This window comes from Drosophila melanogaster, chromosome 3R (genome assembly GCF_000001215.4).
Source record: "Drosophila melanogaster chromosome 3R".
NCBI lineage: Eukaryota > Metazoa > Arthropoda > Insecta > Diptera > Drosophilidae > Drosophila > Drosophila melanogaster.
The window spans coordinates 17,464,583-17,536,184 of record NT_033777.3 but is presented as its reverse complement, the minus strand read 5'-3'; the positions used below and the strand labels follow the sequence as shown (position 1 = coordinate 17,536,184).

The 71,602-nt window shown below is 41.4% G+C and overlaps 4 protein-coding genes and 1 long non-coding RNA gene across 12 annotated transcripts in view, besides 1 other annotated feature; 4 read left to right on the top strand and 1 right to left on the bottom strand.

Moving 5' to 3' along the window:
- The window catches only part of l(3)07882 (lethal (3) 07882), a 4,431-nt gene extending 3,779 nt beyond the window's left edge, over positions 1–652 (top strand). Inside the window, exon 3 of the mRNA NM_001316506.1 lies at positions 1–652. This exon is cut by the window's left edge and continues 1,110 nt beyond it. The gene's annotated coding sequence lies outside the window, so the exon portion shown is untranslated.
- The window catches only part of P5cr-2 (Pyrroline-5-carboxylate reductase-like 2), a 2,322-nt gene extending 952 nt beyond the window's left edge, over positions 1–1,370 (bottom strand). Inside the window, exons 1-3 of one of the 4 annotated variants that reach the window (NM_001275741.1) lie at positions 1,302–1,370; positions 1,134–1,232; positions 1–152 (exon numbers count right to left, since the gene is read on the bottom strand). The exon at positions 1–152 is cut by the window's left edge and continues 514 nt beyond it. In NM_001275741.1, the coding sequence (NP_001262670.1) occupies positions 1–152; positions 1,134–1,149 (168 nt within the window). In that variant the 5' untranslated portion in view covers positions 1,150–1,232; positions 1,302–1,370. Of the gene's footprint in view, positions 219–333; positions 501–1,133; positions 1,252–1,301 lie in introns of those variants that run through there. The other 3 variants (NM_001275742.1, NM_142375.3, NM_169762.1) reach the window with 3 other exon arrangements.
- Positions 1,371–1,597: 227 nt separating this feature from the next.
- CG5823 (uncharacterized protein) lies at positions 1,598–3,860 on the top strand. Of its 2 annotated transcripts, NM_001275740.1 has the most exons (5): positions 1,598–2,066; positions 2,128–2,182; positions 2,244–2,562; positions 2,855–2,925; positions 2,986–3,860. In NM_001275740.1, the coding sequence occupies exons 3-5, from the start codon at positions 2,262–2,264 to the stop codon at positions 3,463–3,465; spliced, it is 852 nt and encodes a 283-aa protein (NP_001262669.1). In that variant the 5' UTR covers positions 1,598–2,066; positions 2,128–2,182; positions 2,244–2,261; the 3' UTR covers positions 3,466–3,860. The 2 variants fall into 2 exon arrangements, with proteins under 2 accessions (NP_001262669.1, NP_650631.1); NM_142374.3 differs by having other exon boundaries at positions 2,128–2,562.
- A 13,240-nt stretch (positions 3,861–17,100) lies between these two features.
- On the top strand, positions 17,101–17,975 carry lncRNA:CR44349 (long non-coding RNA:CR44349). The gene is made up of 2 exons (NR_125197.1): positions 17,101–17,117; positions 17,182–17,975. It is a non-coding gene; the product is annotated as a long non-coding RNA:CR44349 (long non-coding RNA).
- A 1,443-nt stretch (positions 17,976–19,418) lies between these two features.
- Positions 19,419–26,909: a mobile genetic element.
- A 3,608-nt stretch (positions 26,910–30,517) lies between these two features.
- Dscam3 (Down syndrome cell adhesion molecule 3) lies at positions 30,518–62,250 on the top strand. 4 transcript variants are annotated; one of them, NM_206504.2, is made up of 35 exons: positions 30,518–30,592; positions 32,002–32,145; positions 37,637–37,919; positions 38,611–38,830; positions 41,956–42,098; positions 43,588–43,749; positions 44,006–44,155; positions 44,338–44,458; positions 45,782–45,899; positions 46,258–46,481; positions 48,068–48,195; positions 48,295–48,395; positions 48,723–48,927; positions 50,841–50,972; positions 51,045–51,194; positions 51,289–51,434; positions 51,789–51,924; positions 52,244–52,363; positions 52,738–52,890; positions 52,955–53,474; positions 53,817–54,027; positions 54,191–54,446; positions 54,536–54,679; positions 55,434–55,742; positions 55,819–55,974; positions 56,293–56,472; positions 56,701–57,075; positions 57,487–57,612; positions 58,325–58,640; positions 59,127–59,290; positions 59,478–59,726; positions 59,910–60,137; positions 60,268–60,532; positions 60,842–61,105; positions 61,269–62,250. In NM_206504.2, exons 3-35 carry the CDS (start codon positions 37,880–37,882, stop codon positions 61,318–61,320), a joined length of 6,264 nt encoding a protein of 2,087 aa, NP_996226.2. In that variant the 5' UTR covers positions 30,518–30,592; positions 32,002–32,145; positions 37,637–37,879; the 3' UTR covers positions 61,321–62,250. The 4 variants fall into 4 exon arrangements, with proteins under 4 accessions (NP_996226.2, NP_732242.2, NP_001097825.1 ...); NM_169761.2 differs by having other exon boundaries at positions 61,180–62,250; NM_001104355.2 differs by adding an exon at positions 33,236–33,640 and having other exon boundaries at positions 50,841–51,194; positions 60,268–60,541; positions 61,180–62,250.
- The last annotated feature ends 9,352 nt before the right edge of the window (positions 62,251–71,602 follow it).

Below are 71,602 nucleotides of genomic sequence, written 5' to 3'. Positions count from 1 at the left end.
TTGGGGTTTCACGGACACGAAGACCACATCCGATTGCTGCACAACGGGTGCATTCTTGATCACTGTTTCCACTCCCAGGGATTGAAAGGACTGCAGGGAGAGCTTATCTGCCGGATGGACGCTGGCTATCAGGGTATTGGGTTTGGCCAGGCCTAGGAAATGAATTAGGAAATTTGGCGATTATATGATGAAATCCTTAACGTCCTATCCTTTTGTATCTAATTATAAGATGATGTTAGTTCATATATATATTGCATATCCAAGTGTGTCTTATCTATTGTCTAGCACAAAGTATGTCAGACTACAAATCTATTTTATTAGTGGCTTTCTCACCGGCCGCTAGGAAACCCTTAGCCAAAGCCTTGGCCATATTCCCGCCTCCCAGGAATCCGATCTTTCCGATTGCCGACATTAGTTAATGGGTTAAAAAGTCCGCGGACTGTGAGTACTGAACTTTCTGCTGGTGGAACGGCAACTGTGCGCCCGCCGCCGGCGTTGACCAAAAACAGACGCGAGGATTGATAAGAAATCTTGCCCGGCCAACCCCCTCCCAATCCCCTGCGTTGAGGGAACAACACACCCAGCGATCTGAGCTTATCATTGAGGTTCCTATGTGTGGGTTCGGCAATCGACAGCGGGGCAAAATAATAATAAATACTAAGAACTTTTCACACATTGTAAATAAAGAAAACATTAAACTATTAATAGTGCTGTTTTACAATCGAATTATATTTGAATAAAAATAGTCATTAAAATCCACTTAAGATAGAGACAAATTTTTAATAGATCATAAATTACAACCCATTATTTAAAGTGAAGTTATTATGATTTCAGCTTATATAACAATCAATTATAATATTGATTGATAATATTGATTATATATAATATGTAGTTTAAAATACAGTTCAAGTGCCGCGATTGCTAATATTTTGCCCGCCGTTGTATTTCCTTATCATTTAGAACAACTGTCATCCGCAACTCATTCACCCATTAATCGGCGTGACGAAGTCCAAATTAATGCGAGATGCCGATGCCCTGTAATCCCTGTAATCGTGCGTTGATCCACTTTCGTGTTTTGGATTCCATTTCTATAAATTTCTATATAGCTGTACTCTTTGGCAATCCTTACTTACCAAGTTTCAAAAACATTCCGCACTTTAAGAGATAACAATCGTTATCAATGTGAGCGTGATAACAGTAGAGGCGATATACACATGCTTATTTGTAAAGGGCTACATTAGAAAACCAAAGTATTTACTTTGTATATTACAAAATATTGCCATAGGGATTTTGGGACATACCCGGGTATACTAGATACGTTGGAAAGTAGATACCGCCTAGTAAGCAATTTTCGAAAAGAGTTCTTTCTTCTTTTTATCATATCTCGCATTAAGTAACGGGTATTTGATAGTCCAGCAAATCGGCTAAAACTAAAAGATCTATATTTACTGTTTTCAAAGAATTGCACAGATTTGAGAGTCAGTTAATTAGCGGATACATACACCACTCCATCCAATTTTCTCACCGTATGCAGCAAAGTTTCCCTCCTTCACCACGTGGTGAGGAAGCCAACATAGACTCTGGTAACACTAAACTGGAGATGAAACTTACTTCCGCACACGGTACCACTAAACTCTTCATGCCAAAATAAAAGATTAAATTAAGATATTGCCAGCTCCAAACCCGGATATATAACCCCACAAGTGATTAATACGAATTAGGGGCATCCACTGTAGCGGAGTAAGCTCGTGATACTACCAAAATTTACCAAAGTCAAGCCCTAGTTGTCCCCTACACGTGTGTGAGTGTGTGTGTGCGGGTGTCGGTCGTGTGCGCCTGTATATGTGCGTTGTTTTCTCACTCAATTTCATTGCAATTTAAAAAAAAATCAACAAAAACGCAGTAACAGCAGCAACAACAATTAGAAAACGCACTTGTTACCGAGGTTGGCTGCCAGTACTAGAAAAGCAAACAATAAACAACCGAGCTGGCGAGACTGAAATCCATCGCATGATAAACACACCGAACAAGAATCTTCGACAGCTTCGAAATTCTGGAGAAGGACGGTACGTATTGGTATTTATGCGACCAGATACGAGTATAATTGATTTGCAAATTATTCCACAGGGCCACGTCGCTATCTTATCTGCTACAGTGAGAGAAAAACCAGTAGGCCAGTCGTGTTCGATCATAGTTTAGGTTTTCAAACTTGGGCGGTAGTAATTAAGTTCGTTAAAAATTAGCAAAACCAAAACAACACCATGTCCTCGTCGTCGACGTCCGGCGGCCGGAAGCAACCCACTGCTGTGTCGCGCATGAAGCAGGACTATATGCGCCTCAAGCGGGATCCCCTGCCGTACATAACCGCCGAGCCGCTGCCCAACAACATCCTCGAGTGGCACTACTGCGTCAAGGGGCCGGAGGACTCGCCCTACTACGGCGGCTACTACCACGGCACCCTGCTCTTTCCGCGCGAGTTCCCATTCAAGCCGCCATCCATCTACATGCTGACGCCGAACGGTCGCTTCAAGACCAACACCAGACTGTGTTTGAGTATATCAGGTATGTGTCAGTTCCATATCCGTAGGAGTCCGAATCCACAGCTAGAAATAAAGCGGATTGGTTGTCACAGTAGTAGAACATTAAAGAATGGGTAGTAACTACAGGCTTAAAGACTACCATTAACTTTGAACGCTGAATAGTTTTAGTTATGTTTGACGAAGCCGATGGACTTTGTGGCTTAGTCAAACATGTTTTTTGCGACCTTTCAAATAGATATTCGTGTATCTGTTTAGATCTGTTTAGATTCTATTGTTCCAAACATATAACTTATCAACCCTATTGGGATTTTCAGATTTTCATCCGGACACTTGGAACCCGACTTGGTGCGTAGGCACCATTCTCACTGGACTGCTGAGCTTCATGGTGAGTTATTACGAATACATGATCATACGTTTGAGTAAGCCAATCTTAAATCCTTCACAGCTGGAGAGCACACCCACACTCGGATCCATCGAATCATCGAACTATGACAAGCAAATGTTTGCTCAAAAATCACTAGCATTTAACCTGCGCAACACCAACTTCTGTGAGCTGTTTCCGGAGATAGTCGAAGAGATCAAGCAGCGGCTGCGAGGAACACAGGCGGCAGCTGCTGTGGACGGACCCGCTGCCAATGGAGTAAAGCGTTCCAACGGACTGGCCAACGGAGCGAGCCTGGCATCTGCGGATGGCAATCTGGCGGTGGGCGGCTTGGCCAATCCACTGAATGCAGCGGACGCAATCGATGGCGGGGCGGCGGGTCAGGCGGATTTGGCCAGCGGCGGAGGAGCGGCGGTCCAGAATAGTGCACGGAACTCCTATCTAAACTGGCAGTCCGTCTATTCAAACCTGGTGATCATTATCTGCTTTGCAATTTTTGCCCTCATTGTTAATTACGTGATCAAGAACCTGAATCAGGAATAGAATTACCGACACAGCCTCTATATTTATATAAAGAAATAGTTACACATCCGTATGCGTGTGCATATCTAATCTAGTTTACTTTAAAATAGTCTTCGTGGATTGTATACCGCTTGAGAAGTATTTACATACCCCGCTTGATTCAAAAACAACCGCACTAGACCCCCGGCATCCATTCCCACGATTCCCACGATTGCTGACTTAGTCTGAAAATTATCGGCAGCAAAATTTGAAAACACAAGAACACACAATTCAGAACTCGACTTGTGAAATTTAAAAATTGTTTTGTTATGTATTCATTACTATTAACGCCTAGTTTAATGCAACGTGAATAATGCCAGAAATATGTTTGTAAATGAATAAAGAAGCCCGGCAACATATGAGCTCGTGTACAAATTAACCAATATATGTGTGCGTTTCTTGATTATTAAATGGATCTTCATTTTCAGTCGCCACAAATTGCTTGGATGTTGGATGATTCAACTTGTATAATAAGTTGTAATTTGTAGTTGGCTTTTCGCTGGCTAAGCGGCTTAAGTATGAAGCAAAGTCCGCTGGCAGTCGGCAATAATTTTTCCTCACACTAGCTAAGTACGGCCAAATCCAATAAACTGATGCCTGGCTGGGCAACAATGTTACACATTTAAACCGCTTACATTGTTGGCCATCTTAAGCCGAAATTACACACATGACGCTTATTACTCCTGGAAGTGGGCGTTGCGGACCAAGTTCGATGGTTACAGTGAATTGTGGTTACCACAATCTATGTCTTTGAAGTAAAAACAATCTATGTCTTTGAAGTAAAAACTACAGAATAATACTATGATTTTTTTTTAAAACTATCTATAACCAGTATATATATTTATACGATATATTCGCTTTGTAGGAATATTTTATAGATTTAAAGTCGTTTTAATAGTTTTCCAGGAAAATAAAATACTTGCTGAACAATAACAGATTTATAGAGAAGAGAGTTTAGAATTATTAGAAAATTCGGGAAAAGAAAATCCGATTACCCAGCAGACGCGGCAAACTCCTTTAAAATAAAAGGACGCAGCGACGACTTTGTTTTGCACAGAAAGTTTTTTTGGCCAGACGCTGAAGTTGATAATTTAACTAACGTAAATTTCAAGTTCAGGCAGCATGGCAAAGTTTCCGACTGCGGCTGGCACTCGCAACTTTTCAAATTTGGTTGTTTGTTTTATGAACTTGCAACAGTTTAAGCCAATTTCGGCTGCACTGAGGGAGAAAACCACCAGAAGATACACAACATTAAATGATATCCCGGATGGCCAAAGAGTCCAAGACACACAGACCCCATAACCGAGACATTTCTGGTCCTGTCATCGAGTATTTTTATGCGGGCTGCCGATGGGCGGGGATTTCGGAATCGCTTGTGCTTTTTGCTCGAAATTTATTTTGAGTACCCACCAGGATGGCAACTGGCGTCTAAGTCCGAAGTGTCTCCTGCACTTCCGCCTTATCCTTTTGATGCTCGGGCGGATGTGCAATTTTTGCTCATTTGTTCTTGGCATTTATAAGCTTCAGTTTGCCCGAAAAGAGGTCACTGGCATTGTGGGTCCAAGGAGTTCATTGTTCGCCGCCGAGCTGAAATCCCCAAAATGTGCCAGGCTTAAATGTCCAACAAATAGCTGCAGGACATTAGTTGACGGCAATAAATGTCGATGCTCCCGGGCTAAGCGGCTTATCCACAGCAAATATAAATATGCGCGAGTAAGCTTGCGAAAACAAAACACAAATGGAGTGGTCAACGGCTATTCGATGCGATGGCCACAAGGGGAAGTCGGCCCAACGGGGCTATAAAAATAATGACCAAAACAAAACCAAGTGCCCACGGCCAAGACGGAAGGCCAGATAAATAAATGTAAATAAATAAAAAAACAAATGCCATAATCATTAAGTACGCCTCATTGGCGGACATGTGCCCCGAAGTTCCTGGCCATCTGGAGCTGCCTTTATGCGTTCCGTTCTGCACAGGAGAAAAATAAATAATGGCAAAAATATATAGGGTTTCAATATATGGAGAGCCCATTAATACGTAGCTGATTTCAGAACCAAATTTTATTAATATAATATAGGGTATATCTTACGGATATAAAAAGCAAACACTTAATATTAATTAAATGGTCATATTAAAATATGTTAATGTTAATATGTTAAAATTTGAAATTGGTGTTTAAATAATGTCTTACTTTATATTTCTCATTTTTTTTTCTCAGTGTCATGTGACTTGACCAACCAGGGGTCGTAAATGTTACACATCCGCACACAGAAAACCCACACAATCGCAGGCCAATGCGCATATAAATGAAATGTTTGTTAAATTATGTGGGCAATATACGTTTATGCCTGTGTCAGTGTGCGCAATAAACGATAAAGCATAAACTTAATATGCAAAGGCCACGCGAAAATAGCAACAGCCGAAATGTATGCTATGTTTTCCCTTTCGCGTGTGGGCGACTGTGTGTGTGTGTGTGTGTGTGTGCGCAGGCATATGAGCATTCGCTTTATCAATGCATAAACAAATGGACATCAGCTGCGAGTTATGGCAGGATTGCCTAAGCGAAAGGGCAAGTGGGGTTAGACGGAAAAAGGACCTCATAAGTCTGGTGAAATTTAAAAATAATTAGTCTAGGGATAGAGTGAAAATTAAGTTAGATTTTGGTATTCATTTATGTAAAGTACACTTTACTTACCCTAGTCAAACTTTCCCTGCTCTAGTACCTTTGTTATTATTATAATTTATATGAATTTAGGAAATTTAGGATTGCAAGTGGAATTATTTATATATGCATTATTACATTTTATGTGTTACAACTGGGTTTTTAACAAAGTTAAATAATTCAAGCGCTCGTTAGCCATTGAGTAAGTAATCAAAGGTATAAAAGATGATTTTCTGCAGAAAACAGAAAGTGTACATTCATTTATTCCGCTTGAACATTTGCATAAATCGATAAATGATTATGGGCAAGGGCATTCCAAGTGGCCACATATGTACTCATATGCAACGAAAGGATGAGCAGTGGTGGGGATGGCCAATTGGAGGGCTGGACAATCGTTAATTCATCCTGTCAACGGTGTGGAGCTCGTTAACTGGCGGAAGTAGTACACTTGGTCGCTAATCTATGGCCCCTCTGTGAGCTTTATGGACTGGCAGTCCAGTAACTGGATGTGCCCTGCTCCATCATTATCAGGTCCCAGTATCATTGCTGAGGCGCATTGTCCTGCGAATTGTAAATGGCCAAATTCGCAGGACGATTCTAATGCGACCTGATGCGTAGAGGGCTGTGGAAAAAGTTTACTCACCACTCAACCGCAGCACCATAAATTTCAATTAGTGCGGATGCATTTGGGCATTTGCATGTGCCAATTATGAATTATGAACTCGGGATTCGGCTAGCTGACTAATTGCTGATTGAGTTGCGCCTGGGACTGGATTTGGTGTGGCATTGGTCTTTTGCCAATTTAGTGGATCTACCAATCAATGCCTAATTGTTGTCCCAGTCGAGAGGCAATTGGGTCATTCTGTTGGCCGAAGTTCTGGGGAACGGAACAGCCAACTGCCAAAATTTGCAAGTCAAGGGTGTGTGCACACGGAATGGAATCATGGAAGGACATGGGTTTGAGTGATGGTGCCATAAATAAGAGATTGAATTACGGCTAGTGTTATCATATTGCAAGTTGTCGGTGGATGGTGGAAAATGTAAGAGTAATCAAAGAAAGGGAATGTTAGGCGGCCAAAATTAATCTCACATCGAATAAACTGCATATTACCTACAAGTGCGTTGGCAAAATCAACTTCCTGATTTGGTATATTTATGAATTAATAAAAAAGGGGGTTCCCTTCTATTGCAGTTTCTCGCTGTGTATGCTGCTCATCGCCTGCTGTCAGTGTCGAGTTGCTGCTGTCCTAACTCCAACAAATTATGAGCACAATAAAAGTGGCAAGAGGAACAAGAACGAGTGCGACTACATGAGCGGCAACAACAAATGCAGCACGCGACACTTACACAAGTGGCAGGCACTTCCGGCCAGCAGATGCTCCATATCCACTTCCACTTCCACTTCCAGTCCTAGTTCCCAGTTACTGCTGGGCAGTTCCAGCTCCTTGTGCTGTTCCAACTCCTGTTCCTGAACTGCTCCTATTTCTGCTGCTGGGGGGGACTTTAAGCCTCGAGTGCTGGTGCTAACTTGTTGTTTTTATGGCCATGTGTGAGGCTTTCGCATTGAATTAACTTGAGTGGAGGGCCAACTGGGGCGTTCGTGTGGTCAGTGGCTGGCATTTATGGATCAGCCTGTCAGAGGTGGCACATTTGTCAAGTGTTTTCATTTACTGATGGATCAAGCTGGCTAAGCAACTGCCATGGAAGTCTCAGGCAACTGGGAGATGGTACTCATTGCAGACGAATAGTCCATTATTAAAGTCCTTGCTTAGTAAATAATCCGAGTTACACAACTTTTCTTCCACATCACATATAAAATATTTGCTTAATGGTATAAGTACATTATTTTTAAGGGGTAGACATTATTTACACAACTTTTCTTCCACACCACATAAAAATATTTGCTTAATGGTATTAGTATATGTTTTAAGGGGTACGAGCTATTTTGTTTTGGTGCGAAAACTCTACTCCTAAGTTGAGTTCTGCATGTTGACTCTTATCATTTCCATTGCAGCTCAGCCAGACGAAAAGTTTCCTCCTAATTCGGCATTCAAGGACATTCCCAGTTTCCAGTTTCAGAAGTCATCAAAGAGAGAGAGACGCGTAAAAAGAAAGTGCCCCACTAGACTATGCAAAAGCAAGCAGAAGGATGTTGGGTTAAAAGCACAACATGCACATATATATGTATGTACGCCAACTTGTTGCTCCGTTTTTGCAGCAAGAGCACGAGTTGTTGAAAAGTAAAATTATTAAAACTTTTTGAATTAACAAAGCGCCAACAACGAGCTAAATGACGTCGACGATGTCCGCGCAAAAACTGAATTAAAACGGGAATAAAAAGCGACAAAGTTAATTTATGCACAACTAGATACAAACAAGGATGTAGCACGAAAAGGGACAGAACGAAACGGAATAGTTGAAACTGTCGCCGAACTGTGCAAACGGAAAACTGAACGCCATATTAGATTCAAATGCATTTCCCTGTTGGTCGACACCTCCCGTTTCCGGTCGTGCCGGGCTCCACCCCATTTTGCACTCTCCCCCGCCCCCACCTTTCTTCCTTTCACCACCCCTTGGCTTGCGCACTCGCAACCGGAAATGAACAGCAAACTTTTCAATTGAGTTTTCCGCCTCTGCAGAATAAGGCCACGATAAAGTTTGGGCATTATTTTTGTTTATTTTCTTGTTGATCCATAAAATTCAGACGCAACCAGCGGCGTATGGCAAGTTCTTATCAGGGGGTTCCGAGAATTGCGCAATGAGCTGCATTGATACGTTATCAAGAACTGATTCATATTGCTTTACTATTTCAAAGAAAAATTAAAGCAATTAAATTGAACTAAAGAGCATACATCGAAAATATACTTAACCATTCTGGGAACCCCATTTCAAAGCGTGGATATCTGCGAACAAGTTCCCTAATTGAGCTTAACATTTGGGGTTGTTAGCATAAATCGACAAGGAGCCGAAACTGAAACAAGAATTGGAGCGAACGTTAATTAATTTGCGGACAAGTCCTTTGTAGAGCCTGCAAACAATCAAAGCTCATAAATTCCGAACAAATTAAGCAGTCGCAACTTGGTCCCTAATCCAAGTCTCAGCTGGTGTCCAGTAGATGGTAATGATGGTATTTACCAGGCAACCGGAAACACGAAAAATAGCAGCAAAACAACCAAACAGCCTCCACACATCAATGGCAATCATGGAAATTGGACAGCCAAGTTGGGGTCCACAACAAAGAAGAAATAGTAAAGAGTGGGCTGGGATGGGTGGTGAACGGAAAAAAAGAGGGCCAGGAAAACATATATGTATACGATTTTAGGGCCTAAGAAAGGGACCGCTCAAAGCGAACAGAAAATCAACAGAGCCAAGCAGGCAATAAACTGTCTGACAAATGAAAATAAAAGCTCGACCCGCAATGAGCCGAGCAGCAGAAAAGATACAAAATACGAGCAACTTCCTACGAGATACAAGCTACATCCTCCAAGGCGGCAAAGGCGGCAAAGGCGCAAAGGCGGCCGAAAAGCGAAATGAACGAACAGCAGTTGATGCCCTTCCGTTGAGCGCCAGAGCTCCGCTCCGGGCACATCCGCCGCTGGTCATTTCAATCAATTTACCCGAACACACTCACATGAGCAGCTACAGACGGATGGTTCCATATATGCATGGCGTTAGGTGTGCACTGCGCGAAATAACCTAGTCAAAATCGTGCTTACTGGGTTTTAAATAATATTTCTATTTGTATGTGTTAAGTTGTGTTATCGAATTTTTAAAAAGAGATTTGATTTAGTTATACTTTATAATGTTCTAACAGCATCACAAGCTATATGGTATCGCTGCCATTTCTTTCACCGTGCAGGCTGGATTCAACTTTTTTTTAATAAAGGTTCGGTGGTGTAGCGCTACTGAAATTCGCTAGCCGGAAATGGCAGCCATGACGGAAACGAAGACACATTGTTGCTGCGGCCCCAAAAGCGACGAATCAGCGTATCTGTGTGTGTGTGTGCGAATGCTCTGTTTATGTGTGTGTGTGTTTGCGTGCGTGCGAGAGAGGTGGGAAAGACACACATAAGCAGTTATTTGTCATGTAGAAAACTCTCAAAATACTATATTCACACACACTGTGCTGAGCCATACAAAGAAATGTTTGCAGCTCAGCAAAACACCGGAAGTCGTAAAAAGTATTTCAATTTAGTGCAAAACGTCCTTGCCACCCCCTCCATCACCCCTCCAGCTGCTTCGCTGATTGAAGACATGGCCAGCACCAACTAGCACACTGTTTCCCCTTTTCCGGTGCTCCTTTTATGGGGCACGTTTTTTCTCCTGCATATCCAGCGATTCCGAAAAATGCGAAGCGGCAACTATGTGGTGGCGTACAGCATTATTGCATTAAAGCCGCACTATGGGGTTTGAGTTGAGGCAAGCGGTTTTAAATATTGATTCAGAAATAATCTGTGAAAGATATTTAATTTTAGCTGCGCGTAAAATGAAATATTTTTTAAAATTTAAGTTTAGAAAAATTGGGCTTGAAAATAAATTAGCTTATATTATAGTCTACAGACTCAACTCAATTAAATTTTATTTATTTTTGTATTTATTTTGGTATTATGGTAAAGCACTTGATATAATGATTTGACATTATGATGACATAATGATTTGATTTGTAGCTAAAAACTTTTATAATTAATACGTATAGGAATACCTAAAATACCTCTAGGAGAGCTGCAATAACTTGAATTGCAGATGAAGCACCTGTAGCTGTTTTCAGCGACTGGACAGCTTGATGGAACTTTTTTCTTCGGATGACAATAAGGTCTCTCGACACTAGTGATCTTTTTCGAGGCTATGACCTTTTCTTCTGGAAAAACTTTAAATTTAAAACTGGCTTTATTAACACCATATTATTTTAAAGTATTGCGAACTGCGAATCGGTAGAATAGATGACATTGTTAAGTCTTTTATCGTGCATCAGTTCCTCATTTGGGAGCTCATTTTCCTTCGTCGTGAAGAAATCAAACATTTAATGACACCTACTATTGGTGTTTAACTGCTAAGCCTGTCCTATGTGAGTTTTAATACAATCCGCTCCTACCGAAACCATACCTTTTTAATTTGAATCTCAGCTATTAAATATAAGTTTGCCTTTTCGATGCATTTAGTGATAGTAAGAGTAAAATTCTAGCTCAAAAAAATCAGTGCATGTTGTAAAACCATTATTTCACCCATGCTAGTACAATGTTCGTTGGCCAATTTCAATATCGTTGTCAATCTCATCTGGATAACTTCCTTTTTTTTCAGTTTCATCTTGGTGGCAGCTAGTTCTGCTCTGGCAATTTCTCCTTGTTTCGCCTCAATTTCAGCTTTGGTAATATATTTCAGAGACACGTCGCCTTGTCCCGCCGGATCCCTTTCCTTGCCGCCTTCGCCTTCCGCCTTTCGCCTTGCTGCTCCGTGACTTTTCGCGTCTGGCGATTCACACGTTTCGGCCGGAATGGTGGAGCCAATTTCTGGCTTTTCCTCGGGCTAACACCGGGATACGGCTACATTTTTATTTGGATGCTCTGTTGTCATTGGTTTTCGGGGCCGAGGCAACGTGACTATTAGTGCGCCATTTAACGCCTTTAATGTGCATCTGAGCTGTTCTCTATGGTTCTGGGCACGTAGTTAGCATTCTGCAGCTGAAATCCGTAACGCAAATTAATGATTCCGAAGCATCGACGATGCCAAGATAAACAGAAATGAGAGCTGGTCAACAAACAAGCTGCCATATGTATCATATTATAAGGTATCTTAGCCAAAGATGCTGATGCATGCCTGCAACTCCGGGTGTCTTCTACAAGCCGGCCAAAATGAATTTAGTAGTCAGTAAACAAAGTGCACGTAGGAAAATTAGTAGCTAAAGATGAGAAGACATTCAAAATAGGGACTGAACAAAAAAAAAAAAAGGTTCTCTTGATACACCAAACTATTTAAGTTATTGATTAGTGGGAAGATGGATGGACTTAGCCATTTTTTCGAAAAGCTATATATTACTTTTCTTTCTGTGTATCGTTGTCTCTATGCCAACTAGTAAATATGCATGACACACTAAGTAATTTTCCATTGTGATTTATCTCTACAGCCCGCTGGCTACAGAATTTCTGTCTCTAATTCTGATTTTGACCGCACGACCATGATTTTAATTAATGCCTAGGATAAAATCAATTTGCAATATGACCGACCCGAGCAACTTGCCACAAGCTTCAAATGAATGTCTCTGCTTACTCTGCCAGCAAGAATTTTAGCTCATTTAGCCGACTGGGCAATAAATAAGCCAGGCGGCCAACGGTGCGTATGTGCGATCCGCAGCATGTCGCGTCGAATGAGCGAAACGTGCGGCTCGTTTGTCACGTGCGAAGTCAGTAAATTGCAATAAGCGCCGCACCGAGTTGAAATAAGTGCGAGAGAAGAAAGTGGTTTATTTTTCACGGCAAAACCAAATAAAAGCGGAAGCACGAGAGTTGTCTCATCAATTTCTGGCATTTATCTGCGGGCGAAAAACAAAGCAGTGTTTGTTCTATGTTCCAAGTTAGCTTTTTGCCATAAGTAGTGATGCTTACAAATATAAATTTAGATATACCGAAAAATAATTTTAAAATTGTATTTAAAATGTTGTAAGTTTGAGTTAAAGTATAAAATAAAGCTCTTAGTTGTAACATGATTAATTATGTTTACATATATAATGTGAAATGTTCATCTGAAAAGCTATATAGAAACAGTACACTTTTAATGAAGAATTCTAATATTTTAATAAAGCTTAGTTGAGCATCTCTTTACGTATAATCTCAATCCTCGAAACTTCCTTTCTCTTTACACAAAATAAAAACTTTCCTCTTAGCTCGCGTTTATCATTTTGGCCGAGACGACATTTATTTTGGCCGCCTTGAGTGTTTGCACGTTTTTTCATTTGTATCTTTGTAGGTGTCGTTGGCTTACATAGATTTAAGTGCTTTCCTGCTCCGAAGGATGGATGCGGAAATGAAATTGAATTAATTTGCTATCAGAACGATACGATTTAATTATAACCAGATACGTGATATCGGTGCACTTTCTCTTGCGGAAAGTTAGTCGCTTGTTAGCCTTCAGTATCGATTTATTTAGTTCGCTTGTAATCGCAAATCGCCTATAATTGCTATTGAACACCATTAGCGCGGGCCATGCAAAATATTTTAAGCCATGCCGCGGCAAATGAAAGTGTTCCATGCCGTATCGTATGTGTGCTTTTTTTTGCGATCATCGCCGTCCGAATGGCAACAAAAATAGCAAAAATCCAATTATGCCCAAGCACGTATTTTCCATTAAGCAAACAGCAAATGGCGGCCAGCCGATAGCAGTCAGATAGCCACAAGCACATTATGGGCACAAGGTAGTACACTGTCGCGTTCCTGGCTCGAATTCAGATGAGTTTTGCACAAAAAGAAGCTTGAAAATGGGCGAATTAAAGTGCAGTTATCCAATATTAATAGAGCCAACGTTACAAGAACTATGTATATAGATTATAGTCATAGCTTTAGGCCCAACTGGCTATAGCTGCGTACTTGGTAACGTGCAAAAAAGTATGTAAATAAAAATAAATATTTGAAAAATGTTTTCAAGTTAATTTCGGCTAAGGCATAGTAAATAAATAATGTACACAAAAAAAAAAAAAAAAAAAACGGTCTCTTAATAAAAAATATTTTGTTCGTTTGCCTGATAAGTTGTTGCACATCTAATATTTATAAATTAAACCTGAAAACTAACATAGTCGTTCATTGAATTGGTAGTAATGAAAATCGCCAAGTTAAAAGCAATTGAGAATGGCTAGCAGCTCTTTTCTTTCAAAAAGTAGTTGCAAATGGAAGCAGAGCTGATAGTCTCTGGCTTTTAATGAATCAGCTCCTGTTGCCACGTCCCTGGATCTTCGTTTATTTCCAACAATTAAACCCATCAATGGCAGCATCAGCTGATGCGCTTAAGCCAGCCCCGAGACCATTAAGCCCAGTTTGAATGCCACGTCACGTGGGGACGGGAGAACCTGGTCGGGGCAGAGGAAAATCCAGGGAAAACCAGGAGAGCCTGGTGTGGGAGTGCCTCAGCACACATGCTAGTGCACACTTGACATTTCAATTTCCGCATGCACCCCGAGAACTCACAACAAAGCGGAGAAGAAACAGGAGTAGCAGCAGTAGCAGTAGCAGACTGAAACAAAAAAATACTGTAGCCAATTCCATGCGGGCAACGTCGCAAAGTTGCTTTCAATTACCCAGTCAGGACACGCTTGCTGCCTTTTGTTTTTTGCATGCCCGGCACGCCTCCTCGCCCCAGCCAACGCCCTCTTCTTACGCCCACTCAGCCGCCCCCCCCCCCGGCGACAGTTGCACAGTTCTTCAGTCTATTCACCGTTTGCGCTCTGTTGTTGGCCCGAAACCATGGCACTATAGGCGGTGAATGTCTGCCACTGCTGCTGCTGCTGCTGCACTTTATTAAAGCGGCTAAACTTTCGGTACTATCACAATCAGTCGAAATAAATAAGTATCCTTGCAGATTAATAGGTCCTTTCACTGATCTAAGTAAAGGAATATTTAAAATTCTAACTCAAATGGTTTTTCAAATTTTATGGAAGTGCTGTTTAGAAGTTTAACCATACTATTAGATAATTGATTCGCTTAAAAACTACTGTATAAGGTACTTAAAATTTAAATATTTGTTGTATTACCATTATGATAAAAAAATATTGAGGAAAATCCTAAAAAAAATTCAAAGCCACAGGCAACGCATTTTAGGAATGAAATGTCTTGATATTTATTTCCATAATATTTTTTTAGCACATTAATCATTTCAAAGCCTAATTAATAATAAGGAAACATTGCTTTTAAAGGGCCATAGTGTCAGCACAGCTGCAAAATATGATGCCATCTTCGGCTTGCAAAATTGCGAGAAGAAAGGATACGCCAAGGCGTGGGAGCTGGGGGAGTTGGGGGAAATGCAGGTGACCTGGCCACTTGAGTTACCTGAAGTGGGCGGGGGCGAAAAGCTGTCAAGTGGCATTAATAACAAAAGCCATCTCAGAGATACGGGATAAGCACCTGAAAGTATGCACTTTCTGTCCCTTCACTCTTTACTTCTACACTTTTTAACATTTCGCTACGCTTTCGATTCGATTGGCGGACGGACGACTTTGAATTATGCTAATTTTCTTTTATCGCTTCGCCGGCAAAGTCAATTTAATTGTAATTTTCCAACGCGCAACGCATTTTAGTTTTATTTCCGTCCGCGCTCTTTTCAATTTCTGCCCGGCGCGTCTTGCATTTTCATGAGAAATAATTTAATTTGCCTTTTCCACTTCGACGTCCACTTTTCAAACTTTGCTTTTGCCACTTCCTTTGCCGGCTTAGTGTGTCCGCCCCCCGTTTTTTTTTTTTGTATGTACATATAAAAAAGTATATATACATCTATCTGCGGCTGTAGTCCTCCGCCGTGTATCATTTGGAAATTCAGAGCTCGTACTATTTTTCCTTTATTATTGAAAAGGCGGGAAAGGAAAAAGTTGGGGATGGCGCATTAAAGTGCCATGGAAAGTAGCTGCCAGGCGGGCTCCTTTGGAATAATGCGATTGGGGCGCGAACTGCCACGCTTTGCCGGGATTCCGGTCCGCTCTTTCCGCCTCCATCCGCCACCATCCGACCCTGGCCAGTCCGGTCCGGTTTGGTCTGGATCCAGTCGCATCCGCCCACGCTGGTGCTGTCTAAGTGGAAAAAAGGTTTTGTCACGGCTAAGCACTTTTCAAATTCACAAGGGTCGCCCCCAAACGACGACGGCAGATGCTGTCCGGAGGTCCACTGTCCGTTTTTCGTAGTCCGGCGACCAAAGGCCACAGGCCAGAAACCGCGAAGAGGCTTTCGTCTCGCCTTCCTTTTGTACCACTTACTAGCAGCTTACTGGGGTATGATGGGCTTGGGAAAATGATCCCTACCTAAGTTGACAATGCCTGAATAAGTAAATCCATTTGATAAGCTGTTGTTATGCCTATCCACATGTGTACTTATTCACTAACAAATTCGAATTTTCGTAATTTCATCACTTTCAAATAAGTTTATATATATCTATTACTTTTAGGGCGCTAGATAAAAATTTTCAAAATATTCGGCTATTAATTACACGTTTATAATATTTACCTATATTAAAAAAACCACTACAGACATTGCAGGCATAATGTCAGTTCATATTTAAACAAACCAAATTATTACCTTGGAAGTACAGGGTATTTTCGAGTCTAGCCACATAGGCATATATTTTGATTTCAATGGCTTAAACACAATTTTATGGCCGAGAGGGATGCTGGCGGCTGAGCTGAAAAGTTTTATCATTATAATTGCAACAAACTGACGACTCCAAGGCTATTGAAACATCTGGTCAAAAGCTAATGATAAAAGAATCTGCTGAGATGAAGTAGACAGAACTCAGCTTGTAAGTGTTTATGGTAAACAATAATGCTGAGTAAGTCAAAACGAGATTTGTAAGAATTTAGTGTAAGAGTTTTAGATATTTATATTATACTTGTTAACATGGACATCTACATTTCCTTGCATACGACTATTGAGATACAAATATTTCTTTTTTCATACTAAAACCCTCTACAAATATTGTACGGAATATAAGTTGAACAGCTATGCTTACATTAGAAAGGTATTTTTTTATTTTTATTTTTTGCTTAAACGAAGTATTCTTAAATGTATCTTTTTCTTGCGTTGACTCGAACTTTTAAGTTGTATGCAGTTGGTTATAACAACAGAATGAATTTACCTTGTTAATATTACTAGAAATTGAAAATCAGATCGGAGTATGCATTCTACGCAAATTATTATATAAATAGATTTATTTGTACTTATGTTTGTTCACATAAATAGTAAAATAATCTAGGGACCTTCGTCTTTATCGATTTAGTTATTAGATGTATATTTAGCGTGACCTTCCGACATTATTGTTTGACTTTAAAATTTGTCACAAATGATTCCAGAGATGCGGAGGCCCCACGCCCACGACACCGACACCGCATGGAGTTGCTGGCCGCTCCCTTTACCCCATCTGTCCCGCTTAGCGTCCTGGAGCATCCTTATCTGACGCAGAACTCGACAAATGAAAGGGTCGCAATGACAACTCAATGTAAAAGTTAGGCATGCAAACTAAGGACCGGGATGTGGATGGCAGTGAAAGCAGGAACATGAAGTTTGATATCATTAAAGGCCACTTATGTGTCAAATGCAACACAGCAGTGGCTGCGGCAGGACTCGCAGGATTCGTAGGGAGACGGAACCATACCGAGAAGTCGACGGCACACTTAAATGTCATTGAAATTGAAGCTCACTTGACAAGTAATGCTGGCGCAACACAACCAGCCCCTCCCCCCCCCCCTCCACAGCAACATACGTATGCATGTGCAGCCCCCTTGGCAAGGGGGTTAACTTAAGTCAACTACACAAAAGCCATGTCAGCAGACGCTGACAGAACCGCCCCAAAGCCAAAGCCCGTCTCGCCTTTATAAAACTCGCTTGTGTGTGCGGCAAAATGCTCCAGCTTTTTCTCTGGATGAGCCTTGGAAGATTGACATTATCTGTGGGCCCGAGTGATTTGCCAGCGATTGGAGAGGAGTAGCACGAAGGCAAGGTAGCTTGAGAAAGCGAAGCAGTTAATACCCTGATTAATCCTTGATGTGTTGATCCATCTTAGCAGTTAAGACGTGTTGTCCCTACAGCCCCATAAGTTAGTGTGTATAAGATCTTCTAATTCAAAAACCATTTATTTCAAAATAGTATTTCATTTTAAGAATCAGTTGTTACTAGCCAGTTGTATGAAAGGTCCTTTTAAATATGAATGCAATAGATACTGACTAATATTGCACTACATTTATAGGGCAGAAAATGTCCTTTTAACGACAACATTATAATTCCTCTCTACGAGCATAAAATGCGAGAATAATCGACGACGTCGAGTTGACTGTCGCATAATTTTCATAATTGCATTGCCACGCATCAACGGAAATTGTGCGGCGCCAACAAGTCGATGTCAATAATTGCCTGGCTGTCGATGCTCCACCTCCAATCTCGACCCGTCATCCGTTCGCTACTCGCGCACCACCACTCGCCAACTCCAGCCAGCCAACGTGTCGTATGCGTAACCGCGCTGCATTCATGCTGCGGTCGGGCAATTTAAAAGCCACAAAAATGCATTAAAATCCGAGTGTGCCGATAAATTATTGCAGTTTCATTAACAAACATTCTCGCACCGCTCTATGCCGGCGAATGGCCTCAGCTCAACTGGCTACTCGTAATTAATCCCATGCCCAAGTACTCATATTAAATGTGGGCTTAAATGATTTATGGTTTAAACAATTTGCCACCTATCAGTGGGCACAGGTAAGAGGAATGACTGTCCACAATGTTTCTAGAGTCCCAATAAAAGTCAATGAAGTGTGCTAAATTAAGTCTGGCTGCCTCGATTTTCCACCACTAAATTGTTCGCATAGTTTTTGCCGGAGCGAGGCAAAATTTACCAGTTGAACGGGCTCAGAAAGTCTGCCAAAAAACCATTAATTTCGCCCGAGGCTGGAGGTAAACATTAGCCATCTGACCTACGCAGGGAAGTTATCGCAAACTATATCGACCGTTTGTGACTTTTTAATCGGTAAGCTGCTAACCCTTTAAAACTTCCACAATTAACACATTTGACTTGCCAACGTTGGTGGCAGCAACAAGTGCTGCTCCTTCGGTTTCGGCAATGAACTTTGCCCGCTGACTGCCTGCCCAAAAACACTGAAAGAATTAATAGCTCACTGCGCTTTAAGGACTTAGCAATTCAATTTAAAGATCATCAAAGGTATAAGTAATAAAAAACAATCTATCCCAAGGAAACTACTATCCTTAATAAAATGCTCAAGTGTTTAAAATGACCATTCAGTGTATAAACTAATAATAACCAGGGAAGCGTGAATTCTTCGAGTGTGGGTGATTCTTCTGGACTGTGGCTGCTCCTGTGGTTGTTGTTGCTGCTGTAATATAATAAAACGCTTATTAAATTTTGCCGCTGTTATAACAAGCTGAGCAAGCACAGCCCACAAAATTGCTGCCCTGGGTCGCCGCAGCGCCACGCTTCCAATTCGTCCTCCATCTGGCAGTTGGTTCCTTACTCCTGGCCCTCGGATACTGGGAACTGGCATACTGGGATGCCGGGTGCTGGATGCTGGATGCTGGATGCTGTTGTAATGATGAACTCCAATTAAGAACACAAGTCCGTTTTAAGTTGAAGGCAGCCGTCGGGCTGACATATATTTTTTCAATTTCTTCTTTTGATTTTAGAGTAGGCAGAAATGGTTCTGTCAGCTCAACGTCTACAGAGTCTCTCTGATTTTACAGTTTTTGAATATATTTGGACTTAGGTTAATCCGCGTAGCTGCGCTGCCGGGTACGCCAGCAGCGGAGCGGCGTTCTTATGTATATCTTATATATCTAGGCTTATCGGGAGAGCGAGATATGTATGTACGTATGTAATATGTATTTGGTCGGCGTGTGAATGCTGACCATGCACTTATACTTTTTGCCTTCGAGTGGGCGATCATGTTACATCCGCCCTGGCCTAACTCCGTGCATAAACATAAACATAAACATAGCAACAAAGTGCTGCCATAAGTTAATATGCTATTTTATTTAATTGTTCTTAATATTGCATAGGCACATACTACATCTCCCTCCTTTTGAAAAATAACGTAACCTAGTGAAGTTATTTTGATTATTAAATGCAAATTATTTTATTTTTATTTTTATTTTGTTTGTGTTTTTGTTTGAACAACAATAGTTGATTTTATAATGCAAAGATAAAAATATACGTAGTGTATGGAAAATTTGTATAAATGATTAAGGAAAATATAAGTTTAAATTCAATCATGAATGAAATTTCTTTAATCTATCTTTATGAACTATTTGTTTTTTGTTTTTATTAGTAAGTAGCGTAATATTGTTATTATCTCCTATGCTTTCTATCTTATAGGGCCCCGTATATTTAAAGTCTAATTTATGACCTACCTCATTTCTTAGTAAAACTTTATCTCCTACTTCTAATTCTATGTCTTTTATTTTTAAGTCATAATTTTCTTTATTTTTTTCTTTGTGTGCTTCAAGAAGTTTTCTTGCTCGAGCATATGCTACCTCTAACCTATATTTACTCTCCTTAGCGTAATCATCTATGTTATATATTGGTTCTATGCTATGTAGTTTATTAAAATGTTTTGGTAAATTACTTGTTCTACCGAAAACTAATTCATATGGACAATAATTATGTACCATAGATTGGGTCGTGTTGAAGCAGTATACGAAATATTGAAGCCATACGTCCCAATCGGTTTTGTCCGTCGATATGTAGGATCGTATATACTCGTTTAAAGTTCTATGACTTCTTTCTACTACTCCAACTGTCTGGTGGTGATGAGCTGTTGATGTTATATTTTTTATTTTCAAATATTTACACAGGTCAGTAATTATTGAATTCTTATACTCTGTTCCCATGTCCGTTATGAACGTCTTCATTGGACCGTACTTTAGAATAAAAGATTCAAATATAGCTTTTGCGACTGTTTTTGCGCTTTTATTTGCTATTGGTATGGCAACTAAGTACTTGGTTAAATCACATATGAGAGTGACTGCGTACTCGTTACCATTTTCTGACTTGGGTAGTGGACCAATTGTGTCCACAACAACTCTATCGAAAGCATGTTCTGGTGTTTCAGTTATCGTCATTGGAGTCTTTGTGTGCTTTGTTGTTTTTGCTTTTTGGCATTTTTGACATTTTCTTACGTACTCTTTTATGTATTTACTCATATTTTTCCAGTAATAATGTCTTTTGACCTTGGCCAAGGTTTTTGTAATGCCTGTATGCCCTCCTTGTATTGGATCATCATGTAATGTAGACAATATAGCTTCTTTTTCTTTTTCATTATTTATTTGGGTCACCGGGTTAAGTAGCGCTACTTTTAAATTCTTTAATATTTTATTGCCCATATTTTTAAATTTATCTATTGAAACGTGTTCAAAGATTTTTTCCCACGGTGCCATTTTGATTTGGCTGATATCATATATACCGGCCTGCAATTCAAGCCTTTGGAGAAATTGATCTAAATCAAGAATTCCATTAGTATAAAGATCACCAACATCATATCTTGCAATAATTTTCTTTCCATGTTTAAATAAACATATCGAGTCATTCAATTGCAATGTCACTACTTTTCGTACCTCGTCATTTGTTATGACTTCGTATACGTTGGGCTCTGAAGCTATTTCTTTGGTTTGCTTTTGCAAATCCAATTGTTCTTTTCCTGCGCAGGATTTTTGTCTACTTTGAAATCTTGTAGTGACTTTTAATATATTTCCAGTTATATCTTTTAGCTCTTTGATGGTTATTCTTGATAACGCATCTGCTACATGATTGTCCTTGCCCTTTAGATACTCTACTGTAAAATTATATTCCTCTAGTTCAAGCCTTATTCTAGTTAATTTAGAGCTGGGGTTCACCATCGAGAATAAATATGTCAATGGTCTATGGTCTGTTTTCACAGTGAAATGTTTTCCGTAAATGTATGGTCTGAAATGTATTATTGCCCAATGAATTGCTGCTAACTCTTGTTCTGTTGTACTCTTATTGCTTTCACCTTTCGTAAAAGCTCTGGATGCATAAGCAACTGGGAGTTGGTGGCCATTATGGTTTTGAGTTAAAACTGCGCCACACGCTTGCTTGCTTGCATCTGTTGTTATGCAAAATTCTTTGCTGAAGTCTGGGTACTGCAAGAGTGTTGGGTTAATTAGCTGAGATTTTAAATGTATGAATGCTTTTTGACATTCATCTGTCCACTCGAATGGAACATTCTTTTTACATAATCTTGTTATGTGCCGCGAATAGTCGGCGAAATTTTTGATAAAACGTCTGTAGTAATTGCAAAATGCTACAAAACGTCTAGCGCTGTCCGCATCATGTGGAACTGGGTAGTTCTGAATGACATCATATTTTTTGTCATCCGGCAAAATTCCTTTGTCTGTGCATTTGTGTCCCAAAAATGTGACTTCATGCATGAAAAATGAACATTTTTCAGGATGTAACTTTAGGTTGTATTCCCTGCATTTACCAAAAACTTCAGTGAGGTTTTTAAGCATATGTTTTTCGGAACAACCTATGACTATTAAGTCATCCATATAAAGGAATGCTTGAGACGGTTCTATTCCGGAGAATGCTATAGTCATCATTCTTTGGAATGAATTAGGCGCTATTTTTAAGCCAAATGGCAATCGCGTGAAACGATATGAGCCATTGCTGGTTGAGAAAGATGTTATATCTCTCGAGCCTTCATCCAGTTCGATTTGATGAAAACCTGACATTAAATCAAGGCAGGAGAAATATTTTGCTCGACCAAGTTGGTCCAAAATATCATCTATTCTCGGTAGTGGAAATTTGTCAGCTAAAAGTTTCTTATTAATTTGGCGATAGTCTATTACTAATCTCCATTTCTTTTTATCAGAATTCGGGCTTGACTTTTTGGGTACTAATAGCAAAGGGCTATTGTACTGTGAAACTGATGGTTCAACTATTTTATCTTTTATTAATTTCTGAACTTGGGCTTGTATTTCTTCCACTTGACTATGAGGACTTCTATAATTTTTCGTGTATACTGGCTCATCATCTTTTAATCTCAACTGTTGTTTATAAAAATTATTAACTGTTATAGGTTCTGATTCTAATGCAAATATATCTATATATTCGCTGCATATATTTTCTAATTGTGATTTAAACAATTCGGGGAAATTTTTCTTTAATTGAGATAAGACAGTTTTATTTCTGTGTTCACTATTTGCCTGAACTACATTGTAGTTCGAAAGTGGCTCATATTTTAGAGTGTCCATATTGACTAATTGGTCGGAATCGGTTGTATTTAAAATTCGGACAAATGTATTACTTGATGTTGCGATTGTATTTGCAACATAAATACCAGTTTGAATTTCCTGGTTTGGAATTAAAATGTTATCATCTTTTGATGATACTATTAATCTTCGGACAACTTGGGATCTTGCTGGTAATAACGTTGTGTTAATACCAGAGCTGTATGCTATGGGAATATATATTGGAAATTTCAAATTGTTTGGTCTAATTATAAACCAATCTTCTTCTTGGTTTAAATCGATTTGGCAATTATATTTTTTTATGAAATCTATTCCGATTATTCCATCACACGGTATTGGAAAGTTTTTATCTACTAAATGAAAATCGTGTGGGATAACGTATTTACCTGTCTGTATCTCAATAAAAGTCTGTCCTCGAGACTGAATTTTCTGTTGGCCTATGCCTTGAATGTTTATTTTATTGGTTATTTGAATATTAGAAAATTTGTCAGAGTTCTCTTTGAGAATAGAGATATCTGCACCTGTATCAAGTAGAAAAACTAGTTTTACGCCTGTTTTGGCATGAATGAATGTAGAAAATATGTTGAGATTATAATTGATGGTGTATACTCTACGATCTTCTTCTACTGAGTACCTAAAGGCTGTTGCGAGTTTCCCTGTTCTTGGATTACTCGTACATTGGCATTGTTTCTGTTGTAGTTGTTCTGACTGTTGTTACGGCCTCTGTTTCCATTATAACGGCCTCTGTTATAGCCATTATAACGGTTATTATTTCCATTATAGCGGTTTTGATAACCGTTATTCTGGTAACCGTTATTTTGGTAACCGTTATGGTAGTTGCCTCTAATACTATTGTTATTAAAGCCTCTACCGCGGTTACTACCTCTATTGGCATTTCCGTATCCTCTATTGGGTCTGTTACCTCTAAAGTACATCACTTTATTGATGTCACCGGTAACTCTTGTACTCGTTCTTATGTATGCGCTTATCGCTGCATCCATAGTGGTGCAAGTCCCTGCTTCCAGTACTGTTTTGATACTTTCGTGCTCAGCACGATGTATCATGGTTTCAATTGCCTCTTTGGTGCTTAGACCAGTGGCATGTTCTAGAGGTATACCCTCATCGATATAGGAAGCTTCTAAAAGTTTTCTCAGGCTATCAACTTCAGCGGTAAATTGCGTTGCAGTTTTACCTCTCTGCTGAACTGTTGCTAGCTTTGCTTTGACATTACTGGATGTCTCACCGACAACTACTTTCTGCAATTTGTTTATAATTGCTGGAATTGTCGTTTCATTGTCAACTGAGTTCAAAATTGTGCCAACTATTTTTGACTTAATGACCTCAACTGCAATGTCTTCAAATGGTCCCTTAGCTAGGTCTACCAATTTGATTGCCTTAATGAATCTTTGTAAATGGATCTTTTGCCCATCAAATTCTGGCACTGTGCAGGCGACTTCCCTAATGTAAGACCTAATGGCAGCTGCTTCTTCTGCCATGGTTAAGTTATTTTCGGAGTCGGCTGCGTTATTTGTTTTATCGTCGTTCTTCAGCATTAATTTTGCTGGTATAGTTAGATCGTGAAGATCTTCCTCTTTAATGTCTTCCTTGACTATAGTCCTATCTTCCTCGTCAGAGTTAGTGCTGTCTTCATTCAAATTTATTCTTAGTGGGGTGTTTACTATGGTTGGAATTTCTATCTGGAGACTGAATTTATTTTTTATAAATATTAATTTTTCTCTTAATGTCACCAGTAGGTTCAAAGCCTTAGCACACTGTTTGCGTTCCAAATTCTTTCTATTTTGTTGGATCAACTCTCTGATTTCATTATAACTATTTACCAAGACTTGGGCATTCCTATTGATTGTTACAGCTTGTGTTGATCTGTTTTGCGTTAAGCACTTATAGGATTTTCTGAAATTTTCATTTTGATCTTTTATCTGATCAACAAGCTTTTCCCAGTCCATGCTGTGGTATACTCATAACTTCAAATTTATTCATTTGTATATATTTTTTTTTTTTAATGTAGATAAATTCAATATTACGTTTTATATTTTTTTTTTATTTATTATTTTTTTTTTTCATATAATTTTTCTCATATTTTCATTCATAATTGACTTTATTAAAGATCTTCCTTAAATATTATCTATACCGTTAGCAGTGCTACGGTATCGTTTCTTAAGACACTTGTTATGCAGTTTGTATATTTTTATTAATGCATTGGATACCATAATTAATGCAATTACAATTAGTATTATGGTTATCCAGAACAAGTCTGCATTTTGGACTTCTACTTTATTTATTACATTGGCTGTAGAGTCCACAGTTTTAGTGTCTATTAGACCCATTTTGGGTATACTAATTTTATATTTTGGAGAATAGAATAGAAAATTTCCTTTGTATATACTTTTATTTTCAGTTTTACTTATTTCATTTGTCTCTATAGACATTTATGTTTGGAATTATCTATTTATAAAATCTTTCAATGTTCGCAAGAGTAAAAAAAAATTGTATTTTACATTGTTGCCTGCCTGATTCTAGCTATGGCTTCACGGGCCATATTGGGTTAACAGGGCATAATAGTATATGCTCCGTTTTACAATATTTCTTACAATTTTTCTTATCTATATATATTTTATATTTACTTTATATTTATATATATTTATTATTATATTCTGCTGTTGATGATGCTCATCAGGTGTCAGCTGGGCGTCGCCGGGGGTGGCACGCTGACACTCCCTCGCTGCTGTCTATTTGTTGGGTGTCAGCTGGGCGTCGCCGGGGGTGGCACGCTGACACTCCCTCGCTGCTGTCTATTTCTTCGCCGCTGAAGACGTCGATGGTCGCTCACAAGTCCCCAGGCAGTGGGGACTCCAGATTCCTTCGCAGCCAGGGGGGCAGGACTTCTTTGGTTTTGTTAATGCTGGTGCTGGTGCTGGACATGCCTGGTATTTTGGAACTTCATTAATTGTGGGTATATTTTTAATATTATCTGAGTGAGTTTTCTCGAGCTTATGGGTCTTTAATTCTTGCTGATATTGCAACAAGTGGTCTAGCTCTGCATGTAGCTTTAGAGCTTTCGACCAAACCGGTGGCGTTTGCTGACCGTATATTAGCCACCTTACGTGGGCTATACGTTTATTCAGCTTAGTTTTCAAACCGCCACGGTGTTTGCCCATACTCAATAGAACTCTACTCACTCAGATTTTTCCTTGGTTTTTGCAGTTCCATTTAATTAGTCCAGTCTTCTTCCAGTCCAGTGTTCCTTTGTTCCTTTGTTTTCACCAGCTTTGGTCAATTCGTCCAGCGTTGGACGACTGTCACGGTCGCCATGTAATGATGAACTCCAATTAAGAACACAAGTCCGTTTTAAGTTGAAGGCAGCCGTCGGGCTGACATATATTTTTTCAATTTCTTCTTTTGATTTTAGAGTAGGCAGAAATGGTTCTGTCAGCTCAACGTCTACAGAGTCTCTCTGATTTTACAGTTTTTGAATATATTTGGACTTAGGTTAATCCGCGTAGCTGCGCTGCCGGGTACGCCAGCAGCGGAGCGGCGTTCTTATGTATATCTTATATATCTAGGCTTATCGGGAGAGCGAGATATGTATGTACGTATGTAATATGTATTTGGTCGGCGTGTGAATGCTGACCATGCACTTATACTTTTTGCCTTCGAGTGGGCGATCATGTTACATCCGCCCTGGCCTAACTCCGTGCATAAACATAAACATAAACATAGCAACAAAGTGCTGCCATAAGTTAATATGCTATTTTATTTAATTGTTCTTAATATTGCATAGGCACATACTACACTGTTCTATTTCTTGGCTTCATGATAATGATGCGGTTTTGTTATGGCTTTTTGTTGGCACGGGCACGGGCACCGGGAAACGGCAATGCCATCATCATCGGCACCACCGCCCCCCACTTGCGGTCTGCACCACTCAACAAGGAAAGCAGACTTTACACCCACATCCGCATCCACACTCAGTGCCGCATCCACAGCCCAATCTCAATCCCAACCCTCTGGAAAAAGTTTTCGTGTACTGGCAAACACTTTTTCCTTACACAACCCCTGACTGCTGTTGTTATTCTTGTTGCATTTGTGGCGACCGGGAAAAGTTCAGGGTATCCATTGCTGGGGAAAATTTGCGGGGCCGTGAGAAGTCAAAAGGATAAGCATCCAAGGGGGTGTGGTTTGTATTAGCATGGTGCCAGCAATGGCAACTTGAATAATTTGCTTATTTTTGGGTCTCTTTCATTGTTGTGGCATAATTATGTCTTAATGACACTTTAAGCGCAAATTATGACAGCTCACAGGGGAGAAGTGTATGCGTTGATCAACTTTAAATGAGTTCGAAAAACTTTTGAAAACCGAAAGTAGTGGCAGCATTTTGGAGATAATTGTTTTTAGACTCCGCAACTTTTCTGGTGCGAAAGGCCGCAAAAACTAAACAAAAGTTGAGGGTGAATAAAGGGAGTATAAAATATTTAAATACAATACTATATCTACTTTAATGGCTCCTATTGATTTAGAGGCGAGGTAATCATTCTAGCTCGCTCTTCTAATTACCGGACATATATATTTATGTTTTAGATTTCTAATTCTTATAAAGTCGAAGCTTTGTATTAATGACCAACTTTAATATATTCCTTTTCATAAAATGAACATAACACACAATTGCTGTAAAACTCGTTTATAAGGCTGTCTGCCACCGGATGATAAATAATTCGTTTGTTGGCCATAAAACTCACGTATGCCAACTTGAGTCGTACTCATTTAAAGGCAACAAGACCTCTATGCAAAGGGGCCATAAGGCTCGTAAATCTAAAATTAAATGCCCAGATAAGCAGACTACGTAAATTATGCCATTTGCTAAGACCCGGGTTCGCAGCAAACAATTTCCGAGCCGCAAAGGCGCAAAAAGCAACGCACCACGCCACATAGCATTATATTAGAAGTTGGCAAAAAGCAACAGGAATGCGGCAAAAACAGCTCAAATAGCTCTATTGTGGGAACGGATCTTTGGGGCTGTTGCCAATGTGTTGCGTCGCCAAATTATAACAATTTCGCAATTTATCTGAGAGTGCCTCATAAATGGGCAAAGTCATTGTTTAAACCTGCACACGCATACATTTATTTCGGGATAAGCAAACTGGTGTTCTGACTCTTGTTTATGGATGTCAGCTAATAATTCACTTAAGCTCTGTTGCATGAAATGCTTTTAAATTTAATTACAAAGCATTTTACCCACACGACACTGGGGCGTATACTTAATATCCCTGCTAAGCAGTAACGAACATGCGAGAAACATAGCCATGCGAGTACTTGGCAGAAATATTAATGACACGGCAAATATGTTTGCCAGGCAATCGAGTTATGCAACTTCATTTGCCGCACGGCGATGATTTATCGGCCAAATTGTGTACTGGGAAAAAAAAAATATTGTTGGGAATGTTTTTCAATTAGACTATCAATCTCAATATAAATTCATACGAGTCCATGCAGACATTCCTTGTTTGGTTTAATGAACAAAAAATATAACGTTTTCATTTTGCATTCATGACACAGATTTCAAGTTATGTACATTTAGCTGTCGAAATTTTCAACAGAATTTGGTAATGTACTTTCAACTTCATAGATGGGTTTTAAGCTGATTTAAATTTTCTGTCATTTATTAATATTATGAATGGGATACTGAATTTTCTTTGAGTTCAGCCCCCTGGTCTGCGCCAATGATGGAAATCGAGTTGATTCATCATTTTTGCCAGGGCAGGCACGTCGTAATGCCTTTCACCTTTCGGCTACTACGATGTAGCGGGAAAATCGGAAAGCCCCCCATTCGGCATGATATATGAAAATCGTAATGTGCTTTGACAGCCGTAACCCTCGAGAGCCTCTCAATCGGACGCATTTGCGTCTAAATAGGTGGCATGCAACGTTCGCGTTGGTTGGTTCGCTTTCCGCTTGCCCTAGGTCAAGTATTTTTTGAAAACTTTTCAAAAGCCGCCAGTTGAATGCTCTGCCGCCGCCGACGTCGAAAGAGCGCGCATGCGCACGGATTTTGTTGACAGCAGAGAAAGTCGCAGGGAAGCAACACGTGCTTGCCAATATTTTACGAGTGTTTGGGTGGGAAAAATGAAGGGTAAACAAATAAATAAACAACAACTGAGTGTGTGAGCGCAAAACTGAATGACAGTTTACGCTAAAAGTCGCGTAGTAAAATATGTAAAAAAAAAAATGTGCCGCGGTGGTGGGTTTTTCGGTTGGGTGGTGCTGTGGTTTCATTTCGCTGGCATGTGCATCATGCTTTATGTAGCATAACTTTTGGCGCCAAAGTGGCATTCGTGCAGCGGACAGTCGGCGTGATTTATGATGTCACATGTCGCCGCAGAGGTGATGAAGTGCCCATTGCAGTTGGAATGCAGTAAAAGCGGATTTAGCATTCAATGGGAATTCAGCGAGATACAACAATATTGAAGTCTGCTGCCGGATATAGAGATGTACGAGTTAGAAGCTGTGTTTATTTTATTTCCTCACTAATGCCAGGCTGAAAGGTTTTAAATCAAATTTTGCTGTCAAAGCGTGGTATCAAATATTGCGGTTACGTATTTATTAAACTTCCACATCGCACCAATTCAGGCTTGATCTAAATATAAACCTTTAACGTTTAATTCTTAAGAAATCTTGCAATATATGAAAGACATTTTTATCGGTACCAAGAATTTATTTTTCAAGGTTAAAAACAAATATTAAAATTATGTTTATAACCGAATAAATAAAAGGTATGAAAATATATTTGAGTTATTTATGTTCGTACTTTTTTCAATAACCATATATACTTATTTCCATTCCATGTCATATACTAAATTTCGCTCTGCATTCAATAAAAATCGTTCCTATTTGAATGGGATTTTTGATGTTGTAGAATGAATTAAATGAAGACATGGATATCCCTGGACTTTTGTCATTTGCAGAAATGTCAACAACCGCAGAGCAACAACAAGTGAAAGCCACCCATCACCCCTCCTAGTGTTCTCTTTTATTTCTCTTTTAGGTCCTCTTACTTTATTTTTCTCTTTTCATTTTCCCGAGGGACAAAGCCAGACAGATAGCAAAGAGAATGAAGGTCCTGCGAGAGAAGAGAAATGCCGAAGGATGCGCTGACGCCGGCGCAGTGTCGACTGCTCAGCCGGCGTTGCAGTCGGCGTCGTTCGATTGTGGGCCACGAGTGGCAACAGTTGCAGTAACGGCCCCAAAAATGGGAGGCGCTGGGTGGATGGGTGGCTGCTCGGGCAATAAAGTGGGGCGGTGTGTGTGTGAAACGATTACGCTGACAGAGATAAGCCCAAGCGACAGGATGAGGGCAGCGCTGCGACGCTGCAGCGACGTTGTCAGCGAAGGACGATTTCAGGATTCAGTCATTGCCGGCGTTTCGAACTGTTTGGACGTGTCAAGCGGATGAAATCGGGATAGCGCCAATAGTTGCCAGCGGTAGTGTTTTAGTATTGTTTAAGCATCGGCTCACACACACATACACACACACAGCTACAAAGAGCAGGATGAACTATCCGCCGGGTGTGCGTGTGTGCTAGGCACTATTTGGGGATTTAATGGAAAAAGCATTAATGGATGCTGCCTCGGGGAATGACTATAGTGCCAACGGTGATAGTGGCCAGTGCACGAGTGTGTGGGCGAGAATGTGTGGGCACAAAGGGATAAGTACACAGAAAGAAAGCATTCATTGAATGTAAATCAGCACAGTCAACTTCTAGATTAGAAGGCAAAAAACTATTTGTTTCAGAACTAAAGTAAACTAATATGAGTTTTAGTTTTTAATACAAATGCTGACAAATACATCAGTGAAATTCGGGCTCTTAAGTCCACTTCATATATAAACGAATGTTGTTTTTCCAGTTTTAAAATCTATTTCGACTAACGCGCAATTGGGCTATTTACAAATGACCCAAACATTCTCTCAGTGGACACGTCAATGCTTCGGCAACTGTGAGATTTTGATGTGTATTTGTGGCGCTGCCTAAAACTATGCAGCACAATTTTGAAGCTGACATTTTGTTTGTTCGCTCCTACGAGTATTCGTGCGTGTGTGTTGGTGTGAGTGGTGTTTGGTTTTATCGTGGATTTTACTGACTTCACGGGTTATTTGTCCGCACGAATGTGTTCATAAAAAATGTAACAAAAGTGGATTTTCACTGGGCCGGCTGAAACGCTTACGCTTTTGTGTGCGCGCGGGCTTCTAACTTCCCAACCGGAACCGGAAACGGAAGCTACTGGTGCATACACACACATACACACAAACACAAGACCAAACCGAAAAAGGACCCCCCGGGCAAGTGGATAAAGTAAATTGAATAAAAGGTGAAATAATTTGAGCGCTAAGCAGGCCGAATGCTGGCTAATGGAAAAGTGTGAAAAAGGTTGGCCAAGTGAACCCCGATAAAAAGCGAGCGAAAAAGAAGACCGGGAAAACACCGGCGAATATTCTCGTTGGGAAAAATGCAAATGTAGCGGTGACTTTTTGCGGAAATTTATGGAGCGGCAAATTGAATCGAATGGCCACCGTGCTGTCAGCGATGACGTGCCGTGAAGCATGTGCCTTGCGATTATCAAAGTGTGATAAAAGTGCGCCAACAATAGCCAAAAAGACAGGCGGAAAAACGCTCGAAATGGGTAGGGGGATGGAGGAGGAACGAGTCCAGAATCGCTACCCAGTCACAAGTCCATAAAAATTTACCGTCTATGCACTGCGTATAATTTATGGCCGCGATTCGTTCTCCTTTCTCCAGCGAATACCTTCTTCGTTTTTTTTTTTGCGGGCCACCTTTTGGCAATTGTTGAATGCAGCCGCAAAATCTGCCATGATGTTTTTTTCCGCCATCTAGCATGTGTAAGCTGCCAGACATATGTGTTAGTGTTCCGGGCAAGCTGCCAAAAATAATAAAATCACCATCCTATGTCAGACGACTTCATATGAGCGAGAGATCCTGCAGCCAGGACGAAGGATTTTAGAACTGCAAGATAACGAGGTAATTTCACTGAATGATTCGCAGTTTTCGCCGCTTGTTTTGTTGCTTAGTTGCTCGCTTGGCCAACGAGAATTGGTTTGCTTTTTCGGCCATGCTTTCTCGCATTTTTCGGTTTTTGGTTTGGTTTTTGCTTCTGGGATCCGCAAGCTGTTGAATTATGCATTGCCCGGAGATAAGCTGGAAATGTTGCACAAGGCTGCCAATTTCGGTTCGACCGGCCATCGGAGACCTTGGCTGTGGCTGTGGCTTTGTCGGTGGGGTGTCCATTAAATTTTAATCTCGGAAAATATTTGTTTGCAGCGGGTACGACTGTGAAGCCAATCTTGAAGAGTTATCCGGGATAGCGGGTGCACAAAGGCAAAGGAATGTGGTCAAGGGAAAAATTTACATTTTATTGGAAATTCTATTCGAATCGGTTGAGTTTCACACAAAAAAAAAACCACACCGTTTTTCCATTCTTCTGAGTGCTACTGCACTCTGCAATTCTGTTTGATGCCAGTTGGGCTTCTAGCTTTTATTAAAGACTGCAGGGCTGAAAACGGATAAATGTTGCATATTTTTAAGAGGCTTGGCTTCCAGGATGAGTCAGCTTTTCACTTTCCATCCAGTCCACTGAACTTCCTAGAAGACATAATCGTCGCTGTCATTACAGCTGCATTTAGCGGTCTCATTACGTCTTTATGTCTTCCACATTCACGCCAAATTACTTCCTCATTCGACACCTCCAACTGCTATCAAGCGGAAAATTTTTAAAGAGTTGCGAGCACAGTTCGCTGGCAGCGGTTGTACCAATTAAATTTATTTGTCAGACGAGCCAGCGATGTTACCGCCATGGCCAACGTCCTCGCAATACACTCAAGTCAACTTTATTCATAATAACAACAAGTACCCCGTGCTGCACGACAGTAGCCACGGTGCACTGCAAAAATAAAGGACTAACAAAATTTTATAAAATTTAAAATTTAACTAGAAACGACAGAGTATCTTATTATGTTTAAAGGAAATCCTTTTTCATTTCTCATGGCAAATAATTAAATGTTAAATAGAATTGTCATATGCAAATCTGAATTAGTTATTGTGTATCCAACAGCGACTAAACAAAGGCACTCGAAAACGCCAGAGGGCCAAGAACAAAGATAGAGGGACACAGCACAGAAAGCTCGGGGGCTTGTCAATGTGACAATGCAGCATCGCTGAACCGCTGGAGCCGTTGGAACCATCGCAGATATACTATGTATCTGTAGAATCCGGATCCCAAAGGGATGGTCGCAGCACCAGACGGCGAACAATGGAAAGTTGCCATGGCAGAAAAAATATGCGCGCCCACCATTACATTTTGTTGTTGCCGTGCCTCATTTTTCTTGTTGCCCTTCTAGACAACCGCTGTTGTGCCCGAATTGATGTTATATAAAAGGTGGCCAAACATTTGTAGGGACACGCGATATCGGTGACGGAAGCGGGACGAAGTGGGACGAAGCGGGGGCGTTTTCAATGGGTCGGCGAGGGCGCAATGTTATTAGGTGGCTCGTCGCCTTTGAATTTCCGGTGGCCCATCCCCAAGCACATTGAAAAAAATTGTAAAAAAAACGGGCTCTAAATTATATTTTCGTTTTTGTTTGCCAATATAATTATATTTTCTCAGAAGCTAATTAAAAGTTATTTTTTTTGTGTATACATAAGAGTGGTTTGTTATGCAATTGGCACTTCAGGAATCAAAAAACGATTTTATAATTGCAAAATTCACCATAGCTGTTAATTGAATAAAATGAATAAAAAGTGTTGTACGAAATCTATATAACATGTGAACTTTTCAATGAAAATACCAATGGAATACAAATTCCATCTATTTCGCATTGAACTTTTCAAACCAGTTAGTGGGATAGCTTTCATCAGTCTGTTACATTGCTTCAAGTGTAGTCTTAGCCTCATTTCAGTTCATCCTAAACTATTGTCCAGGTTGGGAGCACGTTGTTCCAGAGTCCGTTTTGTTTCCCAGTCGTACTTGGAGCTACAGCCCGGCCATTTACTAGGGCCGTGGTCCGCGACGGATGCTCTTTGACTTGCGGCCAAGAGCCTTTGTTGGCTATAACCAAAGAGTTGCACTTCAGTCTCGGCGAGTGCAAATGGATCCATTGTTCCGGGCATTTCGCATTAGGCCGGAGCACGGGGATCCAACCGTGGGTGCTGGAAACAACAGGAAATTGCTGGCGCTGCGAGGAGGAGCACGGCTTTAAGACACCTTTAAACCACCGGCTGGCAGGAAGTCGGGCATATAAATTGCCAAGCTGTCAACCAGCGCTAAACGCAAACATATCCGCCCCAAAGTGCTGCGAATATGTACTCTACTTATACATGACCGTACATACATATATGCAACACCTTATGCATGCAAGAACAAAAAGAAGGCAAACAGTGCAGGTGACGAGCATTAAAACGATTCAACAGCTCCGTCTCAAAGCAAGAAAAATTATATTGCTTAATGCCTGCACCACCGGCAACCATCAGACCACCACTTGCCCCCCACTTTTCAGTTGCAAGGACCAACTCCTACTCCTTTTACCGGATAAGGGCGTGGCAGCGGCGGATGCAGCAACGTTTAACCTCAGCCAGGACATGAGAGCTTCACTGAAAAAAATCAATGCAGTCTATAGATTCAATCGCTAATTAATGTATATTTCTTTTTCATATACCAAAATCAACAAATATTGATGGCCAGTTACGGTGAAGTTTTGTATTAAATACTGTGCCTATATGCGCTTTGATTTTTCTCAGTGTTCTTGGGATCAGGGGGTGATTTTCGCTCGACTGCCTCGGCAACACATGAAGGCATGGCCATGTTGCCTTTGAATTGTTGCCGTCGCTATTGCTTTTGCTGTTTGTTGTGGCGTTCCGCACTTAAAGCCTTTCACGCCACACAAATCCTGGAGTGGGAAACAGGAGGTGTGAAATAAAAAATGAAAACATCCACTCGTGAGCTCAAGGTGCATGCTGTGCAAAGGACTCCCAAGGAGTATCCGTTGCATTGGCGAGCTGCAGTAATGGCAAGTGCCCTGTTTTCGGGGATTCCATTGTGCAGGATTGATTGCCTGCTACGAATTGTTTCCACGTTGGCGGAGATGAACCTAATGTTCCTAATGGATAAACCCAGTGCGAGGGGAATAAGAAGCTTTATATCAACGTATTATGGAGGGAAAAGAAAAATATCAGTACCTTTCGGCATTAAAATCAACACTGCTAAACAAAGTTTTATCTTAGGCACTTTAGTTAATTTGACAGATATCCTTTTAAATTGAATTAAAAGCTTAGTCTTGCCAAAGTAAGCATCATGTATTTTATTTTACTAAACTGATAGTCGATTAAAAAAGAATTCAAGCATTTTTATTTATTTTTGTTCAGGGGACTTAATGTTAGCGAAAAAATCGCGAAACAGGAATACTATTAAGCTTAAAAGTTAGATTCAAAATGTTTTATTCATTGTCAATTAGCAAAATGCTGGTAGTAACCAACACGCAACTGCAAAACCGCCGAATTCCCATAACTGGATTATCAAAACAAATAAACAGGTTTATAATAATGCCACACATCACACCGAAGCAAAATAAACAAGAGCTCAACTGCGCCAAACGGCAACACCCAGTTACAAAAAGCTTATATAATCCAGAGTGACACAACTAAAGCGCCGTCCACATATTTAGTGTCAAATTTGCTGACAGTTAGCAGTTATGACACCCGACACACAAGCCAAAGTAATCGCTTTGCGAGGGCGCAGGATGAAGGACACAGGACGCAGGACGCAGGACGAAAGGGTGCAGGATGTGGGGCGGATGCGGCTTGTATCCTGTCAGCTGAAGCTGGTCCACCTCCGCCGGCACAGGGATCCCGAAGTCAGACAGTTGGACGGCACAAAGGCGTGGAAAATAAAAACTCATTAAAAATAAAGAGCTAACACCAACACACACACACACACAGTCTTTTCCCGGCTATGTGTGTGTGTGTGTGTTTGTGCTTTGCAAGGACTCGGGGAGAAGGATGCCGTCCAAGTGCTGAGCAAAGAAACGAATTGCTCGTGGCAAATCGCTCAACAAAAGACGCTGCCAGAATAAACAAATCATTTCAAATTCTCAATTAAATGCAAACAGAGCTGCTTCCTCCGCCCATATGTGTCGGCTAAAAAGGTGTCAAGTTGCAAACATTCAAAGAACTCTTCAGTATGACCCTCACGCCTACTCTGATGTCCTGAGCGCACACCATCCACGAAATTACACAGAAAATTAAGATTTGTGATTATTTTTTTTGGTAATTTTACAAATTTCTGTACATTGCAGGTTCAGAATTTGCAGATCCTTGAATCTAGATTAACCTCTAAGTGCCCAAACATTTAGTTCTAAACTAAATTCTTTTGGTCCAGTTCGATAGATTCATTTTGATAATTCAAAAATGAATTTTAATGCATTATTTAATCTTGAAATTCGAGGAATATTCTTGCACTGTAAAACCCAATGCCTGTCGATTGTGTGTAATGGGTGTCATGATGATGTTTATTTAGTCGCTAAGCTAAGTGCCCGACTGGCTAAGGAAACAGGAAAATCGAGATGGGCGGCGGCAAAGGATTCTGCTTCTCGGCTGTTGAACCCCTGCTTCTCGACCTCAAAACATGTTTATGTCTTCTTCATTGTAGTCGGCAGCTCGTGCGAGTGGAAACTTGGGCCGGGGCATTCGAAATAAAATTTAATGATGGCAAAAGTCATTCATTTCGTATGCTCGCTCATAAATACACGTTAAATGTATTTGCCAAGAGCTCTATAGCAATGCAAACGCAGGATTTCCCTCCATTTATGTATGTGTATTTCGGATGTGTGCGATGTGTGTATGTTTTCCGTATGCGAAGGTTGCTTCTGTTGGGGGCATTGCGAGGATAGGAGCTCCCCAATTCACAGGACTCGTGTTGATTTCTCGCCTCTGTCGTCATGTGTTTTCCACTTTCGACATATTTATATAGCACTTTGTGTATGCTGTACGTCGAATTGTTGTAATTGTCCTTTGCATTGTTTACGAAGCTTTAGTGGGGAATTGCTGAACGGCGAACATCATTTGAACTTGACATGCAAATAAAAATACGGTTGTGACGAAGCCTTAAAGTTTCAATTTAAAACTGTTTAGCTCAATTCAAATGTGCATTTCATTGGTATACATATTTTATTCAATTGTAGACATTATATTATATTTTGTTGAAATTCACTAACAGCTTCAAACGCACACGTAACGAAATTCGACGTAACGACGACATCCTTTTGAGCGTATTTATTTTAATTTGACTCCCTCCAATTTGAAAGTCTATCCAGACTTATGCAACACATAATTGCTGAGCTAACTTCTTTTGGTTTAAAAATGCAAGCTTTTACATTTTCGACTGCCAAACAATAGGAAGGATAACATTTTCATAATGCATATGTAAATTAAACTGTTGGCTTTCATCTTTCATGTATTTCAGGTGGCTGAGCAACATCAGAAGCTGAACTGAAAATTTTCAAATAGAAACAGAAATAATAACAGCAGCAAGGGGCTTAAACAAAGGCCAAATATAGGAAAAGCCACGTAGAAAGAGCAGTATACGTTCATATTGGATAAACAAACAAGGCCGGATACAAGAAGAAGCTGCTGCAAAACTAAACTAAACGAAACGAAACTAAATTTAATTTTCTACCAGCCACACATTGAATTTTCATGCAACGAAATGAGTTTATTAGAGCCTCCTTGTCTAGTCCTGGAAAAGGGTAAGTTTCAGAGCAGGCATAACTCACACTACGAATCTTTTATTCCAGCAAAAAACAATATGCATGTCAGACATATTTGTTACATAGTACCCTGAAAATCATTTAAGAAAATGTGTGGGTTAAAGAAAAACAAATGTTAGAAATATCGTTACACAAGAATAGTATTCAAATATACTGCTGTAACTAAAATACTTTTCTTTTAAAGTTAAAAAACTAGTTAAAACTAGTAAAATTAGTTTAAGAGCCATCAAATGAAGTAGTGGGTGACTATTAGTCGAGCATGCTGTTTGCGTGCCACATTACAACGTTATTATTATTGTTTTTGCCCCAGCTGCAGTCTTCAACCAGCCATAAGAGCAAACGCACACAGACTGCATAAATTTATCAAAAAGTTGGCTGCAGGTTGCAGCCGCTAAACCGCTATGCAAGTGGCTCGGCTCAGCAGTCAAGTGGCGCCCAAATGTGAGTCTGAATCCGAATCTGAATCAAGGGCTCGCTGGCGGCGGTTAAACGAAACCAAATCCAAATTAACCGCATTTATGAGTTGCACTCGAGTTGCACAAACACACATACACACATGCACATGGTGGAATGCCGGCAGCTGCGGCGACATTAAAGTTTTAAACCAGCCATATAGCCACAATGTTGGTAATTAACCTGCCCCCTCTCGACACTTTTCACCCCTTTCTAGCGCTGCTTTTGGGAGCGTTGCTGCTGGCCGTCCTTGCCACACCACTTCTGGCCACAAGCGGCTTACGGGTGCCCACATTCCTGCTGGAGCCCGCACCCCGGCTGCTCTTCGGCAACGACACGGGTGCCCAGGTCACCTGCACCGCCCACGGCAGCCCGCCGCCCCTCGTCACGTGGGTCCTTCGCGACGGATCGCTGGCCACCCAGGTGCCGGGCCTCAGGTAAGTTCCTGCGGTCTCCGCAACAATGCACTTGTCAAGTAATAAGCGGATGCACATCCTCCACTGGGCGAAAAAGTATGTCTCTCCACGTGATGGTTGCTTTGGTGTAGCAAAATTATCATTTTTCTGGAAATGAGGATCTGTATTTCCTTGATTACCAGAAAGTGTTAAAAGACGTTACTAATTGATTCTCTCATTAACTTGCAAATACCTTTTCCCATTAAAGGCTCTTTGTGCTACTTAACTTATAATATTCCCATGCACCATGGTCATTTTCCGAATATATTTTTATAATTTCTCTATGTGTAGCTGTTATGGTTGGGAGTTGGTGGTTACAAGTATGTGTCGTTTGGCTTCCTGGCGGCGGTTTCGAAAGTCACACTCCTGCGGCTTCAGTTTTGCGGGCTGCCTTAATGTTATATTTTCCGAATTGCTTCGTTTTAATTGACATTGCGCAAAGACACCGTCGCGAAAAGCTGTGAAAATCAATGTTAACAGACATTCGTCTCTGCGACCTCCTCCTTTTCCACCACAATTCCCCTCCCAGTTGGTGGGTACATTTTCAATGAAAATGCTTGAAAGGCAACAAGAACAACACTGCGGGATACCAGACAAAAGATGCCCTTTTGGTTTTGTTGCCTGAAAAAGCCAAAGAAATTACACAAAAGTAATGCAACCAAGTTGCCGACAGAGCAATACTCATGTGCACACAGGCGGGGTCAAAGAATTAGCACTTAAAATTTAATTTACAAAATGTAAAAAAAATTCTTATATTTATAAGGTATATTTTCATGTCGTTTTACCCATTGAAAATATCAAATTTTTAAAGTTATTTTTTTATGAATATAAGAATCGTTTTCCTTAAGTAGTAACTAATATCTTAGTTTAAGGATAAGCTCTACTTATCAGAGCCATTATTTTGTCCCTGGGTGTTTATCCCTCTTGTGACTTTTTCTACACTCTGCGTCTGTTAGTGACATGTGTGCCAGCATTTAAAATATTAAAAAACGCAGACGTTCGCGGATGACAAGTTGAATGGGAAAGTACACACGCGTTTAGCATTAATCACGGAGAGTACATTAGTTTCTCACACAAGTAAGGCCTTAATTTGCGGTTATTTTGTTGAAATCCATTAGTAGAAGCAAACAAAAAAAGAAATTAACGCACTTTTGCCGGTGGACTGCGGGCTGTTGCTCAAATATATATACATATGTGCAACTATTTGTTTGGTTTAGAGCTCTTTTAACAAATTGCCGCTGATCCATTCTACGGGCTCTTAAACAGATTATTGCACAACGGGAGAAAATAATAATAATCAAATGTATGAAAATGACAGTCAAACACATAAAGCAGATAAATCGTAAAAATAGCGCACGACCCAAAAATAAATACGGAGATAAAAATGTATAAACTCACCGTTCGCGTATGGCAACAAATTTACTAAAAGAATTTTTATGTTTCGCAAAATGAAATGTCATTTCAAATACGTGATCTCGCACACATAGCCGCTTCCGAAAGCCGAGGATTCCAAAAGGCTATATATATATATATATATATATATACGAGTATATGTCGACAAGGACTGTCAGTCTGGCAAACCCGAAAAAGCCAAAAAGTAGACAAAACTTAGTTGCGATGGCAGTGCATAGAAATGAAACAAAATTTATTTTAAGCCACTAAAGAGCATGGCTGAGTTCAAGTGACGAGTATATAGGACGTGTACTTATCTACTGCACCGACGGTTGGATGGCTGGACTGACTCCGGAAAATGGAAAACGGACAGCACAGGGAACACGGAGCAGGAGCATAGAGCACGGAGTTATCTGGCTCTTTTTTTCAGTGTGCTCCATGCAAACGCAATAGACGTAAACAAATTGCTGGCACTTAAACATTTTTGAAAACAGCGCTTGATGAAGTTTTCCCTTTTTCGGTTGATGTTGATGTTGGTTTGCTCGTTGTCCTTCGCATCAGCATTCAGTGTGCCACACGAGGACAAGCTAAGCCAGAATCCCAACTAGCTGCACCAGGAAAAATTATGATAGCTTATGATGATCCATGCTGAACGTTGTAAACACTATGCGTTGATCACTTTGATAAATTTCGCTTTTAAATATTTAATATTTTTTGCTAATATGAGAATACCAAAGAAACAGATTACTATGAATGTGCACCACAGACGGAATAAATTGTTGCATACTTCTATGCGCAGCTGGTGGCACGCTCATTTGCATGCGTATTAAGGGTAATATGATTTTTAAGGTAATTGAAATATAGCTTAGATTTTCTTTATGTGCACCCATCGTTGTCATAGCTTGTTAGCCCGATGCAACTGCAGCTGAGATGATTAGCGGTACTGAGACTGCATCTGCATTTGGAGTGCGGAGCAGGGTAGGAATGTGTAGTTTCTGCGGCGACTTGCCTGACTTGTGTGATGGGAGGTTGATGTGTTTTGGCCTGATCCAAAGGCAGAGAGCTAATCAAATGCATTAAAGCCCTGCGGGGACTTAAAGTTTGATTTCGAAAATCATGTTGGGCAGCATTCGGATTCAGAAACAAGCCGCAATGCACTGGCAACTGGATGACGGCAGAGCAACTGAGTTATGTCAGAAATGTCTGACGGAATATAATTTGCAAACAACCGAAACAGATTCAAACAACAATTTCTCGACGTCAGTTTGAGGTAATATGGAAACTTCTGAGGGCATTGTTAATTATTTTGTTTTAGAAGTAAGTAAGAACCTTAAAGTTTAGTTGGTTCTACTATAGCATACTACTTTAAAAACAGAATTCAAATATGGAAGGATTTTCTAAAAATTCGGGTGCAATCCTTAGATGCTTAGGCCATTTCACATCATTTGAGATCAACATGCACACATCCGGCATTAAGCTTATTGCATTTTTATGTAAATTCACACTTTGCGCCCCATGTACTCGTTGCTACTATAAAAATACAAGCCAGCAAATGGCAGCCACTTTGCTGTCGCTTTTGTGGAGCAAATTTGTGCGCCACGTTCGCCATTCCCAAATGCAAATAAATAAATAAATATGTAGAAGAAACCTCGAAAGAATGTGCCCACTAAAATATTGCATTTCGCCGTTCGCCGGCGATGCTTTTGTACTTGCAGGAAAATATCAGGCAACGGCACCCTGCACTTCCCCCCATTCCTGGCCCAATATTATCGCACGGATGTTCACGAGGCCACCTACAGATGCCGGGCGAGCAACGAGGCGGGCACCGTCCTCAGTCGAAATGTTCAGGTGCATGCAGGTGAGTGTAATGTACTTTAGTGGAGCTATGGAATGGATCCCAGCTTGGGAGCGGGCAGAGCGCCAAGTGGCTAAACGCCCATTGGCGTGGAGTGCGGAATGCGCTGCTGCCATCAGTTACATTACTTACCCGAGCCTCGAGCTGAGGAGAGCAGTGTATCCAGATCCAGCTATGGATTTTAAAAAATAGTAGCCAAATAATTGTTAGACATATACTGTACGCAAATCTACTTTGATAAAAAGTCCGAACCACTAATTCAGTTGTAGATATCGGTGAAATATGGTCGGTATTTTATTATAAACCTCTGGAAATCTCTTATTTATTTCATAGGAAAGTGTGGCTGAAAGTAGTGTAGTTTATACTTTTAGTATTCCGCTCTGGCTGGAAAACAGCCAAGATGGCAAAGCTAACTGACAGATAGATAGTGTGCATTGTGTTGACAACATTTTAAAACTGCTCACGTTCGTTGTCCTGGAATTCTTTACGGTTTTGCTTTCTGGCAGCCCTTGGGATGTCACCTGTGCGCCACTTTTCTGCGCCCTTCTCTTCCACTTCATGTAACATTAATATCCTGCGAGAGTCCTGCCAGCTCTTGAGCAGTGATCGATGCGACAGACTTGGCCAGCTGCAACTTTCTCGAGGCTCTCGAAATTAACTTAATTATTTTATGCACTCGCTGTTTGCGCTGCCTCTTAGTGCTTGACCTCGAAAACGCAGCTCGTCGGTCGAATTTGCACAGCCTGGCCTTAAGTAAACACAATTCTCGCCCAGCCAATTCAGCCCAATACCCCGCTGAGCCCACAGAAAAAACCAACGCTGCATGATAGTCGCTTAAAATCTCATTCAATATTTACACTTTGCATTTTCCATGTGTATCATCTGTGTCGCCCCGCTTTCCACTCTGCCAGTGCCGGCGCTTTTCCTTCGAGTATTTTGGCTGCTCTTCAACTTCCGCTTTGCATGTAATTTCAAGCAATTTCATTCATTTAAACGGCAGCCATTCTGCATTGTTCCCCGTTTATTGGGCCCAGTGCCATTGGGGCTGCCAGCCATGGATTCTGCTGCCCGAAAGCGTTTTATGCGCTCATCTGTATGCGCAGTTTGCGCCGGAGAGCAGGCAGCAGCACTGCCGTTTGTTGACTTTAGTTTCCCAGTCCAGCATCCACAGCAGCGGTCAAAATAATAGGAGCAAAAATATATTCAGTATGATTTTGCTGGGCTACCATAAATATTGAAGGTCTCCAGAGTTCAACAAAAATAAAATCATAACACAAATGGAGTAACTCGACAAAAAGACTTTGGCACCTTGATAAAAATTCTTTAATTAAAATTTAATTTTTAAATGCACTCTTAATTCCTCTTAAATAAAAATGAGCCAATAACTTTTTATATTTTCACAACCACAACTATTGCTGCCGTGCAGTTCTTTTCTGATTTCTGTTACTACTTCTGCAACGGTTTCGATTTATTTTTTCCTTCACTCTTTCAGTGGTGCGTCGTCAATTCCACGTGCACGTGGAAAACACTGAAGTCTATTTGGGAAATTCGGCGTTGATTAAGTGCGCCATTCCGGAGTATGTGCGGCCCTATGTGCGCGTGGCCAGTTGGCATCGTGGCGAGGAGATACTCCTGCCGGATCTGTCGGATGTCGGTGAGTGTTGCCACATTTTAACGGGCGGGGGAGTTTATCGGCAGCTGAAATTTATGTGCCAACGATTCGGTTTTGTTGCTCGCCAGCAATGAAACTGCACTTTTTGCTGCAGCATTCAGGGCTGGCGGTTGGCGGCAACGGGGCGGATGACATTTATTGGCGAATGTTGCGTATACGCAGCGGGTGCCGGGCGTCGAGTTTTGATTTTTCCTTGCTTTTGTCATCTATGTGACCTGAGTGTATGATTTCCGAACAGCGGGACGCTATGTGGTCCTGGCCGCCTCCGGGGATCTCTATGTGCGTTCCGTGCGTTCCGAGGACGGACTGATGAAGTTCAGCTGCCTGGTGACAAATACACTGAACGGCGAGCGACAGCGCAGCGATGCGGTGATGCTGCAGGTCAAAGGTGAGTTTCAAAAAGTATTTGCACAAGAGCTTAAATAGGAGCCTGACCTGTTTATTTAATCTTTAAAATTACACTTTTTGGTACAACTCAAAAGAATAGAATCAAGTTATTTAACAATTCGAAAATAATGTTATATCTGTAGTGATAATATTTTGCATTATTCATGCCGTAACCTACTACAGAGTTAAGCAAGAATCTGGCTCCTCGGACCACCCAGAAACCGGTGATGGAGATTCACGTGGAGCGTGGAAACGACGTTCATCTGCCGTGCAACATCCAGGGCAACCCATTTCCCATATTTACGTGAGTCAACCAATTGCCAAGCCAAAAAGGCCTGGCTTGCTATCTGTGGAATGGGTGTATCTGTATCCAAGTATCTACGCAGCTGGCAATAAAATAACATCACGAGGTTCCGGTTTGGAGATTATAGACAGCCCTTAAGTGCATTTGAATGTTTGCCTGGGGATGCTGTTTTTATTGCATATTAGGGACTGATGTTTTAGTGCTAATTAGGTGACTTCATGGATGAAACGAGGCCATGTGCTAATAGCAGGGAGGAAAACAAACTAATAAAGGCACAGACTGGAAAGCCAATCCGCACACTAACTTGGTATTGAAGTAACTTGATCATCTTGTTTGCCCACTCACAATGGATTGACTTACTGGACCCAACACTTTGTTGGCCGAACATTAAAAAGCAATTCGGGTCCACGAAAGTTGGGCCAATAACACATATCAAGTAACCACTGACTTCAACCCTCCTCACAGATAATTAGCAAAATAAAACAGTTTGCAAGGACCTCAATAGGGTAGCATAACTTAACAGTCTGTTTCACTTAGCAGGGCTTATTAAAATTTCACGCAGTTCTAAACACTAGATGAGCCCCTCACGAATATGTGGAAGTACATACATACATTTTCGCGACAAGGACGCAGACAGCTCGAAAAATCAAAATACACAAGACAAACATGTACAGAGCAAAGTTCTCGCTGGGAAAACATAAATGCCGAGCCAGACGGGAAAAGTGCCTGAAAGGAGGAGGAAATTCCCAACTGATTACTATAATCGCAGAAGAAGGGCGATAATTTTGTTTTGGGCATAAGTTCAGGCGTGGCTGGAATAACAAACTAGGTTCCTTGGTTTTATTGATTTCGTGTGTGATTCTGTAACTGATTGAGTTTCCAGTTTCTCTCCGTAGTAGTACATTTCACTTAGTGAGCTTAAAAGAGTTTGGTTTTCTTTCTAGGTTTTCAGAAATTTATTTAACTTTTAGATTGGTATTGCTTTTGAAACTGGAACGCTATTAAATATGTTTTTAGAACACTGCATTCGACTAATTGAATCAAATTGTTTATTACTTTCAATTGAAAAACTGTTAGTATTTGTCCAAATAATGTTTGTTTTCTTAAAATACCTGAGGGAAGCATTGAAGTGCAGTGCTTCTGTGCAAATAAAATTAAGTTTATTGATCTGAGCTAGTCAGCATGTGAGACAGATACTGTTTGCAGATACAGCTCGACGAGCAGCAGGCCCGAATTTAAATCAATAAAGAGCTTGTGCCTTCGGCAAAGGCTTTGCCAACCAGCTTTACATATACTCGTATATATACTCACTCTGATTTATAGCTGGTATCGCGTTTCCGACTCGGCAGCCCTCTATCCCATACCCTCGTCACAGCGAGTGATACTTTCGCGCACACTGCTGCTCATCAAAAATGCTGACGAACGCGATGCGGGCAAGTGGGTAAGTAAGCGTCCAACTGCCAACCGCTGACAATCTGTAATTCGGTGTACTGAATACAGTCGAACTTCGCTAAACTAAATTCTTGCAAATTTAACATTTTTATTACAAAGCTGTTTTCTCAGCTTAAGCTTACAGACTGAGCATGCTGAGGGGTTTTTTTTCCATCCAAATAGATTGTATTCATGTTTAAGAAGTGCATATGATTATTCATTGGATTTCCTTTAAGTGTAGTAGTTTATTGAGTATGTAGCAACTGCCACATCCCTACATATTACTTGCTATAGAAGTTCGACTGTATTCCTTCTAATTTTCCGAGTCTTTCCCCTAATCCATCTAAACACCCGCGCTCCCTTTGCAGATTTGCCAGGCCTCGAATCAGTTTGGGGAGCAGCGCATCGAGATCCGACTCAGTGTCAATTCGTATGTGTCCGTGCATATATTGCCGCAAGTTCAAATTGTCAATTCGGGCGGAACGGCGAATTTCAATTGTACGACAACGGGTTCAGCGATCGATGCCATCGACTGGCTGCACAACGGCAAACCGCTGCAGGCGAATAATGCACTCACCACCGGCAGGGATAAGTAAGTATAGCCGGAGCCCAAAATATACATACATCTCTGGAATTGGGTATTGGGGCTTTCACGGCCGGGTTCCACTGGGGATTGTGTGAAATAGGAACAACGGCGCAGACAGACAGACATTCAGACAGACAGACAGACAGACAAAGAGACAGGCATGCAACGCTGTATTGCCGATTTCGATTTATATCAGTTTTTCGCCAGTTGCGAAAAGCCTTCCGACCCAACCGAAAATATGAAATAAAAAATGGAATACAAACATGAGCGTGGAAAAAGTCCATAGATTACGCTCCGCCGTTGTTAGGGCATTTCGACCGGCGAAAATGTTTTATTGTTACTGTTATTATTATTACTATTGATGAACGTGGATGGCGGTTGGCGGGGGATTTTTGTATTTTTACTGCACCCCCGCCGTTAACCGCCGTTCAGATTTCAGTTCAGTCGAGTCCAGTTGAGTTCAGTTCAGTTCAGCTCAGTTGATTGTTTAAAAGCTCTGCCCTGTTTGGTTGGAAAAGCGAGACCATAGAAAAAAATGTGTATAAGGTCTGTGCTCAAAAGATTTTGATTGTTGGCGCTGTTAATGCAGCTGCATAAATATTTGTGAACAGTTTTGCGTCGATTGGTTTTGCAATTAGTTTGCCAGCATGCCTCACAGCTATAGAGATACATTCTCGTATTATATTATTTTTAATCAAGCCCTCTGCCGCCCTCGCCCACTCGTCCTTTCTGACTAATTTATGCAAATCCTGGCATTGCTTACCTAGGCCTCTGGGAAATCCTTTGCTTTGTGCATATTTTCGCCCGAATGGCCTGGACACATCTTGATAATTTAATGCAAATTACATGAAATCAGCATAATACGTTGGCATGAGGGGCCTGGGCCAAAGCAAAACCGAAGGCAAACTAAATTCGCACGCAAAATTTGTACAGCAGCAGCTGGCAAACAATTCGGCCGGCAAAAACAAACATCGCATGCTCCAAAAGCATGCATGTATATACGTCTCTGTATACATATGTATATAAGTGCGTACCTAACATCGGACATATATATAGCCATATCTACATATGTAAATATATCAGCCTGGCCAGCTGTTGGCCAAGGAAAGCCGCCCAAAGGATAAGCATGCGAATTGAGAATGGGTAATGGGAGACCGAGCAAATCAGCATTACAAATCAATTATGCTAATAAAATAAATAACAAATTTCGCCCGAACGAGCCAACACAAAAGCACACAAATATCCTTTGCACTTGAAGAAAACAGAGGATATTAATTCGTCAAGAAACGTTATTTAATAGGTATAATATCCGTTCAAGCCAAACTTTCTGCCGTCACTCTAACTAATTTACAGAATATTTACTTCCTTTTAGCAGGGGTACATAACTCGTGCCATTTTTTTCTGTCAGTGCACTCATGTGCCTGTTTTGGCGTGAGTTTATGGCAAATTGTGGGTCCGCCGCTTTCCTTTTTGTGCAACGTTGTCAGTTTTCAGCAATAGAAGCTTGCCTGCCAAGCTCGGCACTTTTAACACTTTTTCCCGAGCGACCCCTTAACCCCTGCGCTAACCTTAACCCATTTTGTCCTCGGCAGCATACGCTTCCTGTCGAAGAGCTCGCTCCTGGTCCAAAACGTTGGACGGCGGGACCGCGGTGTCTATCAGTGCCTCGTGGAAAACCAACGCGCCAGTGCCCAGGCGATGGCTGAGTTGAAGTTGGGCGGTAAGTTGACATCGGAGTGCATAGTTTATGACGCGGAGTTGTGGCATTTATCACGGCTTCGTTTCAACCCCATCCCACTTTTTTCACGTTATTTCGCAGACACTGTGCCGGAATTGATTTACACCTTCATTGAGCAGAACGTTCGTCCCGGGCCATTAATATCGCTTAAGTGCTCCGCCAGCGGCTCGCCGCCTCCACAAGTGAGTAGAGCACACTCTCAAATGCTTTATGGGCCTTATTATGCATTATTGTAACGCACAAGCAAGCACTGAAAAGAATTTATTAATATATGCTAAATGGAAAAGAAAAAAGAAAGTAACGCTTTTAAAATAAAGAAGGACATTTTTTTATATATATTTGAAATATTCATTTTTAAATTTATTTATTTATTTACTTGATTATGTATTTCTCCTGGTGCTTACACAAACTGCCACCCTGGTTAAGTCCGAAAATGATTGCCCTCCCGTTGGAGGCCACTCTTCGAGCTGCTATTGATTTTTGCGGTATCCACCTCCATCTCATTGCAGTTCGCCTGGCTGCTGGACTCGCAGCCCATCATGGATGTATCGCTGCATCATCGGTTCGCGATCGGGCAATTTGTCGATATGTCTGGCGATGTGATAAGCCATTTAAATATCTCGCACGTGCGTCCGGACGACGGTGGTCTCTACAAGTGCGTGGCCAGCAACTCGATGGGCAGCGTTCAGCACTCGGCCAGGTTGAATGTTTACGGTGAGTTGATAAATTGGCTCGAAAAATCAATTACCCACACCCGGTCGCCTTAATTGTGTCCCACAAAATGGGTTTCTGCGCGTCCGTTTTGTTATCGCTAAAGCCGCCGAAAGGCATCCTTTGTGCGCTGGCCAAACAATGCAAATCACAAAAGATGCCGAGTCTGTGCCGCGAACTTTGTTACCCGAGAAGCTTCAAAATCGGCAATCGAAACGGCAGCTGATTGGAAATAATGCCAAGGCAACGAAACAAAAACATCGCGGCGAAAGGAGTTCAGGATATGGGGAAAATAACTCCGCTATTCATGGGGAAAATGCTTGGCTGCGCGTCAAAGAAAATCTCCCGGGGCAGAGACATTCGCAAAAGCAACAAGAAAGCCGATGACGATGTTGCTTTCAGTTCAATCATGTCGCAAGATATAGAGCACATGGATACACCGAGAAAAATTCCTAACTACATACATTGTTTTTATTGTAGAGGTATTAATTCCTATAAAGTAAAAGAAAAAGCAGATTTCCTTCATCAGATATTTTATTATGCTAGGCATCCAGTATTACCAAACTAGAAGTTGTATTTTAAATGCAATTTGAATATTCCTCTGAGTGAACTGATGGCATTGCTAACAAGTTTAAGAGTGCGAATTGCCTGGCGAATGCCTGAGTATCTGGCAGGATAATCACTGTCGCATCGCTGTATAAACTGCACACATATACGAGTATCAGACGATAAGAGTGCCCCCCACTTTTGCTTCGACGTCTGAAAGATTTTCTTGACTGCTGAGCTTTTGCTTATTGTAAGGAGTTCCGAGAGCGTAATCTTAATGTGTTAATAATGCATAAGCGAGTGGATGTGGGACAGATATAAATCATACGCCCTATATGCCGAATGATTGATGATGGAGCAAAGGCAGCTTGAGTCTCAGTGTGCGTATACTTGATATTTAAGTGGGCGTGCGTATTGATGATAAATGATGATGTTTTGAATGCTGCCCTGCAGCGAGGAGATTTCACCAGAATCAAATTGAAAATCAAATTAGGTACCTACGGGCAGAGGTTGAAGATGTTGGGGAATATGTGATTGAGTACATAAAACTGTCGATGGGATGCATAGAAATATCGAAATTTAATCCTCCGTAGTGGACACCCAATAGTCCTTTTGGTGCTGGTGGCTTCGTTCATCCTTCTCTACGCGATTTTTGCCGGGATAATAATGATAAAATGATTTCGATTATGAACAGTTCAAGCCACAAGCTGATACACTCCAGCCACGCCCACAGTCCGCAACGCCCATCTCACACTCACACACACTTCGGCCTGTTGAGGCCTGATGAAGCCACAGGCTTCGGTTCGCCTATTTAATTATGAATATTGCAATTTATGCAACGCATTCACCCATGCAACGAGTTGCATTAGCAGCACTAAAAATGCACAGGCACACACACACATATACACATCTTGCCGCCGCATCTGCACTTTATGTACTAACGTCGCATGTGCGCCAAACGAATATAATTGGAATTATTCAGCATTCGTACCGTATTCCCGCCTAATTGCATTTTGTAACTAATTTAATAAATTTCACAATGCCCCTAAATAAGCACACACACCTAAAATAATTTGCGTAAATAACGTGTACGGTCCTAACTACGAAATTGTATCAATAATCAAACGAGATGACTACAAACTATCTGCAATATACACCAATTAAGTGTAGAGGAACTAATATTGTAATTTATTTAAATTAAGGAACAAACTAATAGGACGTTTCTTATCTGGTTATCGAAATCTTTGCGGGATAAATAATATTCTAAAAATGGGTCACATTGTGAACCAAATTATTTATTAATCCATACAATTTAATTAATATTTATGGTGAACAAGTGAATACTTAATTTTTCCTCTGCATACTTGCAGGACCTCCGTATGTGAGAGCCATTGGACCGATTAAAGCCGTTGCGGGCGAGGATATAATTGTGCACTGTCCGTTCGCCGGTTATCCCGTCGAGCAAATTAGATGGGAGAAGGCGCACCAGGAATTGACAACGAGTAAGACAAATTGCAGGGGGAGAACTGAGAGTCCTGAGGGTCTAACACATTATTGTCCAACCGCACAACCAGGCAACCACTACGAACTGGCTTCGGTGGCTGACGGAGGGCAGCTGGTCATCAAGAATGTGGAACCGGGTCGGGATCAGGGCATATACACGTGCATTGTAAGGAGTCGGGCTGGCGAGGAGGCGCGACGGGACATGCAGCTGAATGTGAACAGTAAGTAGAGAGGACTGTCGGCTCCTTGGCGATGTCCCTTTTATTTTGCTCCTTTCGAGCGACATTAATGTCTGGCGGCTAATCGCTCATCAAGGTCCGCCCGTCATCGAGCCCTTCAAGTTCCCCAAGAATCTGCAGGAGGGCGGACGGGCCCAAATCACCTGTGCGGTCTCCTCCGGCGACATGCCCATCTACTTCAGTTGGAAGAAGGACGACAGCTCCATCCCAAGCAGTTTGCAGGTAAGCCTGTCACTCTGAAGTGCAACGAAAAAGTTTCCTGGATATTTTTGTCCTTGCTATTCCGGAAATACCCGGTAGACTTTTTGCCAGTCTGTGTTTCGATTTTTAAAAAAGCTTACGATTACAGCATTTGAATGCCACTTTTCATTAGCTGTTGCTTTTTTGTTTTTGTTCTGCTTTTATCTCTTTTGATTAAGTAATTGGTTTAAACTTTTTTAAGCATTAGGTTTATAAATTGTGGACTTATTGCATATACTTTATTGAAAACTATATATTTTAAAGTTATAACTGGGTATCCAATAGTCTGTAATTTCCAAAGCGCCCATCTTACTTGTGTTTCTTTCAATTTACAAGATTACCGAGAAGAAGGAGGAGTTCTACTCGCTGCTGGTCTTCAAGGATATCAGTGCGAGGCACAGTGGCAAGTACACCTGCTATGCCAGCAACGCTGCTGCCAAGGTGAACTACACGGCTGAGCTGCAGGTGCGAGGTGAGTGGGTGGGGAGCCTGGAGAGGATTCAGGATTCAGGACTCGGGATTCCGGATTCTAGATGGGTTGGAATGCGATGCTGGGTGTGTGTGTGTGTGTTTGTCTGGGTCCATTGAAGCGATGCGCTGCTGTTTCTAAATAAATCACACAGGATTTGTGCGCCGTTGGCTGCGAAGTTTGCCCCTTTTTTGGGCCATCAAAACAAAGATACACATGCACACGGGTCGAGAGTTGTTAATTTTGTTGCCGTTTTCGTTGTTCTCTATTCCATGCCATTCCGTTCGTTACGCATTCGCCCTGTGGCCCGGTCACGTTTCAGTGGCGCCTCGCTGGAGATACGAGCCCATGGACACGGCCATTATGCTGGGCAACACAATATCGATAAATTGTGAGGCGGAAGGATATCCGATTCCGACTATTACCTGGTTCAAAGGGCAGGGTAAGTTTGCCAATCCCAGTCCCAGCTGGCTTGGATTTCGTATACAGTTCATTAAATGGGTTCAAGGAGGCCAAGTGGATGCTGTCCTCTAGGAACCGCCCACTCTGTTCAATCAATTAACATTTCGAGATTTTGTCTCTGTCAGCTTAAGGAAAAAGAAAAAATAAAATGAAGGGATTTGTGACGCATTTGGTAAACCAAAAACCAATTAAATAAATAATAAATCAGAAATTCGTTCAGAAATTCCAAATATTTTAAATCAATATTAAAAATAACTTGAAGAATTAGTTTGTTAGTATCTTATACAACTATAAAAGATTTATTATTTTATAACGCTTGTAATTGAATACGAAACAACATTTTCATCTGTGTAGGCAAAGGGTCAAAGGACTTTAAGCCCCTGAGTATGCGTAATCACTCACTACTATTAAATCTGGCGACGGACAATGATGAGGGTTATTATATGTGCCAGGCAACCAATGAAATCGGAGCTGGTCTCAAAAAGACCATTCGTATAAATGTGAATGGTAATGAAAGATAAAAATTTCATTGGCAGAAGTAATGGCTTAATAATTAAATCCGCCCCTTTAGAACCCGCACGATTCGAGCAATCTGCCCGTAACATAAGTTCCCGTCGCAACGATCCCGTGACCTTGGACTGCCATGCCAAGGGCGACGAACCCATCACAATTGGTTGGACGCAGAACAACGGACGCATCGATCTGAATAACTTCCGGTTTAGCATAGCGGAGATGAAAACGGAAAAGGGCGTGGACTCCCAGCTGACCATCGGTCATTCGGACCGCCACGACTCCGGAGTATACCGATGCATAGCGGAGAATCCCTACGGAAGGGCGGAGCAGATTATCTTCCTCGCTGTTCAGGAGCGACCAGATACGCCCTCCCATCTGGAGATCTTTGAGGTGGGTTCGCGCACAGTGAAGCTTAGCTGGCGTCGACCCTTCGATGGAAACTCGCCCGTTCTCAGCTATCTAGTGCAGTACCAGGCTTTAAAGTACCTACAGTCCCATGGTTCTTTGGCCGCAGCTGGAGGGGATTGGAATGGGCACGTCATCAACGTCAGCCTGCCGTCGACGAGCATAAGTCGCAGGTATGTGTTCATGCTAGAAATATTTTTGGCATCCCAGTCTGCTACACTTTAAAAAAAGGTGCCATACTACCAATGAAAAGAATTTCATTTTTATTTTATTTTTGATGTATATGGCTTTAACTCCAATTCAATAACAGGACTAAAAGTTACTATTTAATTCTTGCATTAAGAAAAATGTTGTGATTTTGACTTAGTTTGTCATTCATAATAATATACAGTGAGTAGTTGTCTATTTAAGTGAATGATTATATGTTGACGCACACTCCTTATCGAAAACATGTAAAAAAAAAAATGAAAAGTGCAAAAAGCGTTTTTATCTGTATCGCCTCTTTTGTTTGACAGCTATGACAGCGACCTGCGAGAGAGCGCCATTGTGGCAGGTCTGACCCCTGCGACCACCTTTCTGATTCGCATGCAGGCCATCAACGAAATCGAGCGGAGCGCTTACACCGAGGCCATTGTCCTCAAGACCCAAGAGGAGGCGCCCACCGAGGCCCCCTCCAATGTGCAAGTGCAGACGGGTGGAGAGAGCGAGCTGATTGTTACCTGGCAGGTGAGTGTCGTTTCTATTTATGCACTTGTGGAAGAAAGGTCGATATGGAATCGCGGATATTGATCTAAGAAGATAACTTGTTAGTTACGATAAAATATTTCATTTTATGAAAACCTCATTACCTCATTATGTTATTTGCTGTATCTGCACCTTCTAATTGCAGATCCCGCCGCGGGAATCGTGGAACGGCGAGCTCATCGGCTACACCGTGAACTGCAGCGAGGAGAAGCAGAACATCAACTTCATCAGCGTGGTGAACAGCTCGCTGAAGTCCACGATTGTCAGCGGATGGGCGACAACTAAGGCGACTTTGAGGGGTCTCCGGAAGTACTCCCGCTATGCGGTCACCATTCGAGCGATGAACAGCTTTGGATCCGGTCCTTGGAGTGCAGCCATCTTTGGAACGACCGCGGAGGGAGGTGGGTTAAGAAGCTAATGAGACCGATGCGCAGACACTATGCATACATGTATTGCAATACGGGGCATGTGTATCTCAATCTTTTTCCAGTTCCCGAGGCAGCGCCACAGAACGTCAACTGCACCGCCCTGTCATCGCAGAGTCTGAAGATTTCGTGGCTGGAGCCACCGCTGCAGTTCCACGGCGGCATTATACAGGGCTATAAAATTTTATATCGCCCGATTGTGCATCAAAGTGAGTACATGCCGCAAGTACGATAGGGGTCACACTTATATGTTGAAACTATCCAACATCAAATATGAATTTATACCTTCTTAATTTATGTCTAAAATAATTAAACATTCAAATGAGCAACACAATCTTACGAAGAGGTATATATATAATTTATAAAAAATCGAAGGGAAAATTCCAAGTTTAAGTCTGGCTGCTACTATTCCAGCCACTGCTGTATACCCCCACTTACTACAGCTGCGTCAGTTTGCAGTTGGCACTTTATGACGCTGATTTTGTTGATATTGCCGGAGCCTGAGAGCGCTGTGCAAACAGCTATAGATATGATACGATATCCAGGCAGCAAGATGTGCCAGGATGAAGTGGTCGAGGGAGGCGAAAGGGTGAAGAGAGTTGCTCAACTTTATTGGTTTTGGCGTAGGGTTCAATGGGTTGGCTCTGGGGCCCATTGATGACACTGCAAGTTGTTGATTTTGGCACTGATTTTTCAAATCTCATCAAATCAATAACGCCAACTGGCGCTGCATGGAATTGGTGTGTTCGTTAAAATTAACAAAGTTGCAAAGATATTTCTGTTTAAATTTGAAGAAAGAAGATTAAGATAAAAGCTTGTATGATAGACATCTTAATAGCAGAAGCTTAAACAAAACACTTTTGTCTTTAGAATTTAGGTATGGTACGGAATTTATTAGGGAATATCTTCAGGAACAGAATATTCTATACTATATTTGCCCTAAATTTTATTATTTTCTACCAGTTGATTTTCCCGCCAAGCTGGAGATCAAGCGCACATCGAACCTGGAGACGTACCTGCATACACTACACAAGGCCAGCAATTACTCGATCCGAGTCCTGGCCTACACAGCTACTGGCGATGGCCTGGCTAGTCATCCGCTTTTCTGCCAGACGGATGACGACGTGCCCGATGCACCGGCGGCCATTAAGGCAGCAGCCCTGACGGCAGATTCGATTTTGATTTCCTGGCTAACGCCGAAAAATCGCAATGGGATCATTTCGCACTACACGGTTTATTCCAGGGAGGCGGGTCGCAAAGGCCAGGCTAAGAGTAAGTTTCAAAGAAATGGCGCCCAACGCGCGGCGCTGAAATGCATACGGACATTTAATTTTTTCGCCCGGTCCAGCTCACATGGTGCGTGTCGACGAGAACGGCTATCCGGTGACATTCGAGTCACGCAGCCTGGCCGAAAATCAAATGTACGAATTCTGGGTTTCGGCTTCGACATCCGTGGGCGAAGGGGAGCCCACATCTGTGATCGCCCAGGCCACCAATACGCGAGGTAGGTTGCATCCAGATAAATACAATATACATACAAATATTTGCACGCATGCACTCGGAGAACGAGACCACAGTTCGATTTTAATGGAAAATTTGAAAAAGTGCATAAAAAATGTTTTTACAAAAGAACTGAGTACTTTTTCCGTGTGTACGTATATAAATGAGCCGGTAAATGTCGCTTTAATTAAAAATTGACATTTATTCAGCGTGCGAGCGAAAAGCCGCACCGGCCGCAACATTTTAATTTCGCTCACCTAACTAAATGTCCTGCCTTTCTGTTGTTCATTTTGTGTTTTCCTCGGCATTTCCCCCGTTTCAGCTCCCGCCCGAATCGCCTCCTTTGGTCAGGTGGTGCGCAAGGCGGTGGGCACTGGACTGGTGTTGGAGTGCCTGGCGGTGGGTAATCCCACACCACGGGCTCGATGGCTAACCCGCGATCGTCCCGTCACCTTCAGTCCTTTTTACGAGGTGACCAACGAGGGCAACCTGAAGATTCACCGTAAGTGATACAGCAAATTATAATAAATATCTTTCGAAACAAGTATCAGATATCGAATTAGCAAATCGTGCTATCTTCAATATAATTTAATATTTCATATTTGGCAGGGTGGTGTCAAAACAAAGTTTATTAAGAGCTGATTAAATTAGTTTTACTATAAGCTAATAACAGGTTTTACCTTTTGTAAATTTGCCACTCATTTTTCCATTTCCTCGTTAACCTTTGCAGGCGTCGAAGGCAGCCTCTCCGGAAATTATACATGCACGGCGAACAATCTGTTCGGCAGTGATGAGATCCAGTACCAGGTGATTGCCATGAAGCCACCGAGCGCACCGCAAATCATCGTGCAGTACGCTTCCGCCGACAGCATTCGCGTAAGCTGGGATGCCCCCGACGATGGGGGAGCTCCGCTGCAAGGATACACCATATCGTACCACACGGCCGGAGAGAGCTGGTCCATCACGGAGCTGCTGCCCGAGAATAATGCCTTTACGATCTCGGGATTGAAGTGCGGAAATCAGTACATTATAAAAATGTCCGCACACAACATGGTGGGCTCCGGGGTGGCCAGTGAGGAAATTAACGTCTGGACCAAGGGTAAAGGTGAGTCGGAACTGGATGGCAATTCCCAGTCGTCCTGTCCTGAATTCAAATTTCGTCTGTTGACCACAAATGGCACTGGGTGAAGGGTCATGTCGAAGGCATACAGTGGAAATGGGAAAAATAAATGAATAGTTTGAATTATTTTTCAAATAATATATACAATGGGTAATAAGCATAAAAGATTTTTACTATGAATTCAAGTTTTTTTTAAACTACACGGTATTTAATATTAATTGCAGATATAAATTTAGTATTTTTCGTTTTAAATAATAGATCAGAGACATTGCCAATCTATTTTAATTTTTATAACTATTGTATTAATATAGCTCTATTATTTTGACTATGATAGTACCTTCAACATGGCAATTTTTCTTCGTTCATTTCATTAACATTATCGATTTCCATTCGCAGCCTCTCAAGCTCCGAATGCCAACGAACTAATTGCCACAAATGCGACGTGCGTGAATTTGAAGCTGTCATCGTGGCAAAATGGTGGCTGCAGCATTCATCATTTCTCCATCGAGCACAGACCGCTGGGTGAGTCCAAATTAGCAATGAATGCATGGGTGGACATTTCAGATGGCCACGTTCCCCATCTGAATTGGGTGCCCCATGTTCTTGGAAAATGATACCGTGTTATAACCGAAGAAGCAGATCACAACATTTTATTAACCTTATAAAGACAATATTCTTATAAAGTCGACGGACATAGCTAACATTTTTTTTAGCAAAATCCAAAAGAATTGGATAATTTATTTAAAATTGCATTAATTGTTCATTTTATACGATATAGTACAATAATTAAAAAGTTTGGAATCGGTGACTTTCTGGTATTCGACGTTAAAAATATTAAATTAAATCATTTTTTTTCGAAGTTGAGTTATTTTGTAATCTTTAACCACAGCTCTTTTCAAGAATACGCGCCTCAACAAGCTTTTAATTACAATTTGCAATTGCTTAATTAAGGGTATCCACGCGTCATTCTTCCGGCCACAAATGGCCTGGCGTCGCCCAGTTGCTGACATTTAATTTGCTTTAAATTAAATACAGTTAATATAATTATTTTTGTTTTCAATTAACTGACCAATCTACAGCCATTTGTATTTATAAATATTTATCAAATTTATTCCGTAGTCCGTGCCGCGTGCAACGTGGCGTATGATGCATAATTTCCTTTTATCCATCTCTCTTTTTCCGGAACGTGTTCGTGTGTACTTTGCGTGTGTTTTCCAACGGCCATTGCCCCTAGGCGACATACGGTGGACAGTTGTCACATCGGATATTTCGAACGCCGAGGAAAACCGTGAAAATTTAATCTTCTGCGACTTTCTGCCTGCCAAGTGGTATCAGCTGCGAATCTCTGCCACCAACGATGCGGGAAAAACGACGGAGCATTATCATTTCAGCACAACGAACATCGATGGCATCACCATTCCGCCGCCATCGGTTTTCCCCTCGGAAAACGATTTGATGAACAATCTGATAAACTCAACAAATCCGACCAGCGGTGATTGGTTCGCAACGCTAATTGTCGTCGTCATCATCACGGTTTCCATCATAACGATGTAAGTGCGTCCGGCTCTCTTATGCGAATGGGGACAGTTGGGCTGGGTGGTTTTCGGTCGCAGGATTTTTCCGAGGAAAGAGGGAATTGAATTGGGAATTCAGGCCCGTGCAGGACGAAGTCATTCGTCGTAATGGCTTGCGAATGTTAATTAAGGATTTATTAACTCTCTGGCAGGCGAATGGAAAAGTAACGAGCGTGAGCTCTTCAGGCATTATAAAAAGATACCCCTTAATCCTCGAGTGAATTGAATCAGGAATTTTAACAAAAGGATTTTCTTTTATATTTTAATGGATACTTGCGCGGATTATAGAGAGTCAATAAAGACTTACACTTAATGTCACACTCATACAAAAAATAAATTTCATATTTATCTAAAAATGTTAGTTAGTTAACCAATTCATTCTACCCTGCCTGTTATTAACAGCGGAAGTAGATAGAAACATAGTCGCAATGAAGTCATAATTTTCTTTCCTTCTACTTCCAGAGCTCTGACCATCAAACATCGACGCACTCTATGCGGACCCATCGCCGAGGGCTACGAATCCAGGACCTTACCCGGGGACTACAAGGAGGACCACGAAAATCGCCGGAATCAGCAGGTGTACAGTGCCTCGCCAGTTAAAACGGTAGACAAGGGAAATGAGTCGGGTAAGTCGATTGAGTCAGGAAACGGGCTTATACATAAAGGTGGCAATTAAACCTCCTGTTACACACATTCATAATTATTATATTAATAAATTATTAAAAAAAAAGAAAAAGACAATTTATAACGTTTTTAAAATCCATCCTTCCTGAGTGGAATATAGAATCTTATTTGCTTGCGTGTCTCACCTAGAAATGTACGAGATTTCACCGTACGCCACGTTCAGCGTGAATGGCGGACGGACAGGGGCTCCTGCCAAGACTCCCACACGTGCCGTGGCGGCTCAAACGCCCCTCGATTACACCATGCAATTCAAAACCTTCGGGCATCCGGAGGGGGAGAACTTAAACGCTACCGCCTACCCACTCCTGCCCAGCTCGGGATTCGGTCACGTGAAGAGCAAGTCCAGCTGGCACAAACAGCGCTATTACAACACGGAAGGTGAGTAAAATCGGAAATCTAAAATCATTTGACCCTACCGCTTTAATTGCGTGACAGGAAATTTATGACTATCAAGAACCTATCATCTTTTTATAGTGCCCGAGGCTAGAGAGTTGACAATTGTTAGAAGGCGAATTAATTAGTAATCTAATCCACTTGGTTTCGTTTTCTTGTAAATTTAAGATGAGTCTACGCTGAGCAAATCGATGACCATAGTAGCCGGTTCGCAGGCAGGACACTCAAAGAAATCCAACGGAGGACGGAGTGCCAAGAGCAGCGCAGCCTGCAGCGGAGTGGTGGCCGGATCGGAGTCGGACACGAGCATCAGTCCCAGCACCGAGTTCTCCAACATGCCCACCTACCGAGTGCCATGCAAGTCGTCGCGCAGCAGTGATGGTCGGGCGGTCGTAGGTGCGTATACGTAATGTTTGACAGACATATTCAGGTCGCGTTGCGAATATTACATGACCAATTAAACAGTTATGATGATTTTACACATATTATTTTTATATACTTTATATATAATTTTGCAATTTTGTAGATATGTTCCGACCGGACTCCAGCACCGAGTCCAATAATGACCAGGGCTCGCCGGCGCCCGAGCGTCGACACAACACCCCACGCCACGTCCTAGGGATGGGCATGGCCATGGGCTTGGGTGGTGGTGGCGGTGGGGGCGTCGGTGGAGGCAACGGGCCGGCCGAGAAGCGGAGTGCCGGACAACGCAGCCGGAAGCACGGAAGCGCGGCACAGCAGCCTAGCAACCAAACGTTGGAGCGAAGAAAGTGCCCTGGTAGTAGCAACAGGTAGTTCAGGTACCTAAACCCTAACAAATCCAAATTAAATTAGCGACAAGAAGAAACGATCGAAATGTGTAGCTGTAAAGTTAGGCAAGATATTTACGAGGGCTTCTGTAGAGTGTAATATAATTTATATAATCAAATTATACCACTAACTCACCGTCTTCAAACTAAGACGGTGGACTCAATACTAAATTTTATATTTAGCTTTTATTATTTGACAAGTAAATATCTTGCCTACTGAAGATTAGACTAGCTTACAAGAAGCTCACTCGATCCCAGACTTATAAAGCCACATTCCTCGACCATCTTTAGTTTAGACAGTGAGGTCGATGCGGAGACCGCCGCCTCTTTGGCAGCCTCTATAGCCGCGATGGCGGGGTCGGGAGCGGGAGCCGACCTTTCCGGTGGTTTCCGCCCGCCGGCTGGATTCCACGATGGCCGGGAGCCGGGCGACCACAGCGATTGCGAGCGGGAACAGCGGGCGCTGGATCTGGAGGTGCAGCGCGTGATGGAGAGCACCGGGGACGCTCAGCTGGCCAAGATGGATCGCGAGGAGTTGACCTCACTGTTGGCAAGGTAACGTATATGACGCTTTGAATTTACAATGCCGCCCAAAGTGCTTGACCGTAGCTTGTGTTGCATGCCTGTAGCGTGTACCTACCCCGAACTTGAACTTGAACTTCAACTTGTTCTTGATCTTGAACTTGAGCCCATACTAACCAGTACTGCGAACCTCTAGGTATCACGAGAAGAAGGAGCAGGAGCGCCTAGAATACACGATACACGTATAATAGTGATCACTGTACATGGCAGTGTCACTCAGAAAAATACACACACGATGACATACGAAATGTGGCATTTAAATGCATTTAGCTAAGATCTTAAGCGTTGTTCAATAAGTGTACACTACTACCACGTTTATGGGGCTGACATGTGGCAAATAAAAAAAGAAAAAAAAAAGCTGTAAATAGTTTAAAAAAAGTGCTCACAGGGAATGATTATTATTAGGAAAAATAAGCATTTTAACCAGCAATATTAATGATTCGTTTCCAAATTTCAAATGTCATCAAATCGTGGCAATAATTAAGAGCCCCCAAGTAATTAAATTTCATGCAAAAAGGTTAAGCGCATAAACGTGGTGTATAATGTATTTAGTCTGTAAGATGACACCCAAAGTTCTCGCACACTCGATCGAGCAAATTAAAGACTATATCTAGAGACTATATCTATAGAGATCTAACTGACTATTGATTACTGATGCTCCCAACTGATGTTGCCAGCGATTTCTATTGATATTTAAACTGATAATCGTTACGAGACGAGTTGAACTGTATCTGCTAGCTAGTAATAGTACCAATATACATATATACATACGCATATATTTAATTCAATTTGTTGTGATAAATTAAATTGTTCTGAAGTACGCGTTGATGCAAAAAGCATGTCAGGTTAATGAACTGCGTAACTTGATTGACACTTTCGGAGCACTCATAAATGCCGGCTATTTAATCGATGTCATTTGGTTTGTTCGAGAGACTTTTTCATTCATTTGTACAATTGACAAAAATCTGTTACTGCATTTATTGGAAAAGTAATAATTATGGAATTTAATTAAAAGTAAATCAACAATTAAATTGTATTGCTACCATAGGTAAAATATATACATACGAAATAAACCTAAATTAATATATATATGCGGAGATGAAGTGCGACAGAGAACGAAAACCAGTACGGCAAATTAATTAAATAAAAGAAATGTAAAAATAAACAAAATCAAACTGTGGTAATTTCATTAAAAACCAAATTTGCCCAATGCCAACCGGCTGTTGGGCAAAAATGCTCCACTTATCGGGTCAGTATTCTATTTCCTCTCCCTGCTTCAGAGCTGTGCAAATATTTATGCAAGCAAATGAGAGCAAACCAAATCAATCAAATACAGTGCACTCTAACCACAAGCCAGTGGTCGCCATCCAGACAAACTCCGCCATTCCATTCCCTACCATCCCATTCCATTGCATCCAGCTCCAAATCCCACTGGGAGATGCAATATACACGGATGGCAAGGGAGAACGCACGTCATTTAGGCAATCAGTGGAAGTTGGAGTTGGCGATGGTCGCCGCAATGTGGCTTCAATTTCACTAGGTAAACTCAACCACAAGATGCTTTTGACACACAGACACACCAGTACCGCACACAGATACACTAAACAAAAAAAAAGTGCTTAAGTCAGGGTAAAATCAATCAAGCTGTATTCACAATTGATCTGGAAGAAAATAATACTATTAAAAAAGAGAGAAAGAAAGTAAGTACAAGTTAGATTTAGATTTTTTTAAGTAAAGAATATATATTTTTAAAGATAATTAGTTCTTTCTTATCGACAAGATGTTTAATTTTTTACGGTGCACCAGCTCACTCAGAGTGATATTAAACATGCATGGCATGGTGCTGCACTGTTTACCAGCTGTTTGTTGCCGACTTGAAACTTTGTCAATTTTCACAAATGTTTTCAAACTTTTTTGAAGCCATGTCAGTAAGGTAACATCCGAAATGTGTGTGGCATTGTGACACCCAACCAGTCAAATCAAATGGGATTACGAAAGAGTTCGGCGCACATGCAGAGGTAAAGCATAAATGCTTGTATCGGATGTTGCGTATACGCATCGATGGCCACTTAACAATGAAAACGAGATATTCAGGCGCATGCCATTTAAATTAAATTAGGATAAGCTGTGGGCTTAGAAGGATATTGGGTTCATACATGCATAACAGTCTTATTATAAAATAGCGAAAGTAAAAAATTCTATGTAATCTGATATCCCTTTACCTATTGAATCATTTAGTTATTCAAGTTCAGAAAACTATTCGAGTTGAATGATTTTACAAATAAGCTTAAGCAGCACTAAGGAATGAGTTGCCAGGCAATTTCAACTCATTGTTGAAGTCATCGGAAAACTCAGTTTAAATCGAAATGGTTCGATTCATGCCAGTGATATTTGTTCCCCAATGAAATCCAAGCACTTAACTCGATGCCTAGATTGTTAAATCTAAGCCAAGCGCAAACTTCTGCTAATTAGCATATAGCCAATCCCAAAGACCACAATTCACGTATCGAACTGTTTATGGAGTCCACACATTTTGGAGGCGTGTGCATTTGGATAGGCAAAGTTTTCGTAGCTCCCCATACCTTACAAGAACTTTCGTAATCAAAGCAGAAATGGAGTGCATGTTGTGCCATTGTGCAAGACTGCTTTTCTGCTCTGTTGCTATTAATTTAGGCAAGGCCTTACGCTCTGTGGCTTCGATTGCCATCTAATTACGCATGAAAACACACGGCTCTGCAGTAAGGTACACTCTAGAATATTTTGACATTTTTAATTTTGGCATATTGAAGTGAAAAAAATTTGCAAGCAGTTGAAGTAATGCTTTGGACTTTAGTAACATTTAAATATGGATATTTTTCCATTTCCCTATATTTTCTATTAAATGCATTCCTTTTATAAAATTAAGCTCCATTTTATTCCATGTGTACAGAGTGGCATTTTACTCTGCTAGGTGAAAGTTGAAGTGCACTTAAGGCACATGCAAGTTTTATTACGCTCTTGCTTCATTTGCAACCGAATGCGAAAATCCCCAAAAATCGATTTGGCAACCGCAATCCTGACAGTCACTTTGCGTTTGTCGTATTTAGGCTTAACGCTGACATGATTCTCGATTCCCGTCGAACGAACTCGGAAACCTTCTGGCCGTGTCCTTATGCGTCGCTGGCTAAGGACTTGCCCAAAATCGATTTCAATTAGTTAAAGCTGCAAGCCTGGCAAGTCTACAACAAATAAGCACAAAATTGCAAGGGGATAAATTTGAGCAGCAAACACAATGGAAGGCAATCAGATTCTGGGGGCGCCACCATCATCAACCCACAGCACCACAACAACAACAATAGCGCATAGAGAGCAGATACACCAGCAGCAGCAACAACAGGGACAATAATGCAATTTAAGCAAATTCAAAACCGAAAATTGCAAGAGGTTAGTAGTACAAGCGGCCCACTTGCTCCCATGTAGTTGTAATGCACACAGGAAGCACCCACACTGCAACGCACTTACCGGATACACATGCACTTGGAGAAATATTAGCGTATCCAAATCAACAACCAGCTAACCTTTAAAATTGTTAAAGAAAGAACAAGTTTTACATCCTCTGAAGTTAAAAGTTATCTATATTTAACCCTTTTTAACATCTTATTAAAACAATGATCTATTTTGGCACAGTGCACAGGACCCATGCAGGACACACAAAAGCAGGATGCTAGGCAACCGCACTCCTGATGCACTTGCAATTAATAATGACCTCGATAGCCCGGCCTTCGGTCTTTGGCACTCAGAAAACAGGGGAGTGTTTTTATAAATAGTATTATCTTCAGAAATCACCATAATCGAAGTGATATAAATTGAGAAATTGGAAATCAGGCTGAACCACTATCAGAGTAAAAGCCATTCACAGTTTTAATAAATTTCCAAATACAAAGTAAGTCAGTTTTTTGTTGTGTGTACGCCAGAGATAGTCGAGTTCGGCTGTCCTCCTGGACGCAGGGCATTATCTACAAATGCCGGGCAAATGCAAATGTCCTTTGATGCATTTGCACATGACGCCCAACTGTGTGACCCCTACCATCGCTCCTTTAATCCCCACTGCCCATCGAGTGCGTAGATTGAAATGCAGCCTGCTGTTGACCAGTGCCTTTAATTAAAATTCTCAAATTACTAAAGGTAAACCCAGTGCACGTCTTGTCATAAATTTCTGCAACTGTTTTAATACAAAATGACAGGACATTTCGTTGCCTGTGGCTGGCCGACGACGTCCTGTTGATTTATGCCCGAAAGAAATTGCAAAATACATAGCCATACGATGGCTGTGACTGTCTAACCATAAATATTATTCGAGTTTCGAACATATTTGATGTGCCCCCAGCCGTCGAAATGGAATTCACTCAGCGTAAATGCATGCAAACAAACGCATTCCGATGTTTCCTTAAACTGTTAATATTGTTGCTTAACCATTATTAAAAGAATTTCGTTGGCCAGCAAATGAGCCCGTTTTAAAGCAGGGAGCAGCGCCCAGTCGAAGGCAGGGCTAACCCAACGTAATGAGCAGGCGTGGACCGTGAGATCCGGATATGGTGCGAAATGAGAATCAGAACCGGAATCAGAAGCTCCCGCCACAGAGACCGCCACAACCGCCGCCACAGAAATGCCAAACAGCTGCTGCCAAAGGCACTTGATGGCGGGGATTCTGGGGATATGGGATGGAGCTACTGCTGGCGGAGATGGAGATGGAGCGCCACGAACCAAAGAGTTGACTGCCTGTGTGCATCCTTCACAAAGACAGGGCATAAAAAATGCAAAGAAGTGTTACAAATACAAACAGTCAGGGGAGCCAGACGGCCAGACAAACATACAGACGGCGGTTAGAGGGACGCACAGCCAAGTGCAATTCATGTGGGACTCACTTAAATAAAGTGCTTTTGCATTGCCTGGCTGACTGGCTGTCGGGATGCGGATGCGGATGCGGATGTGGATGCGGATACGAGTGCGAATGCGAGTGCTGAGCGAATGCGAATGCGACTGTGAATGCCGGATGCTGCCGCTCCCTGATTATTTGAATTATCACAGGTTTATCCATCTACGACGAGCAACATGTGCGGTGTTGGATTCATTATAATTCCTGGCACCGTTCAACTATTTAACACAAAAGCCTTTGTCGCACTGGCTTGGTTCTCGTTTAAGCATTCAATGGAATTAAACTGTTGCAAATGGCAAAGAAAAAATGGGGATGCGACCCATAGTGAAGCACCTGTTCGGAGTAAAACTTTTTTGGAGTGCTTACAAGTTTGTGCGTATATATCATTACCAACCAAACAGCATCAGATAATGGAATAAATCGATTTCTAAGCTAAACGAAATATAAAAAAACATTATTTTAATTAACGTATGCATAAAAGGGGCATTTTTAATACATGCACTTTATAGGAAATCAACGAATTATCGAAATTTATAAATAGACTTTTTTGAATGCTTTTATATATATCATATATAAAAGAAAATATATCACATATCACTAGAAAATTTTTGCCACCCCCAAACTTAGAATTGGTAATGTGCTCCAGATTTTTTTTATCTTCCCCCAACTTTTCCTTTATGTCCTGCACTTTTCACTCCTCCACTCAGGCCATTGTTTTTGCTTATTCGAACGTTGATCGCTTCCCAGTTTCCAACTCTCAGTTCCCAGTTCCATGTGGGTTCGCCTTGTGTGCAGTTGTCATCGATGATGCAGCATCTGGGAGTCGTCTCGATTGCCTGGGGTGCATGGAAATCGATTCAACAGGAAGTAAAGCCAATTGACTGTACAGCGACTAATTCAACTTGAAAACATTTATGACAGCAGCTTATATACCATTCAGGAATGACTATGGGGTTAGTTAACTCAAAGAACTGTTCACAGTGCACGAAGCTTATTAGAAAATGGAAGAAAAGAGTAAGTTACTCAAGGTACATTGAATCTAAGGTTTAAAGATAGATTCCAAAAATAAAATCTCTTGTCAAGAGTCCCATGCTTGGTCATTTTATCCCTTGATCCACTCCATTAACTTTAATTTCATGAACGGTCTGGCGAACTATGCTTTTACCTTGCCCTTTAAAATCCCTAATTAATTTCGGTTCGATAAACAAGCTTGCACAATCGGGGGAATGTTTTGTAAACGCCAGCTGCGCCCTATCGACCCTATCCTGCGGCGCTTTTGCAATCAATGTTATTATAATATTGCCCACAAAATCATTATCGAAAAAAAACTGAACCTGTTTAATTAAAGCGGCACTAAATTAATAGACGGTTGCAGAAGCAGCAAAACGTAAGAGGAAGGTAAGTGGTGCCGGAGGGAACAGCTTTGTAATCAGGTCAACAACTGCCCGGTAATTTAAAATGTGCATTAAGTCGGACGCCAGGGAATAAAGCAAACGAAGCAACTGAATGCGGCTAAAGATACACACGCAGTATCAGATACAAATACGTAGACAGTTATCGATAAGACGGATATCCGCCAGATACACTTTCCAACAATCATTTCTTATTTATATAGTAGGTCTCGCACATGGTGTTTTTATCAACAGGAATCTAAAGCACTCAGAAAAACGGGTTTCAGTTCTTTTACCTATGTATTTGTATGCAATTAAAATTTGAATACTAGATTTTCTCCTGCAAATATATAGTTCAATAATCTTATAATCTGTATAGTAAAATCTACGAAATAAACGCTGTTTTTTGCTGTGAACAAATTTACCAACAGCAGATAGAGCGATGGACGTATGTCCGTATAAAAAATTCACGAACGGAAATGAAAATTCATGAGAATAAAAATCTAATCAGAAAAAAAAATGCGAAACAAAGGGACACTCACTCACTCACTCCGGGGGAGAAGAGGAGATCCCCGAAGAAGACCATCGAATAAAGATGGCGCAGTGGAAACAGGAAAATAAGTTGAAAGGCACTTTTTGCGCTTGAGTGCTGTTGCAAAGCGTGTGGCAGGCTACCGGAAACGGAAATTCACAGCCGGGCCCAGGACTCCGGCTACTTACTTCGCCGGACGAGTGGACCTAGAGACGGTCGGTTGGACGGACGGACGGACAAAGTCCCATGTCAATAGATAGCGACTGCCAAAGAAATACAACGGAGGCAAAAGTGAAAAAAAGTGTTGTCAAAGGCAGAAATGCAAATTCTAAGAAATTGAGAACGAGTCGCAATGTTTTTAAAAGCTAAATGCAGAAGGCCTTTGTATAAAAGGCTCTTGAAGGGGCTGCCTTTCCTGCAGGCTCCGATTATCCCCAACGTTTTGAAGAGTCCTCATTTCATTACATGCTAATAATATGCATGAAATATGCATTATTCGCATGCCAAGTCGGGCCGTACAAAAACGCTTAAGTGGGATGCAAAAGCCGGAGGACAATTATTCCGTTAATTGCCAAAGCTCTCCCTGAATTTCGCATCTCAAATTGACAATTTCTGCCTGCAACCGAAAGGCACTGGCCACAGTCACAGCCACACGCTGTCATTCAGATCCAGAGACGTTGTCTTGATTTGCATAAACGTCCTGGCTCCGTCGAGCGGAGATTTGCAGGTCAATGCGGTTGGCCGGTTCAACTGCAGAGTGCAGCTTATTAATGCAACTTCCCCTGCCGGGCTTTAATTAGTCTAATTAAACGTTCGACCCACCTGGTCGAGATGCTGCGGTCAGCAAGTGCACGGCCAAAGGTGCAAAGCTGTGCAGAATGCGCATGTAACTGGAAAGTATTGGGTGCAAGCCCTTAATTGAGGATGCAGCAGGAGTCGGTCAATGCTGCAAATGCATTAGCGGGATGAAAAATCAAATTAATTTGCAAGCTTACAATTTACAAATTTTACAAAAATTAATATCGCTATGTCCCTTTCTAACTTATTGGTTTTTTTTTTTTTTTTAAACATAATACATATTTTCGAGGTGTGCTTACGTTAGGTAATCATTTATAGCAAACTGCTTGAAGACCGCTCACGATTGCCACTTATTTATTCCATTAGATTTCCCTGTCAGGAAGCAGGATGCAAGGCTCGCGCTAGCAAACTGTAAATTGGCCTCAATCAAATCGCAGCATTAAAATCGCATTAATGGCGCCAGCAAATCTGTGAAGATTGTCAGTCAGTCTGCCATAACGCAACTATTTTTCACGCGACTAACCCAATGGGGCCAAGTCGATGCAGTGGGGCGTTAACGATAAAATGATTAGCTGCCGCAGCACCTCATCGCACCACCCAACCATCCAACTATCGAATCGCGTAGCCACCCAAACACCCAGCCAGCAACCCCTTTGGAAGCCATCAATGTGGGTCGTTGGAAAAGACAAGTTGTTAAGTAGCTGGGCGTTTGCACAGAAAAAAACAAATGAAACTTAATGAACTTTGGCGGAGGGTGGTCGTTTGTTCGGTTGGGGTGGTGATAGTGTTGGGTTGGGGCTGAGTGGCTGGGTTGTGGCTGCTGGCTAAACAAAATTGACGCCAGCGAAATTCATCCGAACAAATGGCAGGCACTTTGCAGTGGCAGCACATAAGCTCCATCCAGTAAATTGATGCAAGAACTCGACCCAACAGCGAGTTTCGAAAGCATAGAGCACGCGTACACTCTAAGTAAGAATCAACAGAAAAAAGAAAGAAACCCGTCAGTAAGTAAACAAAATTGGCAACAACTTATCTGAGATTCTGCAAAAATCATAAAAAAGTCTAACATATTTGGCACATACTCTAAAAACATTAAAAGAGACTTTAGCTAGAAGTCAAAATAGACTTGCTTATTGTTTAACTTGTATAGTATAGTATCTTTTTACTTGTCATTATATTTGTTTCTTCTTCTTCTAGCGTACTGTTAGCGTATCTTAGCAATATTCTTTATTTATCCTAACAATAATATATATATTTTAAATAATATTTCCTGGGATTCTCTCTCGAAAATGTCGCAGTTTTTCTCTGTGCGTACGGAGCAGTCTTAATGGCTGCAATAACCGCAACCGAATAAAATTCAATCTGTGGAATGCTCTGCGCTCTCGCATTTTCTGCTGACAATCTGCAAACATAAGTGCAGCACAGCCAGCCAGTCGCTTCAGCCTTAGCATCAGCATCAGCATCAGCACCAGCACCAGCATCCGCATCCGCATCAGCATCAGTGGTACCATCAAGTTAAAAAGCACTCAACGCGGGCAGGAGCATCTCGTATGTAACTACTACGGAAATGGCCAAAGACATAGTCCCAGCATTCGGCATCGGCATCGTCATCTGGGTGCCTTTGCCCCACCTCGTGACCAACAACTCCCAACTCCATGTTACCCATTTTTCTATCCCGCAGACAGCAGGGAGTTTCCAGCGCCATTTGCGCCATGCACTGCATCAGCATCAGCGCATTATTGGATGATTTATTGACGTCGATATGCTTAGTTGAGCAGTGTGCAGCAGCCATTTTTAGAGTGTGTGCGTGCGAATCGCAGACACGCAAACCAACATAAACTAACCGGATAAAAAGCAACACGACTATCAGATACCCAGGGCTTGATATAATAACTAACAATGCAACATTTTGAGTAATAAGAAATTTTTTATAATAACAATGACAATATATTTGACAAAATGATACAAAAATACACGTTTTAATTAATTAAATAGTAGTATTTCAAAAGCTTTATAAATTATGGAGCTGTGTGGTAAGAAACTTATTCTAGATCAACGTCTTTATACATATATCCCCAAGACTACCCAGCTTCTAAGGAACGCACAAACACGACGCTACACTAGCCTCATTAGGGGAATGCATCGGGGTCACCATCGCATAAAACTACAAGGACACAGTCTCTCAATGTAACGTCTCTTCAGCTCGTTCCGATCCTTTTGGCATTTTATTTAGAATTTTCGTTTTGTCAGCTCTCAACGAGCATATGGGTTGAATGTTCGATTGGAATATGCCACATTAAAGATTGGGCACGCGCTGCGCCGCAAATTGCATTTCGTTGAGGATGGCAAAATCATCCAACTATGCATATGCGTTCAAATATTTTTTGGCCACGACTGCCGGCGGCGATAACGCTCGCTTCCATGTGCTTAGATATATTTACGAAAAATAGATTTCAACTTATGTATATATGTATATGGGGCTTAGTGAAGCCGATGCATTTTGCTGGAAGCGCAAACTAATTGCATGCGAGGTTGGATAAATGGGCATTTGGCCGACGATCAATAAGGGCCAAAGGGCTGGCAGTCGATTGCTTTATGCATGCGGAATGCTTGCGTCTTGCCGGGCTAAATGAAATACATTTTCCAGATGCTCCTGGCCCAAACGGAGCAGGACGATCCAGTGTACGACACACATCCGCTTGCCAAATATTTGCTTCCGTCAAATCAACAAATTCATACATTTTTGATGGCATTGCAAATGGAGCTTTGTGCCGGAGTTTGTCTGCCAGTGTGCTGTCAGCAAATTTCATTTCTTATTGTCAATCGAGGAGTGA

Excerpts from the sequence above, each read along its gene's own strand:
- CG5823 (NM_001275740.1), top strand. The coding sequence starts at position 2,262 with ATGTCCTCGTCGTCGACGTCCGGCGGCCGGAAGCAACCCACTGCTGTG. Across the intron at positions 2,563-2,854 it reads ACTGTGTTTGAGTATATCAG|ATTTTCATCCGGACACTTGG; the intron begins GTATGTGTCAGT and ends TGGGATTTTCAG. Across the intron at positions 2,926-2,985 it reads CTGGACTGCTGAGCTTCATG|CTGGAGAGCACACCCACACT; the intron begins GTGAGTTATTAC and ends AATCCTTCACAG.
- Dscam3 (NM_206504.2), top strand. The coding sequence starts at position 37,880 with ATGAGTTTATTAGAGCCTCCTTGTCTAGTCCTGGAAAAGG. Across the intron at positions 51,195-51,288 it reads CATGCAGCTGAATGTGAACA|GTCCGCCCGTCATCGAGCCC; the intron begins GTAAGTAGAGAG and ends TCGCTCATCAAG. Across the intron at positions 52,364-52,737 it reads TACCTGGTTCAAAGGGCAGG|GCAAAGGGTCAAAGGACTTT; the intron begins GTAAGTTTGCCA and ends TCATCTGTGTAG.